The sequence below is a fragment of the Aegilops tauschii genome, chromosome 5 (assembly GCF_002575655.3).
Source record: "Aegilops tauschii subsp. strangulata cultivar AL8/78 chromosome 5, Aet v6.0, whole genome shotgun sequence".
NCBI lineage: Eukaryota > Viridiplantae > Streptophyta > Magnoliopsida > Poales > Poaceae > Aegilops > Aegilops tauschii.
This window is the reverse complement of record NC_053039.3, coordinates 367,747,067-367,819,155: the sequence shown is the minus strand read 5'-3', so window position 1 is coordinate 367,819,155 and position 72,089 is coordinate 367,747,067. Positions and strand designations below refer to the sequence as shown.

Sequence of the window (72,089 nt, the reverse complement as noted above, 5' to 3'; positions counted from 1 at the left end):
ATTTTTCATTCAGAGCCTCAGTCATGATATTAAGAGTGGTGCAAACCTAAGCCTTGATGTTTACATCCGTGCTAGGGCTGAAAAAAATACTAGATTTATCCACACTCACCAACTGGCCAGAAGCATCACAATAAGCATCCAGAACAGATTTCAAACATATCGCATTCGACACATTAGCTTTCATCAGAATTAAGGAGTCGTCAGCAAACAAGAGATTTGTAACAGAGGGTGCATCTCGACAAACCTTAAGTTCCACAATTTCACCTGATTGCTCTGCATGGTTCAGAAGTGCTATCAGTCCCTCAGTAACCAGCAAAAATAAGTAGGGTGATAAAGGATCACCCTGGCGAAGGCCTCGCGATGGTTTGATAGTATCCGTTTCAACCGAATTGTACCTCACTCTGTACTCCAAAGATGATACACAAACCATAATCATTTTGACCCAATCAGCCATGAACCCCAGTTTTAGTAACATTGCCTCCAAGAAGACCCACTCAACACGATCATAGGCTTTGTGCATATCCAACTTTACCGCATACCATCCCTCCTTGCCTTTTTTCTTCTGTTTAATTGCATGGAGACTCTCATAAGCTATAAAGACATTATCAGTGATGAGCCTCCTTGGAACAAAGGCACTCTGTGTTGGACTAATGATTTCTGGAAGCAAATTTTTCAGTCTTGCAGCAATCATCTTTGAGATAATTTTATAGACCACATTACACAAGCTAATGGGTTTGAACTGTGTAACTTTCTCAGGTGTGTTAATCTTGGGAATCATCACAATAGTTGTGTCGTTCCATCCTGGTGGTATCTCCTGTGAATTAACTGCACTAAGAACTTCCATCACAAGGTCTTCCCCTAGCATTGGCCAAAACCTCTTATAAAAAACTGCATGTAATCCATCCAGCCCGGGAGCTTTGAAGTCAGCAATCGAGAACAAAGCTTTCCTAACCTCTTCTGTCGTATAGGGAGCCATAAGAACATTCATGGCTTCAGTTACACGTCGTTGCACCCTGGACAACACATTTAGATCCGGCTGCTGAACCTGTGCTATGAACAGATCAGAAAAGTAATCTGAAATAATGGTATTAATGTCCTCCTCACTTTCCGTCCACACTCCGGTATCATCAAGTAGCTTCTTGATGCAATTCATTTTCTTACGTGTCGAAGCTGCTCTATGAAAATAAGCTGTGTTTCGGTCACCATGCAACAGCCAATTTGCTCTACCATGTTGGAGTCAGATAAGCTCTTCTTGATCCAGTAAGTTTTCAATCAAAACCTGAATATCTTCCATTTTCTGCTGGACCTCAATAGTGTTCGGCCCCCTCCTTATTTTCTCCAGGTCTTTCTTTAACTTATTTATTCTCTTCTTGGGGCTCTTGAGGGTCTCACGATCCCACTCATGCAAATCGTTCAACACTGCCTTGGTCCGGTCCGCTAGGGAGGGACCTAATCCAACTAACTTGGCACGCTCCCAAGCTGAATTGATGATCTCGTTCACTGTCCCTTCATCCAAACAGCGGGCTTCAAACATTCGTTTCCGGTTCTGCTGCTGCCTCATCAGCAGTTTGAAGTACTCAGTGTCAAGCAGAATAGGCCTGTGGTCTGAGTGGGTATGATGTTCGTGCACTAAGGCTGCATAAGGAATTTTTTCTGCCCACATCTCATTACATAGAGCCCTGTCAAGCCGCTCTCTGACGGCCCCTCGACTCCATGTGAAAGTATCACCTATCATCATCACTTCCTGTAGTCCACAATCATCGATGCAATCTCTGAACTCCCGCATGTAGTGATCAGGTCGGATATTGCCACCTTCCTTTTCACTCATATTAGTAATTTCATTGAAATCGCCAAGAACCATCCATGGCCCAGAATTATTTGCGTGAATATCACGAAGGTACGTCCATGAGAGATGCTTCCTCTCCCAACTTGGTTCTCCATAGAACCCTGCAATTCGCCAAGCTGGGTAATTCCCATCCATCACTATGCCATCAATACAGTTATCCGAAGAATAATTCAAAACCACTTCATTTGATAGATTATAGTAAAGTACAAGTCCACCAGCACGACCATCACTGGCCACTAAATGAAAAAGATCAAACCCTAACTTAACCCTTAATGCTTCTGCCTTGTCATTATTCAGATGCGATTCCGATAGAAAGACCACATCTGCTCTCAGCCGCCCTTGGAGGTCCAAAAGCTCTTGAATTGCCGTGGGCGAGAGCAACCCCCGGCAATTCCATGCTAGGGTTTTCATTGGCGATCACCCTTAGAGCGCCGCCAAGAAAATTAGCAATCTCGACGAAAACTATCCCTCGCTGCCGGCAAGCCGGGAAGGGAGAGGAAAAACTTGCCGTCGCCGAAGCCAGCGGAGGGAGAGAAAACCTGCCGCCGCCGAAGCCGACGGAGGGACAAGGAGTACGCCCACGATCACTTCGTCGAGGCGGAGAAAAAAACCCTAGCCGCCAGGCCGAGGGTGACAAAAACCTCACGTGTAGTCACACATCCTTCAACATGGAGTCGAGGGAGCGGAGACATGCACACGAATGGAAGGGATGGTTGACGCCGGCGTTGTGGTAGCGCCACAGCCGGTGGTGGCGTCCAGACCTAGATCTTTTCCGAGTCCAGGGTTTTATACGTGATGTGGTGCGATGTGATCTTGTGACCGGCGGTAGCCGCCGGTAGGGAGAACGTCCAGGTGGCGGATTGTTCTTTTTTCGAGGCAGTTAACAAGTGTAAGAGCATCTTCAACAGTTACCCAAAAATAGGGCATAACCGCTTTTTACATCACGAGGGGGCAAAAACGCTGCTCCAGTAGGTGCCCTATATGCAAAAGAAATTACTCCAAGAATAGTGCAGTTGCAAAATACTTGGGTGGCTGTAGCAAACTTTATAGGGCAGTTGGGACCATCCAAGACCACAAGAAAACATGTGTTTTACATTACTATGTTGCTCCACGAGGAGCCCTAATTTTAGGGCATCAATTTTAGGACAACTGTTGGTGATGAACATTTTGGTGTTCAAATTTTGCTCCAAGCCAACTTTGATGCCCTAAATCTATTAGAGATGCTCTAAGGAAGCGTTGGTTGCCGCTGGAGTGAAGAAGGGCTGAGCTGACGGTGCAGTCAAAGATAAACAAAACAAATTTAGAGCACGACTTCTTAAGGATTATAAGGCCTAGCTAGCATATCTCTCAAACCAATAATCCATAAAAAATATAGGGGCATCACTAGTTGGCGGGTGCCCTTGGAAGGGCCTTCCAGCGGGTGCGCGAGGGCCAGCCGTGTGGTGTGCCCAGCCGTTGCCATGATGTCACACGCTAGGCACATTCGCGGGAGCACTTTTTTTGTGGCTTCTCTATGGGTTTCGAATTTTGCTTGGTTTTCCTTTTTGTGTGTGTGTGTGGTGGGGGGGGGTTCTTTTTTTCGGTTTACATATGGCAGAAGTACCTGCTTGCTGATGAAGCAAAGTTACGCTTCCTCGTGAAAAACGCGGTTGTGCTTGACGGTGAAGCACAAACTATAATGTGCTTCTGTGATTTTTCTAAGGATTTCCAATTTTTTCAATTTTTTCTTTCCTTTTTTCTCTTCGGTTTTTTGCCGTTTGTTTTTGTTTTTTTACCGCGTGAAACACGGTTATGTTGTGTGATAAACTATGTTACCACAAAGTGAAGCACATATGTACTTCCGCGTGAAGCACAAGTTACCATTAGTTGGAAGCACATATTTGTTGGGGCACGCTGCATGGAAAATAAAAAAAATTCTATGCACACGCAAGATTTATCCATGGAGATGCATAGCAAAGAGAGGGGGGAGTATGTCTACGTACCCTCGTAGACCGTAAGCGGAAGCGTTTAGTAACACGGTTGATGTAGTCGAACTTCTTCGCGATCCAACCGCTCAAGTACCGAACGTACGGCACCTCCGCGTTCAGCACACGTTCAGCTCGGTGACGTCCTCGTCTTCTTGATCCAGCAAGACGGGCGAAGTAGTGGATGAGTTCCGGCAGCACGACGGCGTGGTGACGGTGGTGGTGATGCTATCTCCGCAGGGCTTCGCCTAAGCACTCCAAATAATATGACCGAGGGACGAAACTGTGGATAGGGGCGCCACACATGGCTAAGAGATTGTCGTGGTCTATGTGTGGTGCCCCTCCCACATATATATAGGTGGGGGAGAGGGGAGGCAGCCAGGAAGCGCCCCAAGGGTGGCCGAATTCCCCTTGGCCGCCACCCCTTTCCTTGTTTGTGCGCGGGAGGAAAGCAGGGGGAGGTGGCGCCCCCCTCCCCTTTCCTTTCTCTCATGAGGAGGGAAAGGAAGGAGGGGCCAACCCTCCCCCTTTTCTTGCCCTTGGACCGGCGGCCAGGGAGAGGGGCGCACTAGCCCCTTGTGGGCTGGTGTGTTCCCCCTTTGGCCCATTAAGCCCATATAGCCTCCTGGGGCTTCCCGGAACCCCTTCTGGTGATCCGATGAATACTCGGTACCTCCCGAAACTCTTCTGGTGTCCAAATATTATCGTCTTATATATCGATCTTTACCTTCGGACCATTTCGGAGCTCCTCGTTATGTCCGTGATCTCATCCGGGACTCCGAACAACATTCGGTCACCAAATCATATAACTCATATAACACTATATCGTCGACGAACGTTAAGCGTGCGGACCCTACGGGTTCGAGAACTATGTAGACATGACCGAGACACCTCTTCAGTCAATAACCAATAGCGGAACCTGGATGCCCATATTGGTTCCTACATATTCTACGAAGATCTTTATCGGTCGAACCATTATGACGACATACTTGATTCCCTTTGTCTGTCGGTATGTTACTCGCCCGAGATTTGATCGTCGATATCTTCATACCTAGTTCAATATCATTACCGGCAAGTCTCTTTACTCGTTCCGTAATACATCATCTTGTAATAACTCTTTAGTCATTTTGCTTGCAAGCTTCTTGTGATGTGTATTACCGAGAGGGCCCAGAGATACCTCTCCGATACACGGAGTGACAAATCCCAATCTCAATCCATGCCAACTCAACAAACACCTTCGGAAATATCTGTAGAGCATCTTTATGATCACTCAGTTACGTTGTCACATTTGATAGCACACAAGGTATTCCTCCGGTATTCGGGAGTTGCATGATCTCATAGTCAAAGGAATATGTATTTGACATTAATAAAGCAATAGCAATAAACTGAACGATCATATGTCAAGCTAACGGATGGGTCTTGTCCATCACATCATTCTCCTAATGATGTGATCCCGTTATCAAGTGACAACACATGTCTATGGTTAGGAAACCTTAACCATCTTTGATCAACGAGCTAGTCTTAGTAGAGGCTTACTAGGGACACAATATTTGTTTATGTATCCACACATGTATTTAAGTTTCCGATCAATACAATGCTAACATGAATAATAAACCTTTATCATGAATAAGGAAATATAATAATAACAACTTTATTATTGCCTCTAGGGCATATTTCCATCAATATTTGCCTCGCAAAAAAAGTTCATCGATACCTATCAACATGGGATCTAGTTTGAAAAATCTCAACGCGAGAAACCCAATGGTGAAAATGGTTCGTGATTTGGATGACGGTTCAAGAGATAAAACGTTTTGAAAAATGAAACTACGAAAAAAGACACATTGCAACTATCCTCCATTGGCCACATTTTCTAAGATAGTCCACTATTCTAAAGGCAACAAGAAATCTCACTTTGCAACTATGCAAGAATATGTTAGAAAGGATGTTTAGAGGGCCTTTGGTGTGCTTCAACGATGCATTGTGATTGTCCATGGACCTTCTGAGTATTGGAAGCCTGAGACCTTGTAGAACATCATGACAACATGTGTTACCTTGCACAACATGATCATCAAGGATGAGAGAAAGGACTGACATGGCTTTTGGTATCTCTTCAATAGACACCCAGTGGAGCCAGAACATAACCCAAACATGATGGAAGAGAACCCCGAAGGAGTGAGAACCGTCAAGCTCACAACTGACTTCGAAAATATCTTATCGAGCAGTGAACACCGTTGTTGCCTTCATACCGCTTGATTCTTGTGCTTTTTTATCATGTTTATTTGGATTTTTAGTTCAATTGGACCATCTGTTGTATTTGAATTTGCATGGTTATGTTTGAGAATATTAAAATTTGCTATCTAGTTGAATTGTGTGTTCTTCAACTCTTATGTATTGCACTAACGTGCTGTGATAAGTTTGGAAACGGTTGGATGAACGTGGAAGTGAATATTTTTAAGGGGTGAAGTTTTAGGTGATCTGCTAGCTGAGAAAAGGTTTAATCTTTTTCTTGACTTTTTAAGATAGGGAATGAGTTTTAGACTTCTAGAACAGGGCATTTCCTAGACATGCTCTTAGGCTTATGGCCAATTTTGTTACAGACTAAATCTACATGCTATCGGATGTGTCCTCTTCTCATTAATTTTTCACCTATTCTGAGCACGGTGAATTATAAATGCCGACGTACATGCACATACATCCAATCCTATGACCGCACGCACGCACACCCAATCTTATCCCTACGAGCACCCGGCAGAAATCACATATTTGACCTGAGGGCGAAATCAAATCACAAACTGACCTGCTTTCGAAAAAAATCACTCTGCTGACCCTTTCGTGTGGCGCCCAACAGCTAGGCGCCGCACACTACTATGCAGCGCCCTTCCCTTAGGCGTCGCACCTCCTGCCAGCGTGGCAGCCCTGGTCCAGTTGCGGCCCCACAGACAGCACCGCAGCGCCTAAGTCCTAGGCGCCACACTTATAATGTGCAGCGCCCGTCTCTTAGGCGCTGCACAGTCCGTGTTCCACTTAGGCTGGCCCCACCCTCTCTCCCTCCCACCCCCACCCCACACACCCCCACCCCACCCAAACCCTTAGACTTGCGCCCCTCCTCTCTTCCCCTCTCCCCCCTCTCAAATCTTGCAAATCCGGAGTATTTGACCGTGGATTTCGAAGCCAACCCCTCCCTTAAGGTAATCTCCTCCGATCCCCTCGTTTTCATCCATAGGAATTGTCACATTTGCTCAAATCTTGCTACTTTGGGGAAACCCTAGTGTTGGCTTGGATTTGCAAATTTGTGTTGAATCATGTTATGTTTCTTTGCTAATTTGGTATGGTTAGGCTTTCATAGTATGCTAGGGTTAGGGTTATGTGTGTTTGATGTTGGTGTTAGGGTTATGCTATGGTTAGGGTTGTGGTTATTGTTAAGTGGGGGTTATGGGAATTAATTCATTTATATGTTATGACATATGTATTTTGTGCAAATATTTTTGTTATGTACTTACTTGATATATGTGTGTTTTTGATTATTGTAGGGATGGGGAGAACATGTGTTTATGTTCATCATGTGGATAAAGAGGCCTTTTTGAAAGGCAATGTTGAGCCGGACCCGGATGAGCTTGACATGGTGTTTGAGAGTAGTCCTAGCTATGCGGAGCTCTTGGACCAAGTGAGGAAGGATTTGAATTGGATGGACCCAAGTGACGTTGTTGAGTTCGAGGGAAGGCATAATGTTGGTTTTGGAATGCACATCCGTTGGAAGACAATGTGTGTGAACTCCGAGCAACGTTGGGTTGCATACAAGGAGACGGTTGCCGAATCTCTAGACAAGGCTCTTGAGTTATTTGCCTCCAAGAAGGTTGAGTCTACTTTGAATTTGGACTTGAACCGGAACCCCTCCCCGTTGGTTGCTAGCACTCCCCCACCCATTAACCAAGATCAAATGAGTGAACCTCATTTCATGCAACAAGATTGGCCAACATTGAGCCCGACTCCAAACAACCAAAATGAAGCTTTTGAAGAGGAGAATGATGAGTACGAGGAGGATGACAACGAAGTTGATCTCCATGACAACAATGTGGGTGATCTCGACCAATATCATCTTCATCTTCATACCAAGGATTAAACCTGACGCTCTTCGGGCGTCCAACAGGCAGACGCTCCCAGCTCCATACAGAAAGTAGAAGCATATTACCACCAATGCCTGCCCTATCTGTGATCCTGCAACACGCATCGTCCAGTTGCATATGAAAGAAAAACAATGTTAAGTTGACAGCAAGGTTGCATTGGTAATGAACAAATGAGTTGATAACAAAACAAACCAACTACCTGTCGGTACAAGTACGCAAGAGTCGCTGAACCCCAGCTCCATTTGCTATCGAAGACGGTCAACGCCTTCAGCCACATCCATGGAGCGTTCTTGCCCGTGGAGTCAGGAAACAAAGTCCTCGAGACAACGTACCACATATAGACACGAGCATGTGTCTGTATCACATCATCAGTGGCATCCACAGGGCAATGCGCAAAGTTTGCTTGAATCCACGTGAAAGCAGCTCCAGCTACTTTCCTTTCCTTCTTCTTCGGCTCTTCTCCCTCCTCTACATCAGCCTCAGCCTCGATAGGAGCCATACCGATAAGAGCAATCATCTGCTCGCGCCACCCTCAGAATCGGTGCTCATACAGAGAGGCATCCCGTCGATAGCAAGACCGGTGATCAACGAGACATCCTCGAGCGTCACGGTCTTCTCCCCAGTCCGAAGATGGAAACTGTGCGTCTCCGGCCTCCACCGATCAGCAAGAGCGGACACCAGTGGAGCGTTCAGATTCGGCGTCGACCGGCTGACCAACTGAATCCACGGGAGTAGTCCTGCCTGCTTGATGTACGGTGTGTACCGCTCATCGTAAGGCATGGCAGGACCAGAGACCCCGTGATACCGAATCTTCAGAGGTTCAAGCTTCTGCAAAAAAACAAGTAATGACAAATCTTAGGGCATGTCAATTTCAACTAAAGGCAAATTTGCTAAATATTTAGATTACTCATTATTACCAGCCCCTTCTCGCGCATCATGTAGGCCCGGTGTTGTGTGTCAATGGCATTGTCGAGAAGCCAAACCATCCTTACAAAGTTCAAACAATAAACATATATGAGTTCATCTCAAATAAACATATATGAGTTCATCTCAAATGATTGTAAATTCTCATATATATCTAGTATGTCATATGTGTTCAAGTAAATCAACATCTCATATTTCAAATAAACTCAACATTTAATATATATCTAAAAAAATCAACATCTCACATATAGCTACAAAACTCAACATCTCATAATTATCTACAAAACTAGGCATCTCATATATATCTAAAAAATATATACAATCTATGTTTCACTAACAAGAATCATATAGTGTGAGGGGGGGGGATCGAAGGTTCAACCTAATCTTGGGCAAACAATGATCCAAACCAAGCAAATCAAAGGTTCCACCTAATCTTGGGCAAATCCATAAAAATGCAACGAATTAACGGAGGAAAAGAAAGGGAACGGAGGAGTTTACCTAGTAGGAGGGATTGGAGATCGAATCCGGGCCTCAAAACTTTAGATCTGAGAGGGGTGTGGGGGGGGGATCCGAAGGGGGCGCCGCCGCCGCTCTCTGTATAGAGAGCAACTTCCTCAAAGGGGGAAGAACTGCCTGGGAGGGGCTGCCCGATGCGGCTTAAGTCAATGTGCAGCGCCCAAGCCATAGGCGCTGCACTTTACACAGTGCGGCGCCCATGCCTTAGGCGCTGCACTGCTGTCTGTGGGGCTGCAACTGACCCAGGGCTGCCACGCTGGCTGGATGTGCGACGCCTAAGGGAAGGGCGCTGCATAGTAGTGTGCGGCGCCTCGCTGTCGGGCGCCACACGAAAGAGTCAGCAGAGTGAAATTTTTTCGAAAGCAGGTCAGTTTGTGATTTGATTTCGCCCTCAGGTCAAATATGTGATTTCTGCCCGAGCACCCTTCAGGTACTGAGGCTGGTATGCACTACCGGAACAGGGCTCGATGCCGACGGCCAAAAGTATGCCGACGGCCACCGTCGGCCTATTCTAGACTATGCCGACAGCTGGCCCCAGGCCGTCGGCGTACAACGGCGTCGGGCTATCCCAGTATAAGCCGACGGCCCCCGTCGGCAAAGAATGGCCGTCGGCATAGTCGAATCTACGCCTACAGCTGCCGTCGGCATATATCGGCTGTTGGCCCGGCGACCACGGCCGTGACAGGTGGCTAACGGCGTCAGATCTATGCCGACGGCGGGGGCGGGCGGCCGTCGGCATAGATACGAACGCCACGTCATCGATCCAAAGCGCACCGACCAAGGCCTATGCCGACAGCTGCCGTCGGCATAGATGACACGTCATCGATCCGCACCGCGCCATCCATCTGCCCTGGCCGCAACTATGCCGACGGCATATATATATATATATATTGCTTATATATATTGCTTTTTTTCATAGCTATATTTTATGTTTTCTTACATATTATTATTTGACTAACTTACATATAGCATGTGTTAATATAAGCATACATACATTATTTTCGGTTCTATACGGAGGGGTGTGACCCCCCTCACGGATGGCGCCGCCGCCGGCCGGCACCTGGAGTGGGGAACAGCCGCATCGGGTCTATAGGAAGGGGACTTTGCTCCGGGGTTAGGCGGGACGGGGGCCCTGGGGGGGGTAGCAATGCCACCGGAGCGTCCTGCCGGGCCCTCATACATGCCGAGTGGTGTTGTGGCATGTCTGAAGAGGCGGCACACGTCTCCGGTGCGTGGCCCCCCTCACGGACGACGACGCCGGCGGCACCTGGAGGGGGGGAACGGACGCGTCGGTTCTACACGGAGGGGATGTAGCTGTGGGTTTGGCCCGGATGTTGCTCCCAGGTGTCCCTCTGTGCTGACCTGACACAACCGGGTCGAGAGGTCCATTGTTCAAAGCCTGTCCGTGGGAAGTCAAAGGGCTAGATCTCGTGGTCAACCGCTCCAGGGTTAGGCGGGACGGGGGCCCTGGGGGGTAGCAATGCCACCGGAGCGTCGCACCGGCCCCTCATACATGCGGGGTGGTGTTGTGGCATGTCCGAAGAGGCGGCACCCATCTCCGGGGCGTGCCCCCCCTAACGGACGGCGCCGCCGCCGGCACCTGGACGTAGGCATAGCTCTGCCACCAGCCGTCGGCATACCTCTGCCACGTGGCACTCCGTGGATCGTTAGCTCTTTTGACGGCGTCGTCCGTTGCCGTCGGGCGAAAAACACTGCCGACGGCTAAACTATGCCGACGGCTGACGCCCGGCCGTCGGCATAGGCCCCTATGCCGACGGCTATACTACGCCGACAGTCTGACAAGACTACGCTGACGTGATCTACGCTGACGGGACTATGCCGACGGCAGCCGTAGGCATAGATCTATGCCGACGGCAAAGGACCTATGCCGACGGCCCTGGACTGTAGGCATAGGGCGCGAGTCCGGTAGTGATGGTTAGCATTGCTCAAGACAAGACGGTACGGGGCAACGAATCTCTGGGCAGATTGCGCACCCTTCCCAGACACTGTCACTTGGCAAGTCCATCTTTGTCTCCTCTGATTAGCAAATCAAGGTGCCAAAGCCCGGGAAAGCGAGTGACCAAGCACAAGGACCGGGCAACCGACTGCATGCTACAGCACCGCCAATACAACAGCTCACCTACTGGGATCTGCACGCGACACCCTCCTTAGTCCTTGAGCTTATGGACGCCTAATTGTACTACTACCACTAATAACAACAAATTAGACGGCGCCACTACTGGTCTGATGGAGCGCCGCCGGTACCACCCTGCACCCGTAGACCAGCTGGTTCGGTGCTCGGCTCGGCCCCGTTCAAACTGTGAAGGCGACGCCGGGAATCGTTGCCGAGTCATGTGAGGGTGGAGCCGTCCGGGTGTGCCGATGCCGAGCTGGTCCTCCTTGTCCCGCTCCGGCGAACGCACTGCCGCCGGCCACGTGTGGGTCGCTCCTCTGCTTGTTCGGATCGAAGCGTCGGAGAGCTTATTAGACGCGTAGATCTCACGGGAAATGATTGCCGATCGAGCAAGTACTACTCCAGTAGTGAAGTAAACATAATTAAGGAGGCGAAGCGCGTCACAGCTCTCTCTCCCTTGGATACGAACATCTGAAACGACGGCAGTACGGCGCACATCGCTTTACCGGCGACGTCTACGTGTGCCTGCCGTGCCACCTGTGACACCGAAGGCGTCGCGGTTGGAATCGCTCTCGCCCTCAGGGGAGCTGGTTGGGGGGCAGGGACAGGAGGAAGAGCCCAAAAGGGGAAGGGCCCGTTCGGTGGACGCCATCCTTGTCCCAATCATGCGCGCGGTGCAACGCGACGCGGCGCGGCCCAAAAACAAAAGCATCAATCTTCACCATGCACGCACTCATGCGTGCATGTGAGCTGCTGCTGGCTCCGTTTTATTTAACCCTGTTGATCGAGCAGTGACAGACATGTATCGTCCCTGGACCGGACTCCGATTGCAGGCGTGCTCTTGGCTGGCTCTGCATGGTGCATCATGCATGCTAGTTTGTGAAGGCGTTTGTCCTGCTGGTTTATTTTAGGCGGGAGAGACGGAACTGCGTGCACTGGCGGCCAGAAAGTTCTTGAGCTGGTGGGTTATAATCATGCATGCATGTACAGCTCGGATTGCTTGCTTCGGGCTGGGGGCACTGCATGCGTCGTGATGGTCCGTATGGAGCTACAGGTACGTGTACATATCAGCATACGGCGGAGCACATTGAACGCCCCACCGGTCGAGCTGTACGTACGTATCGGCCCGATTGGCGTGGGCCATGTCGAATTATCACCAAATGATACTACATAGCGTGCCATCCCGGATTGCGGCTCTCTACTGTTCATCTTAAAGGTTCGGACAACCAAAGAGTACTACTCCCTTTGTAAAGAAATATAAGGCTAGCCATAGTGGGGGTAACATAACCGGTAACATGCACTTGGGACTAGCAAACATGCTTATGTGGCACATAATTAAATAAGAGAGAGAGGGTTATAGTAACATAGGTAGATACCGTATCATGTTAAATGCTATGCTACTTTGTGTCATGCATGGCAATAAATATGGCAATCTATAATACTACTTTATGATACTATGCACTATGAAGGTAGTATCATATGCATGATACTAGTATATGTTACTCCTCACTATGAGTAGCCTAAGAGCGTTTAGATCATTAATTTCTTTGCAGAGGAAGTACATATGTATGACGTTTTAGCACACTACTTTACTTTAGCTGTGTCGGTTTAGTGGGCAAAATTTTAACTCGAAGGGAGCAATTGCATATATCAACTCAATCAAAATACTAGCAAAGTACCGAAGCAAATGAAAATAGTCACTTTTGAAGTTTACTATAAGCCATAAAGTCCCATGAAGTCAGGGTCCCAGTAATCTTAGCCAACTAGGCCTCGATCGTTAGGACTCAACTTGTTGAGCACGTTGGGATGAATCTATTAGTCTACCAATGGTGGGAGAATTAGGTATGAAAATAGAAAATTAGGTAGCCCACAACATAGGTAGATGATACCTTAATCTACTGTTACACTAAGGTTGGTCATAGTGGTGAGTATGTAACTGTTTTCATAGTGGGTAGTGTCATGGGCGTGATAATATAGATATATTTATTTATTATTACTTTATAGAGTCATCCTTTATTGGGAAGCGCTATATGATGGTAACATATTATGTTACTCCATATGTGTTTCCTCTTTAATTACTTGCTGTGTCATCTTTTTTTTGCCTATGTGGCATGCATGTTGCTAGTATCTATGTTACTTCCACTATGAGTAGTCTAACTCGGAGTGGGGTTAATTGCTAAACTATGAGGCTTTGTTATTTTACAATTTGGTGTATACAAAATTTGCAACAAAAATAGGGAGGAAAGGCCAATCAAACATTAAAACATGGGAAATCATATTGACAGATGATATTATTGTAATCCACTTCATTACAATCACAACCTAAGAATAGTCGACCTATGTCCCCATTTAAGATTTAGAGTTTTCGCTAATGCCTTGTGCCCATATTTGGAGTTTAGTAAATGGAGTAATGAACTGCTGCCAATATTAAGGTTATATATGAAAACCAATTATTAAAGGAGAAACAATATGCCAATAAATTCCTTTCATCAAATACACTCAAGTCTGAGGGTGGCAACAGGTCGTTTCAGACTGGTTAAGGCTCCATTGAGAGAGAAGAGAAGACGAAAAGACTGGTTAAGGCTCCATTGAGAGAGAAGAGAAGACAAAAAGACTGGTTAAGGCTCCATTGAGAGAGAAGAGAAGACGAAAAAGGAAAGAGGAGGAGGAATCAAGAGGGAGGAAATGCGGGATGGTGAGGGCTAATCTTAGTGCCAGAAAGGAGATGATGATAATGATGAAAATGAGTTCTACATATACCGACACTAGACGGGTAATAAACACCTTTCGAGTCTTAGAGATCGGATCTATCAAGGTAGCGCCCCGACTTGGTAGCAAAAGTGGTTGATAATGCAGTGGTTCTTGGTAGTGGTGATAGGTGCCAATGCAGCAATGGACAACCTTGATTGAAGAAGGAGGAGAAGAGTGTCGAAGGTTAAAAACAAAAAAAAGTAGGGCTAATCTCGAGGCCGACAAGGCAATGGAGATAATGACAGCAATGAGGTCTACGTGTATTGGCACTAAACATGCAATAAACACCTTTCCAGGCTTAGAGATCAGATCTACCGAGGTACATGGGCGGCCCGACTTGGTATCAGAAGTAGGTAGATGACGCGGTGGGTCTTGGTAGTGGTGACTGGTGACAATGCGGCGATCTCGTTGTTTTTGGTAGTGGTTACGGGGTGGATTTGCAATGATGAGAAAGGAGGAGAAGAAACGAGTAGGGTGATGGATGACATTGAGAGAGGAAGGAGGAGAGGAGGAACGAGGAAAAGGAAGAGGCTGCCTGGAGGAAGGAACAAGAAAACAAAGGCAGGCCGGCAGGGTCGTCGCATTTAAAAGCAAGCGACCGAACATCCCTTGATAGAAATATAAATATATTCCCTCCATCCAAAAATACTTGTCGGAGAAATACACACATCTAGATGTCTCAATTTCTGTAGCAAGTATTCCCGGAGGGAGTACTCAACAAGTCAAGCTGACCGTTTCTTGGATCATGGTGTCAAATATGTCCCTGTTAACGTTACTTTCCGACTTAAATACTAGTCCATATCTGCATTTCTCACTTCATCAGCTTGCTCCTAGCAGTACTACTTGTCTTCTTCACCTGTTGTTTGTCTGTGCTTACCTTCTCCACCTTACAGGTTCCTCGTTCAGCTCTTTTGTGCGTGCCATACTGCGTCCCCCACAATAGCTGCCGACGACCTAACCTGCCTGCCTACCACCACGCGCGCGCGCAAGCACAAACCCTACAGCTCAAAGCCATGGACGCGCCGCGGCCACGGTCGCCTCCTCCTCTGTTCATGCCAACCACGCCTCCCCCAGCCCCACCGCCACCGCCACCGCTATCCTCCTCGCCCTCCCCCGACTTCTCCTTCTCCTTCCCTCCTTTCCCTCCATCGCCTCCACCTTCTCACGTCCACCTCCGCGTCCTTCCGCTTCCGGCCGCCGCCGACATGTCCAGGACACCCCTCGGCCGCGTCGGCAGCGACATCAGCCACAACAACTACGCCAAAGCCAACCACCGTCAAGCCACGAGCCACAGCAGCTGCAGCAGCGATGACAGGGACCGGGCCAAGGCCAGGGCGTCGCCTTTCTTCCCCGGCCTCGGCGGCGCGTGGAGACCAGGCGAGGGCAGAGACGACACGGCCGGCAAGGCCGAGGAGGACAGGAAGAAGGTGAAGGGGAAGAGAGGGCCGCTGGAGGTGGGCCAGCGGGTGAAGAAGTACATGGCGTCCCTGGTGGAGCAGCTGCTCGCCTCCTTCTCCCGGCACGGCGAGCGGGACAGGCGGGGCCAGCGGCGGAGGCCGCACACGTTCTCGGTGAACGGGCCGGGCGCCGCCGCGACGATGGAGCGGGAGCGGTGGAGGCAGAGGCGCGGGCATCTGTCGTCGGCGCCGGCGTCGCTGCGCGCGTCTCCGGTGAACAGCGGCCACCTGTCGGTGGGCGGGTCGCTGGTGAAGGTGTCGACGTCGTCGGAGGAGAGCACGATGGAGGAGCTGCAGAGCGCCATCCAGGCCGCCATCGCGCACTGCAAGAACTCCATCGCCGTGGCCAAGCAGTAGTACGTAGACTAGACTGCCGGGGCCGGCCGGGGCACAGGCAGGCTAGTGTAAATGGTAGGGTAGTGGCGTGGCGTGGCGTGCGTCGCTGCACGCTCCCGACGAGATCGCCATGCGTGCGTATTGCTTCCGTATCACAACACAAGTCCTCGGTGGACAGGTCGCGGATGCGAACTTCACTCTGTTCCACTTCCATCTCAGATTTTCTTGCTTGCGACTGCAAAGATGTAAACAATATTACTATGGAAAATAGCCAAAATAGGTAGTGAGCATTTTTTTTTCGTGTGCGAGCAAAATAGGTAGTGAGCATGTACTATGTCTTTGCAAGATTTTTCTCGCTTATACTTCCGTGGGAAGCTTATTACTCCTACTTGTGTATGTGATCTAATTGACTGGAAAAAAATAATCTTCTTGTCATTTGGAGATTGGAGTGGCCGGTAAATCAACACCGGCTGAGGTTATCTTCCCGTCGGTTTCCATTGACCGGTTGAATAGTTGATGATGCTGACCGTTTCTAGATCCTGATAGTCATAGCCTGACAGTAACTCAACTCTTAATCTTTTTTCCTTCTGGGGGGTAAAATAACTCACATGTTAAACTTGAATACTTGATCCGCAACTCATTCGATCTAACCAGGCCACCAGCATGACGTGGCTTCTTGAGAGTGCCTGGAAAAAAATAGTTAATTGTTATTTGTGACAGTCTTCATGTGCATGAAGAGTTAGAGAGAGCATGCACATGAAGAGTTAGTGCAAAATTGTTTTTACATGGTGGACCTACTTGATGATGTGGACAGTGGCGGATCCAGGACCCAGGCCGCGGGGCCTGGGCCCGGGGCGTGAAGGTTAAGCAGTTCGTTCTCTGTAGCATATTGGACACTGTTTCAACACTGTAGCAAAACTGTAGCAGCTTGGGCCCGGGGCTTAGCCTAATCCTGACTCCGCCCCTGGATGTGGATATGTTACATATTAAGATAAATAAAATAGTGAAGATGAATCTCTTAGATATATACGATACGGTTCAATAGGGCCTAATATTGGTGTTATAGTCAACGATGAGTCCACCGAGCAGACTTCATTAGGGTGCGGCTATGTGCCGCGCGCAATGTCTTCTAGCACAGAGTCGCCTGCATGGAGAGTCGTTGCAGGCCGGCACAGTATCCACGTGGACGTGTCATGCTGATGTCACACGACGTCACCCATGTGGGCCTTTAGAGATACATTGTGTTGGATAAAGCCTAATGATGGTGTTATAGTCAACGAGTCTACTCGACAAACTTCAACATGCTGAAGCCAGTCCTCTTTTTGGACATGCACTAGCGTCAAATACTTGACCCAACACCTGAAGTGAGCCACAAATGGACCGGCCCAATCTGGCGATTTCACTTGAGCGATTTTTCTTGAGTTTTTCTCTTCGTTTTTCATGTTCAGTTTTCTCAAAAAGCAAACCATTGGATTTTATTTTACAAAGCTAGATAAATAAAAACCAATATTGAAAAATAGGAAAAATTGTCAGAAAAAATGTTCAGTATGTATTTAGAAAATTCAGTCTGTACTAAGAAATGTTTTCGTTTTCTATTGATTTTTTTACCATACATTAGAAAAGGTTCACTGCACATAGAAAACAGTTTAGCCTGTATAAATAAAATGATCGCCACATATTAAAATAAGTTCACTATACATTAGAAAAAAATACAGTGTATATTAAAAAGTTATCCGTATATTAATAAATGTTTTTTACGGGGAGTATATTAATAATGTTGTGTATTTGAAATCTTTTCAGCATATATTAGAGAAATGTTTATAGTGCAAAAACTACTATAAACAATTAAAAGTGAGCGAACCAACCTGTGGTTGGATGGTTATATGGACAGTGGTATCCCAACCCACCAGGGTTCAAGTCCTGGTGCTTGCATTTATCCTGAAATTGTTTCAGGATTTCCGGCACTACGCCCTCACTGGGAGGAGACGTTCCCGTCGACTACGAGGCGCCTACGGCGACTTCGTAAAATCTCAAGATGATATACCGGCTCAGTCTCTTGAAGGTGCTCATAGGGGTAGGTGTGCGTGTGTGCGTTCATAGATTAAGTGTATGCGTGTATATATGAGCGCTTGCGTCTGTACTGCGTTAAAAAAATTTACAAGTGAAATGCCCTAAGAAAAAAATCAACCCAGAAAGAAAAAAGAAAAAAGAAAAAGAAAAATACAAAGAAATAAATAATAGTCAGAAATAAAAGTAAAACCAAAATAGAAAATCAAAAGACCCGAAAATAGCCACGAACACCAAAACAAAAAAAACATCAGGCAAAAAGCAGGGACTATATCTCGCTTATTCGCAGATGTAGCCACACCTCGCCTCTGGCGCTCCACTAAACGGGCCGGTCAACAGTGTAGCACCATGGAATGGTCTCCATAAGATTTGCCTTGTGTGTGGTTTTATCTTCTTCTTTTGATATCTCTCAAAAAAACCTTCTTCTTTTGATTCTATGTGTGTTTTTATCGGTTTTCTTCTCTTCATTTTTTTGAATAAAATTTAATCATTTTGAAATTCATGTGGAGCATTTTATTGTAGGAAACATTTTTATTATATTACACAAATATTTTTTAGATTATACAAACATTTTAAAGAATGTCACGATAATCTTTTTTGAAATGTATGCATTTTGTTAACTGGCAGAAGATATTTTTTAATGGTAAGACACATTTTTCATAAATTATATGAACATTATTTTACACTGTATATTATTTTTTCGAATGTCCATAACATACTTGTGAAATACGTGAACATTTTTTGAAATATCACGAACATTTTTTGGATACACATTCAACATTTTATGAATACATGTTAAACATTTTTCGAATACACCTTGAACTTTTTTTGAAATATATGATGAACATTTGTTTTCCAAATACACATTGAACATTTTTTTGAATACACGTTTTATTTTTCAGAAACACGCTGAACAATTTTGGATACACATGGATTATTTTGCAATACATGATGAACGATGTTTTCAAATACTCGTTTGAAATATTTTTGTGTACATGTCAAATATTTTTCAAATTGGCACTGGTATTTTTTAATACATATGAAAACATTTTCTTGGTACAAACAACTTATAAAAATTATGCAAAGTAATGTTTTACACGAGAATTTTTTTAAATGAGCGATGAAAACTTTTAAAAATGTAAATAAATTAATTGTTGGAATATTTTTTTAAAGGAGGATCACCCCCGGCCTCTGCATCAAAATGTTGGGATATATGTATTTAATCAAAAATATATAAACAAATGAAAAAACATGGGATACGTTGTGATGTATGTTGTGCATGCGTTGTGCCAAACTTTCAAAAAAGTGTGGCCTACATTTCACGGCAGAGGCGTCCAGCGTTTGACGGAGTTTATGTATGATGTTGCTTTATTAACATCAGGAAACCTTCTGTTTGAAGAAGAGGCATTGCCTATTGTTGAGGATCTTGTTGTAATATACTGTGTGTTAATGGCTAATGCCCATGGATTCTGCTTGGGTATCGAGCACTTCCTAAGACTCTACGCCACCTCAGCAGCTAGGACTGGAATTGCTTACAATGCATCTGGCCACTGACTGAATTCAAAGTAGGGCCAGTGTATAAAGACCGGCTTATCTCTCTTAAGACTTAGTCCACTTTCTACTAGAATCAGATTTTCTAGTTTGCAAGCAGGTGTGCCAGCTGTAACAAAAACTTACGGCTTAGGTGGATTTCTTTAGTCGGTCTATAATTCAGGCTTTTCTTTATAGGACTCCCGCACAAGTAAGTAGCTAGCAAAACATGGACAAGCTCGTATGAAGCAGATACCCATCCTAACCATCTCAGAGTAGCTCCAATATAACATCACCCGCAAAAAAAACTCCAATACAACATGTCAATAGAGTGAATTATTGCTCCGAGGAATGTCCCACCAGAACCATAATAGATCAAGAACTAGTCGCTAGTACAACTAGGCAAAAAGGTATATATCATTTGTATTATTCCTTAGTGGCTCATGGTTCCAACAACCATTATATTGCTTTCTCTACTATGCATCTTATGGGAGAATTCCTTGTTTGCCCCTTTTTCTCAAAATGTGCTTCCCCATTTGGCCCAAAACAAAATTTTCTCCCCTACTCGACACTACTTGTAAATCTTGTTCACTTTTCTCGTGTACAATTTATTTTTACAGTTGCAACATTTGAAGTGTGTTCAAGCTTTTGAACTTTTAGGCACTTTTTATTTATTTCTTTTTTGTTCTGGACCAAATGGGGAATCACATTTTAAGAAAATTTACAACTTTTAGGCACCGATGAATATGTACAAATTGTTCAATCTCTGATTGTTTTTGTCACTGTAATGTTCAAGTCACGATGGAATGGATGTTCTCTATAGTCTCAAGGTCCACAAGCAACAATGTGTGCATTGTTTGGTTGGAATGGCTTGGCTTTATGCATTTGTATATTTATTGCCTACTTTTATGAAACTGAGAATTCAAGCAGATTTTAAATCACCAGCTGCAAAAATAAATAAATAAGAATGCTGTATTCGTGAATGTCGGTCGTCCTAGGAAAGCATGTAGCCAAACCTGTATAGCTTTGAACGGACACGTTTTTTTGGCTCTGAGGAGTATATGCTCCCTAATGAACAGTAAAATCAAAATAAATAGTAAATAAATTATAATTTTTTTTGCAGATGTTCATATTAGTGTAGGAAGTGTGCTTGAATTTTTTTTAAGTGTAACATTTGGAGGTAATATTTGGCGTTCGGCTTTTTTTTTGCACGGGTCAAAATACTTAAGTTTTCCCTCGGAATTTGCATGTACCATTTGGGTGTGACAATGAACACATCTATTTTTTATTATTTTTTAGATTTTTAAAATCCATTTTTGGCACGCGGGAGCATGTGCTCCCTAGAGCCAAAATGGATTTCCATGAACATATAGGATATATAAACTATTAACATGGGGATTATTGAGATAATTTTTAGATAATTTTGGGATATTTGATTCGTTAGGTACAAGGACAATGAGGCAATAATTAGAAGAAAATAGATGGAAAAATAGATTTGATAATTAGAAATCATGTAAATTTCTAGCTCTTATTTAAAAATACTGTATTAACCAAATTACGTGGTGCCTGGAGCGTTGTTGGGCCGGCCCAGCCGCCATACATGCCGGCGGGCGCGCGACCTGTGTGACTCCGGGACCCCCATTCGCCGCCGTTCTCCCCTCCTCCCGCTCCCAGATCACGCCGCCGCACACGTCGCCGCCGCCGGACGTGTCAGGCGTCCATCTCCGCTGCGGAGGTGAGCACCCCCCCTTATCCATTCCCTCCTCCCCATTTCCACCGTCATCCCCTCCTGCCCCCTCTTCCGTCCGCTGGCGCGCCACTCCCTGCACCCCGTCGCCGTCCATCTCCGTCTACCGGCGCGCCTCCTCGCCGCCGTAGAGGTACTGCTCCCTTCCCCCATTCCACTATCTCTAACCCTCTCTCCCTCTCACTCTGCGTGAATCGCCTGTACAGAAGGATGCACTGCTCTCCCGTCCCCTCCCCCTCATCCTTCTCCCGTCGCTCCTCCCCCTTCTTCTCCTCCTCCCCACGCTCCTCCTCCGTTGCCCGACATCGCCGCCCACTCTCCTCATCCCACGTTTCTCTGCCCTTGTACAACTGTGTTATTGTGGCTAGGATGCATTTTCTGGACCATGGTCTGTCTGTGCATTGCCGACCTGATTTGGGACTTATTTTGATCTAAGTTGCTGCTGCCGACTACCTTAGATGCAGTGCCAGTGTGATGCAACTGTTTGGCCTATGATTTCTTTGTAGAAATGTGCTTATATATGATTCCATGCTAAAACTGATCGCAGCTGATGTTTATGTATGATGATACCATGTCTTTGTTGCTTAGTTTGTCAGAGGTGCAAGTATGATTATCTTAAATGATGGCGTTTTTCTGTTGGGCTTGGATCATTTATGTGAATGTAATCATGTATAAACAGTGGAGGCAACAATCAATGTCTAGATTTTTTTAGATGGACGGCATCAGCAAGAAAACGGCAAATGCTAATACTGCGAGCTGTAGGCTTGGTTGCTGTTTCGTGTTCATACATGGCCATGATAGTTACAAGGGCTAGAATTAGGAACTATCGTGTTCTGATCACCTACGGACCTATGCATGAGAGCGACATGGCTAGGATGTCAAATTTACGTTTTATCTACTACTGCAATGGCACAAATTGCCGCAACCAGCTTAGGATGAGTAGGGCGCCATTTTTTAACTTGTGTACATTGTTCCGTGATAGGAAATTGTTGAAATACCCATTCCTATCCACGAGGTCAAATGGGACTTCTTATCACTTTCTTCCCCTCTTTGTTTGTGCAGGCCACTGCTGCCGCTGGGAAACCTTAATCGCCAGCAGCCATGTCCATCAGATCTCTCATCGTCGCATCCAGGTCCAGATATGCCCTTGCCGCTTCCACCATCTCTCAGGTTAGGTGCCCCTCCTCCGCGTTTCCTCGAGCTCTTTCTTTACAACAGAAGCAGAACACTGATTCACAATATCTTTGAACTGATCTGATGTGTTTTACTGCACGTTGTCTGATTGATCAGGCAACTTCCAGGGCGCACCAGCACGCCTGCGTGCCTCCTCTGCTCTCGGGGCTTGGACCACTCGTGCGCGCCTTTAGGTACAGTCTGTGATGCCAGCCTGCCTCTTGCTTGTGGAAAGAGCTGAATGAATTGTTCGTGCTATATGTGTGCAGCTCAAGCGCTGCAGTAGCAGATGTCAATTCAGGTGTCCGTGTCATGGAGGGGCAGGTGTGTTACTCCCCTCCCTAAATCTATCATGTTCTGCTAATTGTGTGTGAGTGTACGATCCATTTCTAAGTTTGTAGTAGCTAGAAGAATATGCGCACTTCGCCTTGCTGGCTAGTGTGGCCCTGGCTGATGTGCTGTTTAGAACCACTTCAAAATGTTGCTTTAATACTATATGTGTATAATGAGCTGATATCCATATATGTATAGTTTAGCAGACAGAAAAAATAGCACCTCTTTTTCTTGGTCCGAATAAATGCAAGTACATTAGATAATCAAACCAGAATGCTATTACCGAGGTGGGATGGGTCTATTCTATCTAGGCGATACATTGCATTAGTTAAATTGAACCACACACCATAATATATTGTACTTTGTGGACGTTATATGAGCCTTATAGGTTTACGGCGTTGCCCTACTTTCCCTGAATATATAATGAACAATCCACGAATACATGCATTATGATTTTGGTAGACATTATCCGCCTTGTGCTTCACCAAAAACACCATAGTTAAACCCTTGTAACGTAAACGCTGGGGAGGTTTGACACACACTTTATAAGCCACCCTCCTTCACTTAGGCAAGGGTTCGCACACACTGTAATCTGACATCCATACGCAGAGAAAAAGCTCCTGGAGCACAGGACGTAGGGTCTTTACCTCCGCCGCGAGGGGCCTGAACCTGCAAAAGCTTCTGTGTCACACTTGCACCTAGCGTGATCCAGCTACTACCCTGCCCCTCTCTCGTACTGTCAGGACTTCCCTCACGACACTCTCTGACTCCCCAGGTCGCCGCCACCGTTGCGTCCTCTCCACCTGGCGCCAGCCGATGCACGCCCTCGCATGTGCTGCATCCCTCCTGCGTCGAGCCATGGCCTGCCTGCCCCAGCTCGGCGCCATCGGCTGCGACACCCCGCTCCTCGCCAAGGTCTTGTTCTTGTACCCCATCCTCCCCATGTCTGTCACGTTGGTGCTCCGTGAGGCTAGTGCGACGTGCTCCACCAGTTCGAATACGTGAGAGTTAGACCGCATTTGGCTCATTGGATTGGTAGGGTTTTACAGGGGTTTTAGAAACTATGGATTTGGGCGTCTCTGTTGGGATGGTACCAAGATCCCATCGATCAGTCAGGATTTGTGGAGCAATTGACACTGATTTTTGGGCGGTTTGGGTCACATTCCTGATATATGGAAGAAGAAATCGGCTATGCTGCTATGTGCTATCTACCCTAAGAAATTAGTTTTGGGTAATTTTTCTTCTTACTTTTCACCACCCGAGGGGCATATATTACTGAACAGCTTCCACAAGTACAGTGGCAGAACAATAGAATTAAATCGCTAAACAGAGTGCTTGTTTTAACCGGATTACAATCAACAGTAATTAAGACAGGATGCTAAATAACTGAACTTGTACCTCACTTGTTTGGTGTCGATAGATGTATGTGCTAAAACTGCCCCTCCTTCTACGACCTGACAGATGACCAGATACCACTTTGTGAACAGATTTTGTAATGGGTTTTATTCCTGGTCGCTTCTAGTTTGGAAATGTAGCGTTTGATTGAGTGTGATTGGGGTTAGGTATCAACTTACTCGGGGGTACTTCTAGATCCAGATAGCAATGATTAACAAATATGGGCTTGCTTGAGTTCTATCTCAGTAATGATTAGCAAATAGCAACAATGTGTTATGTTCAAAAGTTGGTTTTCTGTATCTTGGCTATATTTCATGGCATGTGATTCTAGTTCTGCCTTCTCAGCTAGCTTTCTTCATTTGCAGATTTTGCCAAATGTCTACTCCAAAGGGTATTCTACTCTTTTGGCTCCAGCAAATGAAGCGCTGATTCCACCGGAACTTCTATCTAGCAAGACTGTCTGGACACCAGACCGAGAGCTTGGTGTGTTTCTAGTGTTCCTTATCCATCTGTTGCTATGACAATGCTGTTTCTCTTGAGTGCCCTATGGGCTATTTTTATCTAACTGACAGAGATTTCTTCGTTAACTCTGCGCTCTTTGATTGAAAATTTAGCTTCACTGAACAAGATTTTTCATAATGGGACTGAACTTGATGTCACTTTTTATGTAGTTCAATTGTATCATAATTGGCTAATGGAAAGCTATATATATATATTATTTTCACATTATGCTGAGTTGTAAGTAATATTAATATTTTATTACAGGGCAGTATGAGGACCTAGTAGCTAGAGTAACAAACTTCCATAATGAGGACAATGGATTCATGGTTTTGGATGGTGATGTTTTTGATGTTCCAATTAGGAAGGATATCGTTCACAGGGTAGTAAGGTGGCAGCTTGCTAAAAGGCAACAGGTGCACACTACGATCTCACTTGTTCTGTTGATTGACTTCAGCTCACAAGCTCCCAAATCATGTGATCTGTATGTTGGGTGTAATATTAGTTACATTCTTAAGTTCAGATATTTAAGTTCTATCTTTCTAATGCACGTTTCGATAATTGCATGCACCTGTCTTTAACAGGGGACACACTCAACTAAAACTATCAGTGAAGTGAGCGGCACAGGACGAAAGCCTTACAAGCAAAAAGGAACTGGAAGAGCACGTCATGGAACATTGCGTGGTTGTCAGGTTATACTACCCTATCTTGACATTCCTCCATTCATATAAATGGTATTGAATAGGCTCCGGAGATATCTCATCTTGTTTGAGCTCCAACTAATTTAAGATTCAAACTGAAACAGTTTCGAGGAGGTGCAACTATGCATGGCCCGAAACCACGAAGCCATGCATTCAAGTTGCAGAAGAAAGTACGACGTCTGGGACTTAAGATAGCCTTGTCTGCTAGAACAGCTGAGGGGAAGGTATCTGCTGCCTTACTGAATCATTGTGTATCTTCCTGGATGTTCTTGTGTAGAGTTAGCTCCTTCCTTGTTCCAAGATAACTATTTCTGTTACAAAATGAATTCTGCATTAAATCATGAACCCTTGTTTAGTACTAGAATGCTTCGGGCCACAGTAATGATCATGCTTATTACTACCTCTGTACCATAATATAAGACGTTTTTGCAGTTCTAATTGAATTGCAAAAACGTATTATATTATGGCACGGAGGGAGTATTTGCTAGAACTATGCGAGAATTAATGTGCTGTTTCAGAAGCTGTTGATCAGCATGTCACTATGAAACTGTTTTGCTATGTTTTATGCTTTCTAGATCCTTTCACGATATTTTGTACTTTATAGATCCTTCCTGAAATTCAGAGAACAGATCACTTACCCCTAGTTCTAATGGAGCATGAACTAGTTGTACTTTTTGATCAATATCATGTGTTTGTAGAATGGTTTCTCTGACTGCCTTGTCTTCTTAGACGGTTTACTTTTAGGTTGTCGCTTATGAGATGTAACATTGAGATGGTATTGTTTCCGCGGCTTCTTGAAAGAGTAAAAGCTATTGAAATCTATCGAGCAGTGTGTGACAATAAATTTGGTTTATGCAATGTTATTTTCTTCTGGTGCTGCTCCCAAAAATTCTCGAGCACACAAAGTGACAAAGGAAAAACTTGACCATCAGTTACCCTGAACGCAAATACGTATATATGAGTCGGTCTGGATCTCTCCATTCGAAACCATTCTTCGCAGTAAATACATATGCATGTATAGTTTACTTGACCATGTTTTATTGTAGCTCTGCATCTTTGAGGACCTAGAAGTCCCTAGCCACAAGACGAAAAACATCGTGCAGTACATCAAGCAGATGGATGACACGAAGAAGGTTTTGTTGGTGGATGGAGGCGACATTGATAAGAAGTTAAAGCTGGCCACTAAAAATCTTCACTACGTGAATGTCATTCCTTCGATTGTAAGTGTCTGGGTACCTCAGCGGCTTAACAATGATGAACAGTCCCATTGTGGTTTTCACAGCAGATATTTTGACCCGAGAAGATTGTGCTGATGTTTCGCATCTTCAAATGCAGGGCCTCAATGTCTACAGCATCCTGCAGCATGACACCCTCGTAATGACTCGGGAAGCCATCAACAGAATCGTTGAGCGGATGCACACCCCCATCAGCCGCTAGCAAAGCAGGGCTTCAAATAACCTTGCTATGCATACGACATCTTTTATCCAGTTTTGGTACAGCCGTTCATGTGTAGGCGAAAGTGCAGCCCAACCCTTTGATTATCTGTTGTAAGGAAAACGTAGCACTAGTGTTTTGTTGCAGACGCTTTAATGAGAAATGCTATGGAGAACCTGCGTCCATCAGCAGTCGTTCGCTTTTTCTACATCCCCTTCATAATACACTAGAGGACTGTGCTTGCTTTGCCGCGCCGTTCTTCACTCGTGGGGTTAACTTTTTTTTTTCTCTAGCAGGTTATTGTGGATGATTGTTTTGTTTTGATTTTCCATGGCTTGGATTTTAATTATGTTTGATGGTGTTTTTTTAATTCGTATATCGTGTTGTGTTGCCGTTAGATATGGTATTTATTCTAAGAGGAGTGTGGGGTTGTTCAGCTCGTGTTTGTGGTTTCTTTACATGTTTGGGCCTCGGTGTCAGTTGGTGGTGGTTGTGATGTCCTGGGGAGCTCTTATTTCGCGTGGGAACCATGTAACTGTTGACATACATTGGCTGACCTTTTTTTTTTTGAGACATACATTGGCTGACCTGTGCACCTCTTGCTCGCTGAGCTTGGCTTCCTTCTTCGCTGGCTAGCCTAAGTTTTTTTTTTTGCTTGCCCCACACTTTAAGCTAGAAGAAACAGCTATCATACTTTTTATTTGAAAAAGTCCATTTAATCAAAAGAAGTTAACGTTTAATAATATTTTTTTTCGAGAAAACGTTTAAAATATTGTGAATGAAAAAACATAAATTTTAAAGTATATTCACAAAATTTTAAAATATTCATGGATTTCAATATTTGTGAATTTGAAAAAGGTCCGCAGATTAAAAATTGATCCTTTGCAGGTTTAATCTTTTTTTTTTGCGGGGCTTTGCAGGTTTTATCTTGTTAGTATAGGTTAGCAGAGTGAGGGGTCAGGGGTGCGGGTTCTCCTATTCTCTGCTCATTGCGAAGATTAGTTCTGAAAATGCATGGTGGGCCGGCGGCCCATGTAGAGCTTGATACAAACAGAGACAATATTGTTTGTTCAGTCGGTTTTTAGTTATAGTTCATTTCGGCGTTCTCTTTTGCATTTTAAAGATTTTTCATGAATTTCAAAAGATATTCATGAATTTTAACATATTCGTGAGTTGAAAAACATTTGTAAATTTAAACAGTAAAATAAAATAAAAACAAGATGGAAGAACAAGAAAAAATAAAACCCAAGAAAAACACCGATAAATCATGTCTCGAGAAAATCATGAATGAGACGGATAAACACAAGAAAAACGCTCTTAGCGTGTACAGTGCGAGGCGAAGAAGCTAAATGGGTCAAGGCCCAAGCGCGGCAAGGGTGTAAAGAATGGAAAATAAGGACATGGAGTATCTGCTCATGAGCTCAAATGCACCTTGATGAACAATAAAATAAAAAAATAGTAAAAAAATTCAAACAATTCTGAATTTGTTTTGGTATACTTCGACAAATGTTTTGTGTGCTCGCAAAATTTCAGCATGAAATGACATTCGTGGAAGTCGTGGCAAAAAAAAAAACAAAATTGATACTCCAAAAATGCTAGTTTTGAAAATATTTTTGAGTACCGATTTATTTTTTTGCCACGACTTTCACGAATGTCATTTTGTGCTGAAATTTGTTGAGCATACAAAATAGTTTTCAAAGTTTACCAAAAAAATTTCTGATTTTTTTCAATTTCACTGTTCATCAGGGTACATTTGAGCTCGGGATGAGAATAGGACTTTCGGGAAAATGGTTACTATTGTACATTTGAGTTAGTAGGGGGGGGGGGGGGGGGGGGCGAGGTGATGTGTGAAGAGAGGACAAAATGAGCCGCAGGGTACTGTCCGGTCCATTTAGTATATACTCTCATATTTTGTATTTTAGATATAAAAACTTGTCCAAACACTCTAATTAGAATATCATTGTAGACGAAGACGTGCCTATATCAAGTAAAATGTTCCCAGATATCCATGTCGTGCGCCAATATTTTCTGATACCAATATAGTACAGTGCTGGGGGGAAATTGTGTGTTCTAGTTTCACCATGAGAAATGCTGGAGTACCGAAAAAGCTGGATATCTGAAAAGGAAATCTCGTCGTGAGAAAGACATGCATGCCACCTGCAGGCTATTCTGTCGTTTAAGCCATGCATATCCTTCCATGCATGCAAAACACAACACCCCAGCTTTTGGTTAGTAAATCAAGCCAGCCAGGGCCACATTTACTGAATTGACTATTAGCGCATTGACCGCCCCCGTCTGGCCGGCGGCCCGTACACGCGAGGCCCCACCGCACATTCTCTTCCCCTCTTCTTTTCTTTTGCGCAACAAGACAGCGGGCGCGATGCATCTATGAATGAATGCATGTGTGTGTGTGTGTGTGACCAGGAACACCGGCCCCCCTTCCCTTTCCCTTATCAGAACGGAATCAAACTAAAACTGGTCAGTGGTCACGCACAGGCGTCCCTAAGCTCCAAGGATTAAACTAAGCAGGTCGGCCTAATGGCCCTCGCTGCTTTGTGGAGGCGGGACGTGCGTTTGGCTCAACAGTTGCCACCTTGTCCCCGAGATCGGAGACCGGGCGAGCTCACCCTTATCAACAAAGGGAGGAGATGCTTTTGCCTGAGCCAGGGTGAGGCCTGCGTCTGCATGCGGCTAAATATGTTGAGCTGCTTAGTTTTATCATCGAGTCTCGTGCTAACTTTGACCGTTACTCGCAGCTTTTGGAGCCTACACTACACTACACTACACTTGGCATCACGCAGCTGCATGCCAGCCTACCCCATCATCCTTTGGCCGTAATTGTTGACTGTTTTTTCGTCCCGCTACTTCACTCCCGTGTTTATGTTTATCATTACGCCCGTAGGTGTACCCCGGTGGCGAATCTAGTGTGACATTGGAGGATAGGCTTAAACCATAAAGTTTCTAAGTCTAATTAGCAAATGCATTGCAATTATTGCATGTAAGACACCGAATATACTTGACAAGTGGTATGTTTAGCTCAAATAGGATTTTGGAGGGTAGGCTTAAGCCTATTGAAGCCTCACTAGTAGAATCGCCACAGCTGACGCTCTACTCCCATATTTCGGTACCCTCCCCAGTTTCTTAACAAGGATATACTTATAATCACTTGGATGCATATTAGTTGTCGCTCGAACGGATATACCTAGATGTAGTATATCAGTGCTAGATTTATCCATTTAAATGATAATTAATATGGATTGGGAAAAGTACGTACGTACGTGTTCTAGCACTCTTGTAGAGTACCTGTTCCTGTATTAATAAGCTGTAGTAAAGCCGATAATGCACCACGTACGTTTCCGTACGCAAAGTGGTGGCGAATTGTCAGGAGCATTAACACGTACTAGTACGCCTGATGTGGATATGGACAAACTAGTTTAAAGACGACTGCGCCGCATCCAGGTCCCTGTCTCTCGCAAACCCGGTGCCATGCATGGGCTGGCCGGTTGCCACTGGACCTATCGACATCTCCTGTGCCCTCTCGCTCGTCTCGGCCAGCCTCGATCACCGCCGGGCGCGCATTCGCACCCATTGGACGGTCAAACTGGACACGCCCGGCCGGCCGACAGGCCGGTGCAGCGGCAGCGGCAGCGCCAACGCGCGAGCTCGGGGCCGGAGGGGGGCCTTGCGCCTGCGTGCGCGCCTACGCAGCATCCGTCTGCGCCGGGCCAGCGCCTTTGGCGCCTGGAGACTGGAGCAATAAAGGGCGGTCCGGTCCGGTCCAAGTGCTACCTTTCAAACATAGTCAAATCACGCTTCTCCATCTCACCTCACCTCACGCTCTCCGCTCCGGCCTAGCTTAGCACTGTCGCCCATGCAGGCATGCATGCACGCACGCACGCACACGGATCTCTCTCTCTATCTCTTCCCCGTGTGGAGTGGAGTACGTTCTCCAGTTGAGGTAGAACGAGCCAGGCATGCGGCAGTGCCTGAAAAAACCAACCAGGCATGCACCAGTGGCTGCAGCTCCATTGGGTGCTGCTCATCGATGAGAGGCAGGCCATGCATGCATGCATGCACGCATAGGCACACATCGATCAGTGGATTCAATTCGATTCAACGCAACGCGATCATCGTCGCTTGTTTATTGTGCGAGCGAGACCCGCGGGCGTTCTGGAAAGTGTGCCGTTTCCTATGCTCCGAGCGGCCCATGCATAAATGCAGGTGCAGCGCAGGCCAAGAACGACGAACACGGGAACCCAAACAAACAAACAAACATACAACTCCCGAGCTTTTGATTTGAACACCATATTTTTTGATGGATTTACCGTTATTTACGCGGAAAGCCGCGCCGAATCTCCTTGCGCCGCGGCAGGCGATGCTCGACGTACTGTAAGCGTGGGGATGGTGGTTTCTATACCTATACGTACGGTGTGAATTTCTCCACGAAGGGGCTAGCAAACCCTTTGGCCGGCACTCCAGTTTACTACCCATACCCAGGACAGGAGACCATTTGTCTGAGGCTTCACATGGTGAAATAGTTGCTACCCAATGCTCTGCCTGCAGCTCAGGCGAGACCGCGGGAGAGAGAGAGAGAGAGTGCAGATCGATCGATGGTGGCTGGGCCAGCCCAATGAGGCTCCGACACCTCTTTTCAGTGAGGCATGCACTGGCTGTTTAGTGCTTAGCTTAGTTACTCCAGCTTTTTCTCAAAAAAAAAAAAGAAGTTACTCCAGCTAGATGCTACTCTACTACTCTAGATCGTATAGGCCGGACCTGGCAGCTAGGACAGACATACGGTGGCCGGCCGGGATCATATGGTCATCATAACATGCGTACTATAGGCCATATCATGGCTACATGCCTACGTACATCCACCATGCATTCTCCAAAGATCCACGTACAGTACGTACACCTACTTGGTGGAACTCGAGAGAGAGATCAAGCCGATATATACGCTCCAGGTTTCCTATACCTGTTTCCTACACCCTGCACATGACTGGCGCTCGGTAGATTTCCAGCATGATAAGAAGCCCAGCAGGGACGCCAGGCCAGCCAATCTCTCCATCAATCAATCGTGGGTCGGCGTTCGTGCATGTTTACGCGCCCGGGCCTACGTTTCGTCGCCATCCATCCGTCCGTCCCGATCCCTCCAACTCGCCCCGCTGCCGGTCGCACGCGAGACCGGCCTTAGATATATATGGCCGGGCAGGCGCGCTGCTGGCTGCTGGCGGGAGTACAGCGACAGCAGCCGCGGCCGGCACGCGCGCACAGTGCGTGCGTGCGTCCGTCGCGCTCCCGCCGGCGCCGGGCCGCGCGCATGCAGCCTCTTGGGCGGATCGGCGACGGAAAGAAGGGGGCGGGGCGGACGGGAGCCAGACGATGCGCTCCGGCCGTGCTTGCATGCGCAGCACAGTGACGCCGTCCTCGCCTTGTACCCCTAGCCAGCACAGCGGCTGTTCACCCCGCCCGTTTTGACCAGGGACCGAGAATTGAAAGCACGGCGCGTCGTCCTGGTCGGGCGCGCCAGCAGGAGGAGTCATGGCCTGCCCACGTACTGTACCCATTCCCGGCCAGTCCATGCGCCGATCGGTCTGCGCGCGGTATCACCACTACTCCAGTTTGAATATCATCGTCGATCCGATCCGATCCCATCCGATCAAGCCGACCGCGCTCGCTTGTACTGCAATCGTACTCCACTCCACTCCCCCACTAGAATCTACACAGGAGTGGATTTACGCTTCACGGCACCTGATCGAGCAAAATCAGAGAGAGTTTCACGGCCTAATTATATCCACCAACAGATAAGACGACAAACGAGCCGGACGGCAGGCCTACTACTGTTGTTGGTCTCTCATTTTTCTTTTTACCGCTTCATGGTTAAACACGTAAACCATGCATTTCGAGAAAAAAGAACAACGTAAACCATGCATTTGGTATATAGTCGACTTCTCGAACGCTCAACCACACGCGGACACCGTATGACTGACCAGTCTGCGGACAGTGATGCGGGAGCCGGCCTTTCAACCGTGTTCACTAAATGTCCTCCTTTCTGGTTTTTTTCTTCTAAAACCGCAACATTTAAAATAATGATAAAAAATAGAATATTTTATATATAAATAACATGCAGATATCTCTATTACAACAATAGTTCAAATGTAATATGTCGAGATAACCGGATGTTTAACAAGTATTTTGAATTCATTGTTTATAAATTCAACGATACTAGTCAGAACCGGCACAAGTCTTCCCACACATACTGCCCCTTGAGCTTCATCCAACAATGTGTGTGAATAGCCTGCCTTCCGTCCTATAGTACATCTCGGCAGCGCATGCAGTCTATACAACGTGTAGAGCAATATTAAGTGAATGAATGTATTAACCAACATATAGAGCAGTAAAACTTATGATCTTCATGGTTGACGATGGCCACAGGGTCTCCACTCATGCAACCACACCGCAAAACATCATGACAGAGTTGCAGATGGTGTACCATCGATGTGGTATCGACTTCACATTGCGTTCATGTGATGTGCATGTCGTAGGGTAAGAAGTTCTTTCGCGAATGAAACAAACCATGCACGCGCTGCCAAAAAGATCGAGCTCATTGAGTTCCTGCCTACAAAGTCCGCAGATACGGCCAACCACCCATTGCACAACAACTCATCCTACTTCACCAAGTACCCTGCCATCCTGCTTACTGTAGAAAACAACAAGAAGTTCAACAAAAAATCTCAATGAAATTTGATCGAACACTTGCCGGGCATATGATGTCCGCCATTGAGGTTATCAGCAGGGGGCAGAGGGGTCCTGGGGTGACGGCGGCGTAGTCAAAGGAGGGTAGACGGGTTGGTGGGGGCTGCGGACGTCCTACGATGCATGGGCAGCGGCTGGAGAGGTACAACGGCGACAAACGAGAAGGAGGGTGCGGATGCAAAGTAGGGGGGGGGGGGCAGGGGCGAAGTGGAAGAAAGTGGACCGGCGGGATTTGAGGTGGGTCGGGGGTGTCGGAGTCCTACGTGGCAGCGATCTGGACTCCCACAAAGCCCACCCCCGCTTGCCTCTGTTGTGCGGGAAAACGGGTGTCTGGACCACTTCGCGGATCGGTGGGGTACCGCGTTGGACGGCAAAAGACGTTCAGTTAGCATTGTCTGGACGGATGCAGACGGTTTGTGGGTCAGCGTTGGAGATGCCCTTAGAAGTAGTAGTACCTCCGAATAACACGTAAAAAAAATCCAAGTCTTAAATGAAAGGATCTGGTTGGAATCTTAAAGTGTGTAAAAGTTTTTTTTATTGTTAAGGAGCATGGCTCCCAATTTTCATTCATCATGAAAGCTAATAACACAATTAATTTTCAGCAAGTTACATTAGGACACCATCAGCCGTAGGACAAAAAAAATGAAAAAAAAACTCTGCATAATACGAAACCGTGCCCAAAACAAGCAAGACAACTATTAAGACACCATTAAACTAAAACGTGACCCCAAAAGGACTAAAACAGGTCATGCAGGCAGCAAGGATCCTTTAAATGGAAAATTGGCGGGCTCCGTTTCGGAGCACCATTAGACATAATGAATCTCCTAGTGCAACTGTGCGTGGGAAGGGGGAGGGCTCCCTGTAAGTGCACCAAGTGCCCCCTTAATTAATGGTTTTGGAGTATTGAAAACAAATCGGTTGAGGGACTAATGTGTTTGTGAGTGTACACAGGAGTTATAGTCCCCGAAGATTTGGTTTAATCGATGAAAGACAACCCCTAAAAATGCATTTCTTCAAATGAAGAAATTGGTACGTGTTGGGGAACGTTGCATGAAAAACAAAAAAATTCTACGCACACGCAAGATCTATCCATGGAGATGCATAGCTGCGAGAGGGGAGAGTATGTCTACATAGCCTCGTAGACCGTTAAGCGGAAGCGTTTATTAACGCGGTCGATGTAGTCGTACACCTTCACGATCCGCCCGATCAAGTACCGAACGCACGACACCTCCGCATTCAGCACATGTTCAGCTCGATGACGTCCTGGCCTTTTTGATCCAGCAAGTTGGGCGAAGTAGTAGATGAGTTCCGACAGCACGACGACATGGTGACGGTGGTGGTGCAACTATCTCCGCAGGGCTTCACCGAGCACTACGGAAATTATGATTGAGGACGAACTAGGGGGAGAGGGGCGCCGCACACGGCTTGGGGATTATGGTGTGTGTTGCCACTCTCCCTCCTCACATATATATAGGTGCAGGGGGAAAGAGGAGGCAACCTAGGGCGCCCCCAAAGGGCCGGCGGCCGGCCCTAGGGCCTGCCTAGCCGCCCCCCTTCCATATATGGACATGGGGGGAAGGAAAGGGGGGCTGCCTGCCTTAGGGCGCCTCCCCCTTCCTTCCCTCCCTTCCTTGGCGCGTGGGCATGGGTGGAGGGGCGTGCCAGCCCCCTTGTGGGCTGCTGTGATTCCCCCCTTTGGCCCATAAGGCCCACCACTTACCGGTAGCCTCCTGGAACCCCTTCCGGCACTCCGATAAATACAGGTACTTTCCGAAACCTTTTTGGTGACCAAATAGCATCGTTCTATATATTAATCTTTACCTCCGGACCATTCCGGATCTCCTCGTCATGTCCGTGATCTCATCCGGGACTCTGAACAACATTCGGGCACCAACTCACATAACTCATATAGTACTATATCGTCAACGAACGTTAAGCGTGCGGACCCTACAGGTTCGAGAATGATGTAGACATGACCGAGACGCTTCTCCGGTCAATAACCAATAGCGGGACCTGGATGCCCATATTGGTTCCTACATATTCTACGAAGATCTTTATCGGTCGAACCTTTATGACAACATACGTATTTCCCTTTGTCTGTTGGTATGTTACTTGCCCGAGATTCGATCGTCGGTATCTCCATACCTAGTTCAATGTCGTTACCGGCAAGTCTCTTTACTCTTTCCATAATACATCATCTCATAACTAACTCCTTAGTCACTTCGCTTGCAAGCTTCTTGTAATGTGTATTACCGAGAGGGCCTAGAGATACCTCTCCATTATACGGAGTGACAAATCCCAATCTCGATTCACGCCAACTCAACAAACACTTCCGGAGATACTTGTAGAGCATCTTTATGATCACCCAGTTACGTTGTGAGGTTGGATAGCACACAAAGTATTCCTCTGGTATCCGGGAGTTGCATGATCTCATGGTCGAAGAAATACGTATTTGACATTAAGAAAGCTTAACCATCTTTGATCAACGAGCTAGTCTAGTAGAGGCTCACTAGGGACACGGTATTTGTTTATGTATCCACACATGTATTTAAGTTTTCAATCAATACAATTATAGTATGAATAATAAACCTTTATCATGAATAAGGAAATATAATAATAACAACTTTATTATTACCTCTAGGGCATATTTCCAGTGTTGTCACAAAAGATTGTCATTGGACCCGATGCACTGGGTATTACGCCCAGATCTGATATGAACTCCTTCATCCAGACTCATTCATGCACTGCCTCCGAAGCAGCTATGTACTCCGCTTCACACGTAGATCCCGCCACGACGCTCTGCTTGGAACTGTACCAACTCACAGCTCCACCATTCAATATAAATACGTATCCAGTTTGAGACTTAGAGTCATCCGGATCTATGTCGAAGCTAGCATCGATGTAACCTTTTACGACGAGCTCTTCGTCACCTCCATAAACGAGAAACACATCCTTGGTCCTGTTCAGGTACTTTAGGATGTTCTTGACCGCTGTCCAGTGATCCATTCCTGGATTACTTTGGTACCTCCCTGCCAAACTTATGGCAAGGCACACATCAGGTCTGGTACACAACATGGCATACATAATAGAACTATGGCTGAGGCATAGGGAATTACTTTTATTTTCTCTCTATCTTCTGCCGTGGTCAGACTTTGAGTCTGACTCAATTTCACACCTTGCAACACAAGCAAGAACCCTTTCTTTGACTGGTCCATTTTGAACTTCTTCAGAACTTTGTCAAGGTATGTGCTTTGTGAAAGTCCTATTAAGCGTCTTGATCTATCCCTATACATCTTGATGCCCAATATATAAGCAGCTTCACCGAGGTCTTTCATTGTAAAATTCTTATTCAAGTATCCTTTTATGCTATCCATAAATTCTATATCATTTCCAATCAGCAATATGTCATCCACATATAGTATCGGAAATGCTACAGAGCTCCCACTCACTTTCTTGTAAATACAGGCTTCACCATAAGTTTGTATAAAACCATATGCTTCGATCACATCATCAAAGCATATACTCCAACTCTGAGATGCTTGCACCAGTCCATAGATGGATCGTTGGAGCTTGCACACTTTGTTAGCACCTTAAGGATCGACAAAACCTTCTGGTTGCATCATATACAACTCTTCTTTAAGAAGGAATGCAGTTTTGACATCCATTTGCCAGATTTCATAATCATAAAATGCAGAAATTACTAACATGATTCAGACAGACTTAAGCGTCGCTACGGGTGAGAAAGTCTCCGTAGTCAACTCCTTGAACTTGTCAAAAACCTTTCGCGACAAGTCAAGCTTTATAGACAGTGATATTACCATCAACGTCCGTCTTCCTCTTGAAGATCCATTTATTCTCAATGGCTTGCCGATCATCGGGCAAGTCCACCAAAGTCCATACTTTGTTCTCATACATGGATCCTTTCTTAGATTTCATGGCCTCAAGCCATCCATCAGAATCTGGGTTCATCATAGCTTCTTCATAGTTTGTAGGTTCGCCGTTGTCTAACAACATGACTTCCAGGACAGGATTACCGTGCCACTCTGGTGCGGAACGTGTTCTGGTCGACCTACGAAGTTCAGTAGTAACTTGATCCGAAGTTTCGTGATCATCATCATCAGCTTCCTCTCTAGTTGGTGTAGGCATCACGGGAACTGTTTTCTCTGATGTGCTACTTTCCAATTAGAGAGAAGGTACAATTACCTCATCAAGTTCTACTTTCCTCCCACTCACTTCTTTCGAGAGAAACTCCTTCTCTAGAAATGACCCATTCTTGGCAACAAAGATCTTGCCTTCGGATCTGTGGTATAAGGTGTACCCAATAGTTTCCTTAGGGTATCCTATGAAGACGCACTTCTCCGATTTGGATTAGAGCTTATCAAGCTGAAGCCTTTTGACATAAGTGTCGCATCCCCAAACTTTAAGAAACGACAGCTTAGGTTTCTTGCCAAACCATAGTTCATACGGTGTCGTCTCAATGGATTTAGACGGTGCCCTATTTAACGTGAATGCGGTTGTCTCTAATTGAAAGAACATCCGGTGCCCCCATGTGAGGTTTTGGTAATTGATGACATTCTCTATGGACTAATGGTTGCCTTGAGTTATATTTGAAGGATTTGTCCATAGGCATTTCTTGAAGTCCATGTATTGGTTTCAAGGAGTTTATGAGTTGACCAAGGTGCTATTCAAGGAATTATCCAAAGTTTGGTCAGAGAGAAGACATAGAACAAGGTTGAGCAAGACTAAGTAAAATATTGAATCAAGTTGATCAACACACAAAACGTACAAGATGTACCGAGAGGGATCAAGTGAAACCATGGTAAGGTAAGCATTGTCCATTACGCTTTGTGTACTAACCCATGGTCTACGTGAGAGTTATATGTGGGGTTAGGTATGTTTCCATGGGCTTGCGTCAAGAGGAAGATATCATACAACCCATGGAGATGATGACATCAAGTGGTGATCGTCATCAAGATTGCGATGTGCAGGTTCAAGTGGAGCATCACGAAGAGATCAAGTGCTTGAAGCTTGCTGTCCATTGTGGTGACAATGGACTTGTGAAGATGTGCCGAAGAGTGGCTCACCCATAGTGGAGTTTGGGGGAGCAATCAACTAGTCTTCATAGACCCAAGGCAATCAAGAAAGGTGGTCCATCTTGAGGAGGACAAGATCATCATCATCTAGCTCAAGTAGATTATGCGCAAGGCAAAGGTTTGCCCTTGATAGGTTTTATATTTTACCGGTCTCATGGTGGTAGTTGGGAGACCGGGTTATAGGATCGATTGCCGTACTATCAAGGGGGGCTCTCAAGTTGGTAGCTTGATCGTATCGTTCGTAGAGAGCTCAAACCATTTCATCCTTGCATCATCTTTCTTGGTTCTTATTTGGTTCTTCTCCTTGTGAGATTTGGAGCTTATGGTCATCTTCATGACAAGCTCGAGTTCATCGAAAACGGAGTTCACATGCATCTTCTATGATGTTTTTGTTAGGGAACGTAGCATGCAATTTCAAAAATTTCCTACGATCATGCAAGATCTATCTAGGAGATGCATAACAACGAGAGGGGGAGAGTGTGTCCATGTACCCTGGTAGACCGAAAGCGGAAGCGTTAGTTTAACACGATTGATGTAGTCGAATGTCTTCGCGATCCAACCGATCAAGTACCGAACGTACGGCAACTCCGAGTTCAGCACACGATCAGCTCGAGACGTCCCTCAAACTCTTGATCCAGCAAAGTGTCGAGGGAGAGTTTCGTTAGCACGACGGCGTGGTGACGGTGATGGTGATGTGATCCGCGCACGGGTTCGCCTAAGCACTACGACGCTATGACCGGAGGAGTAAACTGTGGAGGGGGGCACCACACACGGCTAAGAAACAACTGTTGTGCTTTGATGGGGAGGAGGCCGGCCACAAGGGGCGCGCCATGATGGGGAAACCGACTAGGACTCCTAGTCCTAGTCGGCCCCCTTTTTTCCTTTCTTTCAGAGGGGGAAAAGGGAAGGAGAGGGAGAGGGAGAAGGAAAGGGGGGCCGCGCCCCCTTCCCCTTGTCCAATTCGGACATCCCATGGGGGGGGGGCACCCCTTGCGGGCTCCCCTCTCTCTCCCCTATGGCCCAGGTAGGCCCATTACTTCCCCGGGGGGTTCCGGTAACCCCTCGGTGCTCCGAAAAATACCCGAACCACTCCGAAACCATTCTGGTGTCCGAAAACCATCGTCCAATATATCAATATTTACCTCTCGACCATTTCGAGACTCCTCGTCATGTCTATGATCTCATCCGGGACTCCGAACAATCTTCGGTCACCAAAACACATAACTCATAATACAAATCGTCATCGAACGTTAAGCGTGCGGACCCTACGGGTTCGATAACTACGTAGACATGACCGAGACACATCTCCGATCAATAACCAACAGCGGAACCTGGATGCTCATATTGGTTCCTACATATTCTACTAAGATCTTTATCGGTCAAACCGCAATGACATCATACGTCATTCCCTTTGTCGTCGGTATGTTACTTGCCCGAGATTCGATCGTCGGTATCCTCATACCTAGTTCAATCTCATTACCGGCAAGTCTCTTTACTCATTCTATAATACATCATCCCGCAACTAACTCATTAGTCACATTGCTTGCAAGGCTTATCACGATGTGTATTACCGAGAGTGCCGAGAGATACCTCTCCGATACTCGGATTGACAAATCCTAATATCGATCTATGCCAACCCAACAAACATCTACGGAGATACCTGTAGAGCATATTTATGATCACCCAGTTACGTTGTGATGTTTGATAGCACACAAGGCATTCCTCCGGTATCCGGGAGTTGCATAATCTCATAGTCAAAGGAATATGTATATGACATAAAGAAAGTTATAGCAATAAAACTGAATGATCATTATGCTAAGCTAACGGATGGGTCTTGTCCATCACATCATTCTCCTAATGATGTGATCCCGTCATCAAATGACAACACATGTCTATGGTTAGGAAACTTAACCATCTTTGATTAATGAGCTAATCTAGTAGAGGCTTACTAGGGACACGGTGTTTTGTCTATGTATCCACACATGTATCAAGTTTCCGGTTAATACAATTCTAGCATGAATAATAAACATTTATCATGATATAAGGAAATATAAAATAACAACTTTATTATTGCCTCTAGGGCATATTTCCTTCAGTCTCCCACTTGCACTAGAGTCAATAATCTAGTTCACATCGCCATGTGATTTAACACCAATAGTTCACATCATCATGTGATTAACACCCATAGTTCACATCGCCATGTGACCAACCGCCAAAGGGTTTACTAGAGTCAATAATCTAGTTCACACCGCCATGTGATTAACACCCAAAGAGTACTAAGGTATGATCATGTTTTGCTTGTGAGAGAAGTTTAGTCAACGGGTCTGCCACATTCAGATCCGTATGTACTTTGCAAATTTCTATGTCTACAATGCTCTGCATGGAGCTACTCTAGCTAATTGCTCCCACTTTCAATATGTATCCAGATTGAGACTCAGAGTCATCCAGATCGGTGTTAAAGCTTGCATCAACGTAACTCTTTACGATGAACTCTTTATCACCTCCATAACCGAGAAATATTTCCTTAGTCCTCTAAGGATAATTTTGACCACTGTCCAGTGATCTACTCCTGGATCACTATTGTACCCCTTTGTCAAACTCATGGCAAGGTACACAATAGGTCTGGTATAAAACATGGCATACTTTATAAAAACTATGGCTGAGGCATAGGGAATGACTTTCATTCTCTCTCTATCTTCTGCCGTGGTCGGGTTTTGAGTCTTACTCAACTTCATACCTTACAACTAAGGCAAGAACTCATTCTTTGACTGATCCATTTTGAACTCATTCAAAATCTTATCGAGGTATGTACTCATTGAAAGTCTTATCAAGCGTCTTGATCTATCTTTATAGATCTTGATGCCCAATATGTAAGTAGCTTCACCGAGGTCTTTCTTTGAAAAACTCCTTTCAAACACTCCTTTATGCTTTCTAGAAAATTCTACACCATTTCCGATCAATAATATGTCATTCACATATACTTATCAGAAAGCCTGTAGTGCTCCCACTCACTTTCTTGTAAATACAGGCTTCACCGCAAGTCTATATAAAACTATATGCTTTGATTAACTCATCAAAGCGTATATTCCAACCCCGAGATGCTTGCACCAGTCCATAGATGGATCGCTGGAGCTTGCACACTTTGTTAGCACCTTTAGGATTGAGAAAACCTTCTGGTTGCATCATATACAACTCTTCTTTAATAAATCCATTAGGGAATGCAGTTTCGACATCCATTTGCCAGATTTCATAAAATGCGACAATTGCTAACATGATTCGGATAGACTTTAAGTATCAATACGAGTGAGAAACTCTCATCGTAGTCAACACCTTGAACTTGTCGAAAACCTTTTGCGACAATTCGAGCTTTGTAGATAGTAACACTACTATCAGCGTCCGTCTTCCTCTTGAAGATCCATTATTCTCAATGGCTCGCCGGTCATCGGGCAAGTCAATCAAAGTCCATACTTTGTTCTCATACATGGATCCTATCTCAGATTTCATGGCCTCAAGCAATTTCTCGGAATCTGGGCTCATCATCGCTTCCTCATAGTTCGTAGGTTTGTCATGGTCTAGTAACATGACTTCCAAAACAGGATTACCGTACCACTCCGGTGTGGAACATGCTCTGGTTGACCTACGAGGTTCGGTAGTAACTTGATCCGAAGTTTCATGATCATTATCATTAGCCTACTCACTAGTTGGTGCAAGCATCACGGGAACGGTTTTCTGTGATGAGCTACTTTCCAATTCGAGAGAAGGTACAACTACCTCATCAAGTTCTACTTTCCTCCCACTCACTTCTTTCGAGAGAAACACCTTCTCTAGAAAGGATCCATTCTTGGCAACAAATATCTTGCCTTCGGATCTGTGATAGAAGGTGTACCCAACAGTTTTTTTGGGTATCCTATGAAGTCGCACTTCTTCGATTTGGGTTTGAGCTTATCAGGCTGAAGCTTTTTCACATAAGCATCGCAACCCCAAACTTTAAGAAACGACAGGTTAGGTTTGTTGCCAAACCACAGTTCATATGGTGTCGTCTCAACGGATTTAGATGGTGCCTTATTTAACGTGAATGCAGCCATCTCTAAAGCATAACCCCAAAACGATAGTGGTAAATCGGTAAGAGACATCATAGATTGCACCATATCTAATAAAGTACGGTTACAGTGTTCGGACACCCCATTACGCTGTGGTGTTCGAGGTGGCGTGAGTTGCGATACTATTCCACATTGTTTCAAATGAAGACCAAACTCGTAACTCAAATATTCGCCTCCGTGATCAGATCGTAGAAACTTTATTTTCTTGTTACGATGATTTTCCACTTCACTATGAAATTCTTTAAACTTTTCAAATGTTTCAGACTTGTGTTTCATCAAGTAGATATACCCATATCTGCTCAAATCATCCATGAAGGTCCGATAATAACGATACCCGCCGCGAGCCTCAACACTCATCGGACCGCATACATCGGTATGCATTATTTCCAATAAGTCAGTGGCTCGCTCCATTGTTTCGGAGAACGGAGTTTTAGTCATCTTGCCCATGAGGCATGTATCGCAAGTATCAAATGATTCATAATCAAGTGATTCCAAAAATCCATCCGTATGAAGTTTCTTCATGCGCTTTACACCAATATGACCTAAACAGCAGTGCCACAAATATGTTGCACTATCATTATCAACTTTGCATCTTTTGGTATCAATATTATGAATATGTGTATCACTACGATCGAGATTCAATAAACCATTTACATTGGGTGTATGACCATAGAAGGTTTTATTCATGTAATTAAAATAACATTTATTCTCTGACTTAAATGAATAACCGTATCCTAATAAACATGATCCAATCATATTCATGCTCAACGCAAACACCAAATAACATTTATTTTGGTTCAACACTAATCTCGAAGGTAGAGGGAGTGTGCGATGGTGATCTTATCAACCTTGGAATTACTTCCAACACACATTGTCACCTCGCCCTTAACTACTCTCTGTTCATTTTGCAATTCCTGTTTTGAGTTACTAATCTTAGCAACTGAACCAGTATCAAATACCCTGGGGTTACTCTGAACACTAGTAAAGTACACATCAATAACATGTATATCAAATATACCTTTGTTCACTTTGCCATCCTTCTTATCCGCCAAGTATTTGGGGTAGTTCCGCTTCCAGTGACCATTCCCTTTGCAGTAGAAGCACTCAATTTCAGGCTCAGGTCTAGTTTTGGGTTTCTCCACGAGAGTGGCAACTTGCTTGCCATTCTTTCTTGAAGTTCCCTTTCTTTTCCTTTGCCCCTTTCCTTGAAACTAGTGGTCTTGTTAAGCATCAACACTTGATGCTCTTTCTTGATTTCTACCTTCACCGATTTTAGCATCGCGAAGAGCTCGGGAATCGTTTTCGTCATCCCTTGCATATTATAGTTCATCACGAAGTTCCAGTAACTTGGTGATAGTGACTAGAGAACTCTATCAATCACCAGGGGTGGAGCCAGAAATTTTCGCCAATGGGTTCATTCGCTAACTAGTTGTGATTTTCTTAATGAACTTAGTCCTTCTTTGTGACAAATTGCAACAAGATTACATCAGTCAAAGAAAGCACAATGAATATGATATCATTTATCACACATATTTGTGACTTAAAAAAATAGGAGTGCATAACATACCGATCGGATGAAATTATAAAATCACTTGTTTACATATTATAGATAAAAGTGGTACCAAAATAAACTTCATATTTCAGATCCAACTTCTCATCTTTCTGAAAACAATGAAGAAAATATCTAGTTAGTTTGGCAAGTTTAAAATAAAAGTGACATCATGTGAAAGAATCATGTAAAGTCACTCACATTTTAGAGCTTCCCTTTTCGATCTTTTATCGCCTTAAAAAGATCAAACACATCATCATTACTAATGGGAGAAAACATCTCTTTCTCCACATAGCAAATTAGACAATCACTCATGAATTGATCACCAATTTTGTTGTGCAACTTTTTCTTGACAACATTCATAGCTGAAAAGCATCTCTCCACGGATGCTATTGCAACTGGTAATATCAATACTAACTTTAGAAGATGATAGACCAAGGGAAAAGTAACATGTTTATTTGTCTGCACCATTAACTTCGCAAGATCAGCAATCCGGCCAAATTAGCATACCTTTCATCCGCTCGCACATTATCAATGTAAGTGCGCAGTTCAGGACCAAGATCATCCATTTTTTTGAATCTAAATCATCTGGATAAAACTCAGCTAGCTTCACTAAGCTATCCAAGTTAAAAGCAACAAATCCATCGTTTGGGTTGAAAGAAGCCATGTGACCAAGTAATGCAGAATTTACCTCATTGAAACGGTCACCAAACTCTTGAAGTTGCCAGTCAATAACAGAATTAAGACACTCTACTCGGTAATGCTGGAGGTTTATCTTATTAGTTTTTTGTCTTGGTTTGTGTCGATTGATATATTGCTCCAGCATGTCCGCCTTCTCAATGTGATGTTCTTCACAAAATGAATATGCCTTCTGTATCAGTGAGTCCCATCCATTCTCCCTTAGTTCTTGTAGCTCATTCCTTGTGGACTTGACACATGACATGGCATTTAGGATGTCTTGATCCTTCTTTTGTAAAGAATGTGACAAAGTATTTGCATTTCCTAATATATGCAGCATCATGTGCAAATAAAACACAAAATCAAAGGTCTCAAAATATGCTACAAGACCATGCGCCTGACTTTTCTTTTCATTTTTACCTTCTTTCTCCACATATTTCAGAACAGACATGACTGCAGGGAACAACTTCACTAGACTTGAGAGAGTTCTGTAGTGTGAGCCCCAACGAGTGTCACCAGCTCTCTGAAGAGTTTGATCTTGATTTAACCCTCTGCCAGTGCTAATCTGCCCACTACCTATGGCTTTTATTACATCCTCTCGATGTTTCTCTCTAATCATGTCGTTTCTTTTGCAAGAAGCTCCAACCACATTAAATAAAATGGAGATCATGTAGAAAAAATCTGAAATATCTTCATGCTTCTTTGCTACTGCTACAATAACCAACTGGAGTTGGTGAGCAAAACAATGCACATAATAGGCTGACTTATTCTCTTGCAAAATCTTTGCTTTCAAGCCATTGAACTCGCCGCGCATATTGCTAGCCCCGTCATAACATTGTCCTCTGACTTGTTTTATGCTTAAACCAAGATCGGTGAATAATTTTTGAAGTGCGGCGTGAAGACATATTGCCGATGTTTCTTGCACATGTACTACTCCAACTAACCGTTCAATGATAAATCCACGCTTGCTAAGATATCTCAAAACAACTGCCATTTGCTCTTTGTCGAACACATCAGCAGCTTCATCAATCAACAAACTAAACACATCACCTCCAATTTCTTCAATAATAGAATTCAAAGTTATATGTGCAATACAATAAGGGGATCATTAGAGATTAGTGTAAATTGTAAGACAACAAAAATAGTAGGAAATATAATTTAACGATGATGTTACCTTGGCAAAATAGTTGGCAATTTCCTTCTGAATATCTCCACATACCCACTTGCAATTTTGTGGAGCATTCTCAAGAACTACCTTCTGTATGTCATCATTTTGATTTGCCAAAGTTTTTACCAACTCTCGAAAGTTTCCCTTATTTTTTGACTCTTCTGTTTCGCCATGGCCTCGGAAAGCTAAGCCTTGATGCAACAAGTATCTAACAGAATCAATTGAAGCATTAAGCCGAATTCGATTTTGCTTTTTTGTAAGATCAGTTTGCTTATCGAGAGCTACTAGAATTGATTGATCTTGATTCATCAAAGCATCACACCGTTTTACTGCTACATTATGAAAGCTATTAACATTACCTTTACCCTCATGGGTATCCAGCCTACTTTTCTTGTTCCAACTGTTCCAACCATTAATTCCAAATGCATCACTCCCAGCTTGTCCCTCATTATTATCTCTGAAAAGATAGCAACACAAACAAAATGCCTTATGCACCTTGTCACTATACTCAAGCCAACGACCATAATCTTTAAAACAGTCTGGATTAAATCTTCGCTGAGTATCTCCAATGTCCCTGTGTGGATAAACAAAAGTAGACGGAGGCCTGTAAGGTCCCCTTGTTAAATATCGTCGCCTAATCTCATCTTGCTTCTTAGGATTTCTTGTGTACTCCGAAATTCTCTTCCGATCAGTCGGATCGTAGGGCAATTCATCTAAATTAATCTCTTTGTGGATAGAAGGCTTTGGGAGACTACTGGCAGCGACATTTGATGCAGTTTGCTTACATCTGACAGGTGACCTCGATGTCCCCGCATCATTATCTGGATCAGATGATCGACTTCTCTTCTTTGAAAAATATCTTTCCATAGCCTGCATCAATGAAAGTCCATGAAAATAAGAATTAGAAAATTAGGGCAAAAAGCTATTAGATTTAGATTGGGTAGCAGAGGGAAGAGATGTGGAGGTGATATTACTGTCTCGAATTAGACTGCAGTTGATCGCTTCTACGCTATTTTCCGTCGGGCGTCGGCGTCGAGATGAGGTCTGAAGCGACGGGCCTAACAAAAATGGGGCGAGACGGCGGAGAGATAGGCGAGATGGCGGAGGGAGAGGCGAGGCGAGTTGGAAAGCGACGAGGCGTGCGGCTGCCGTCCGTGTATTCCTCGTACAGGTATTGATTGATCTTCTTTTTCTAGATGTCGTACATGTATTGATCTTGTACTAGTAACGAAGATGCCTGGGCTTTTGGGCCTTTTTATTTGTCTAATCATGAGGCGTTAGCAGCTTGATGGGGTCAGGCTTAATTTTTTATTGGGGCCAGGCCTTATATGTCGTACATGACATGCACGTAGGTAGCGAATTTCATTGGGTTCATGTGAACCCAATGGTTCAATGCTGGCTCCGCCACTGTCAATCACTATCTTATCTGGAAGATTAACTCCCACTTGATTCAAGCGATTGTAGTACTCAGACATTCTGAGCACATGCTCACTGGTTGAGCTATTCTCCTCCATCTTGTAGGCAAAGTACTTGTCAGAGGTCTCATACCTCTCGACTTGGGCATGAGTCTGGAATACCAATTTTAGCTCTTGGAACATCTTATATGCTCCGTGGCGTTCAAAACGTTTTTGAAGTCCCGGTTCTAGGCCGTAAAGCATGGCGCACTAAACTATCAAGTAGTCATCATACCGAGCTTGCCAAACGTTCATAACGTCTGCATCTGCTCCTGCAATAGGTCCGTCACCTAGCGGTGCATCAAGGACATAATTATTCTGTGCAGCAGTGAGGATAATCCTCAGATCACAGACCCAATCCGCATCATTGCTACTATCATCTTTCAACTTATTTTTCCCTAGGAACATATCAAAATAAACGGGGAGCTACATCGCAAGCTATTGATCTATAACATAGATATGCAAATACTATCAGGACTAAGTTCATGATAAATTAAGTTAAATTAATCATATTACTAAAGTACTCCCACTTATATAGACATCCCTCTAGTTATCTAAATGATCACGCGATCCATATCAGCTAAACCATGTCCGATCATCACGTGAGATGGAGTAGTTTTCAATGGTGAACATCTCTATGTTGATCATATCTACTATATGATTCATGTTTGACCTTCAGTCTCAGTGTTTCGAGGCCATGTCTGTACATGCTAGGCTCGTCCATTTTAACCTGAGTATTCTGCACGTGCAAAACTGTCTTACACACGTTGTATGTGAACGTAGAGCTTATCACACCCGATCATCACGTGGTGTCTCGGCACGACTAACTGTAGCAACAGTGCATACTCAGGGAGAACACTTATACCTTGAAATTTGGTGAGGGATCATCTTATAATGCTACCGCCATACTAAGCAAAATAAGATGCATAAAATATAAACATCACATGCAATCAAAATATGTGACATGATATGGCCATCATCTTGTGCCTTTGATCTCTATCTCCAAAGCACCGTCATGATCTCCATCGTCACTGGCTTGACACCTTGATCTCCATCGTAGCGTCGTTGTCGTCTCACCAACTATTGCTTCTACAACTATCGCTAACGCATAGTGATAAAGTAAAGCAATCACATGGCGATTGCATTTCATACAATAAAGCGACAACCATAAGGCTCCTACTAGTTGCCGATAACTTTTTACAAAACATGATCATCTCATACAATAACGTATATCACATCATGCCTTGACCATAGCACATCACAACATACCCTGCAAAAACAAGTTAGATGTCCTCTACTTTGTTGTTGCAAGTTTTACGTGGCTGCTACGGGCTTCTAGCAAGAACCGTTCTTACCTACTCATCAAAACCACATCCACCGAATACCTGCATAGACAAACACCAACTTGCACCCAACGCGATAAAGGGGTTGTCAATCCCTTCATGGTTATTTGCAACGTGAGATCTGATATAGATGGATAAACGGTAAAGTAATATTTTTGGTATTTTTGGTTTATGGAACGGAAAGTAAAAGATTGCAAAGAAAAGTAAATAGGAAACTAAAATTGTAGATCGGAAACTTATATGATGGAAAATAGACCCGGGGGCCATAGGTTTCACTAGAGGCTTCTCTCAAGATAGAAATTATTACGGTGGGTGAACAAATTACTGCCGAGCAATTGATAGAAAAGCGCAAAGTCATGACGATATCTAAGGCAATTATCGTGAATATAGGCATCACGTCCGTGTCAAGTAGACCAAAACGATTCTGCATCTACTACTATTACTCCAAACATCGACCGCTATCCAACATGCATCTAGAGTATTAAGTTCATAAAGAACGGAGTAACGCCTTAAGCAAGATGACATGATGTAGAGGAATTAACTCAAGCATTATGATGAAAACCCCATCTTTTTATCCTCGATGGCAACAATACAATATGTGTCGGTTCCCCTTCCGTTACTGGGATCGAGCACCACAAGACTGAACCCAAAGCTAAGCACTTCTCCCATTGCAAGAAAAACCAATCTAGTTGGCCCAACCAAATCGATAGTTCGAAGAGACTTGCAAAGATATCAAATCATGCATATAAGAATTCAGAGAAGATTCAAATAATATTCATAGATAAGCTGATCATAAATCCACAATTCATTCGATCTCGGCAAGCACACCGCAAAAGAGTATTACATCGAATAGATCTCCAAGAACATCGAGGAGAACATGGTATTGAGAATCAAAGAGAGAGAAGAAACCATCTAGCTACTAGCTATGGAACCGTAGGCCTGCGGTAAACTACTCACGCTTCATCGGAGAGGCAATGGTGTTGATGTAGAAGCGCTCCGTGATCGAATCCCCCTCCAGCAGGATGCCGGAAAACGCCCCTAGATGGGATCTCACGGGTACAGAAGGTTGCGGTGGTGGAAAAGTGGTTTCGTGGCTCCCCTGGAAGTTTTTGGGATATTTGAGAATATATAGGAGGAAGATCTAGGTCAGGGGGTCACCGAGGGGCCCATAAGGTCGGGGGGCGCGCCCTACCCCCTGGGCGCGCCCTCCACCCTTGTGGCCGCCTCATGGCTCTTCTGATTTGCATTTGAAGTTTCCTGGTTAATGCAAACTACGAGCTGGAACAATTATGAGAGACACTGATTAGAGTGGGAGCACATTTATATATTAATTAAGTTTAATCACTAGTGCAAATTTATTATGACGCGTAGGCCACTTAACATTACAACATATAACCATCTCATACATAAACTCATTATCATGACAAAGGCTATACCACATAATATGCATACCCAGGAAAACCAAGTTAGACGCCTTCTAATCGGTTTTGGCAAAATTTTAGTTACGTGGTTAACCAGTTTTAACAAGTAATACTAGCTACATACGTCCACAATTTAGGCGATGATTCTTGATGCTATAAGTTTCGGGGTGTGTGAAACAAGAGACTTAATTAAAAATCTCTGGCCCCACACTAAACTTCATCAATACGTGTGACCTCCTAGAAGATTGTCCATCGTTGGTACCCTCTTGTGTACGCGACGATTCACTATTCTCAACTATGGTGAAGCCCAAGGAACTGTTAGCAGATCATCGCTAGCCAGAGCCGATTGATTGTCAAAACCTTGTAACAAAAGCGACACCATGTTGTTAATGAATTGAGCCAAAGCAACACTCGAGGGAAGCATGGCAAGAACATTAACACTCTCAATCACATGTGATCCAGATTGCAACCTACATCTACTCATAAAACCACTCATGATGCCACTGATGTCGCTTGAACTACGTCGGTATTTCCCCAAAGAGGAAGGGATGATGCAGCACAGCTACGGTAGGTATTTCCCCCAGTTATGAAACCAAGGTATCAATCCAGTAGGAGAACCAAGCAACACTATGTAAATGGTACCTGCACACAAAGAAAAAATACTTGCAACCCGATGCTTATGAGGGGTTGTCAATCCCTCTACGGGTAACGGCGCCAGAAATTGTCAAGTTGACGGGATAAAATTTGTGTAGATTGGATAAATAGATCCCGATAAAACGTGAAATAAAATAAATAGCAAAAAAGTGCAGCAAGGTATTTTCGGGTTTTTGGAATAATAAATATGAAAATAAAAGCAAATAAAAATAGATCTCAAAGCAAATATGATAAAGAATAGACCTGGGGGCCATAGATTTCGCTAGTGCCTTCTCTCGAGAAAATAGCATACAATGGTTAAACAAATTACTGTTTGGCAATTGATAGAAGATCAAATAATTATGAAGATATCCAAGGCAATGATCATTAAACAGGCATCACGTCCAAGATTAGTAGACCGACTCCTGCCTGCATCTACTACTATTACTCCACACATCAACCGCTATCCAGCATTCATCTAGTGTATTAATTTCATGGAGAAATGTAGTAATGCAATAAGAACGATGACATGATGTAGACGAGATCTATTCATGTAGGAATAGCCCCCATCTTGTTATCCTTAATAGCAACGATACATGCATGTCTTGCTGCCCCTTCTATCATTGGGAAAGAACACCGCACGATCGAACCCATCACAAAGCACCTCTTCCCATGGCAAGAAAAATCGATCTAGTTGGCCTAACTAAACCAAAAATTCAAAGAAGAAATACAAGGCTATAAGTAATCATGCATATAAGAGACCAAAGAAGACTCAAATAATATTCATGGATATAGATCTGATCATAAACTCAAAGTTCACCAGACCCCAAAAACCACACCGCAAAAAAGAGTTACATCAAATAGATCTCCAAGAGACCATTGTATTGAGAATCAAAAAGAGAGAAGAAGCCATCTAGCTACTGCCTACGAACTCGTAGGTCTATGATGAACTACTCACGCATCATCGGAGAGGCACCAATGAGGATGATGGACCCCTCCGTTATGGTGTCTAGATTGCATCTCGTGGTTCTGGAACTTGCGGCGTCTGGAATTGTGTTTCGTCGACTCCCTAGGGTTTTTGGAATATTTGGGTATTTATAGGGTGAAGAGGCGGTGCGGGAGGCCACCGAGGTGGGCACAACCCACCTGGGCGCGTCTGGGCCCCCAGGCGCGCCCTGGGGGTTGTGCCTCCCACGGGGCTCCCTTCTGGTACTTCTTTGGCCCAAGTTGTGTCTTCTGGTGCATACAAATTCTCCAAAAGTTTCACTGCGTTTGGACTCCGTTTGGTACTGATATTCTGCGAAGTAAAAAACAAGGGAAAAAACATCAACTGGCACTGGGCACTATGTCGATAGGTTAGTCCCAAAAAATGATATAAAGTTGCTATAAAATGATTGTAAAACATCCAAGAATGATAATATAACAGCATGGAACAAGCAAAAATTACAGATACGCTGGAGACGTATCAGCATCCCCAAGCTTAGTTCTTACTTGTCATTGAGTAGGTCAATGATAAAAACAGAATTTTTGATGCGAAATCCTGCCTAACATGTTCATCACATATTCTTTTCTTTTGTAGCATGGACATTTGGACTTTTATTTGTTTCAAAGCAATAGCCTAGTTTTGACATGAAGATTTCAATACTCAAGCATATCAACAAGCAACCATGTCTTTCAAAATATGAACACTAAAGAAAGTTATCCTTAGCCCATCATGCTCAATCATTGATCCATTCATGAAACACACTCGCATATTAGCTACATCCAATGCTCAAGTATGATCATAGTGCCCCTTACTTGGTGCTTTATAAGAGAAGATGGAGATTCAAATAAAAATAAAAATTGTATAAAGTAAATAGATAGGCCCTTCGCAGAGGGAAGTAGGGATTTGTACAGGTGCCAGAGCTCAAAGCTTAAATTGAGAGATAAAAGATTTTGAGAGGCATACTTTTCCCGTCAACAAAAACGATCAAGTAATTCCCAACACATTCCATGCTAGATATATCATAGGTGGTTCCCAAACAGAAAATAAATTTTATTTCTTTTTCCACCATTCTTCTGCAATCCATGGCTAGCCGTATCCACATGTGCCTTCTATACCAACACTTTCTAAGGAATTTATTATTTGACAACATAAAGTAAATTTCTTTTACATTTCGGGACTGGGCATCCCTATTACCGCTGCATTCTCGTGCAATGAAAAGTGAATAAACACTCATCATGAGAATAACACATCTAGCATGGAAAATATTGGCCACCCCCTGCCACTTCATGAGCGGTAGGGCACACAAAAAGAACATTTATTTTGAAAAATTAGAGATGGCACATACAAAATTGATTATAATGGCACGGAAATACCGCATATAGGTAGGTATGGTCGATTGCTACCTCTTGAACACTGCGTTTGTTTTCCCTTGAAGAGGAAAGGGTGATGCAGTAAAGCAGCGTAAGTATTTCCCTCAGTTTTTGAGAACCAAGGTATCAATCCAGTAGGAGGCCACGCACGAGTCCCTCGCACCTACACAAACAAATAAAATCCTCGCAACCAACGCAATAAAGGGGTTGTCAATCCCTTCACGGTCACTTACGAAAGTGAGATCTGATAGATATGATAAGTTAATATTTTTTGTATTTTTATGATAAAGATGCAAAGTAAAGAAAGCAAAATAAAAACAGCGCCAGAAATAGCTTGTTGACGGGAGATTAAATATGATGGAAAATAGACCTGGGGGCCTTAGGTTTCACTAGTGGCTTCTCTCGAGAGCATAAGTATTACGGTGGGTAAACAAATTACTGTTGAGCAATTGACAGAATTGAGCATAGTTATGAGAATATCTAGGTATGATAATGTATATAGGCATCGTCCGCGACAAGTAGACCGACTCCTGCCTGCATCTACTACTATTACTCCACACATCGACCGCTATCCAGCATGCATCTAGAGTATTAATTGCAAAAGAACAAAGTAACGCTTTAAGTAAGATGACATGATGTAGAGGGATAAACTCATGCAATATGATATAAACCCCATCTTGTTATCCTCGATGGCAACAATACAATACGTGCCTTGCTGCCCCTATTGTCGCTGGGAAAGGACACCACAAGATTAAACCCAAAAGCTAAGCACTTCTCCCATTGCAAGAAAGATCAATCTAGTAGGCCAAACCAAACTGATAATTCGAAGAGACTTGCAAAGATAACCAATCATACATAAAAGAATTCAGAGAAGATTCCAATATTGTTCATAGATAAACTTGATCATAAACCCACAATTCATCGGTCTCAACAAACACACCGCAAAACAAGATTACATCGAATAGATCTCCACGAGAATTGTGGAGAACTTCGTATTGAGATCCAAAGAGAGAGAAGAAGCCATCTAGCTAATAACTATGGACCCGAAGGTCTGAGGTAAACTACTCACACATCATCGGAGAGGCTATGGTGTTGATGTAGAAGCCCTCCATGATCAATGCCCCCTCCGACGGAGCGCCAGAAAAGGCCCCAAGATGGGATCTCATGGGTACAGAAGGTTGCTGTAACACCCCGAATGTAACTTTCCATATTTGTAACTCCAACTCTTGCCATTTTCGGCTATGTGTTATGATATTCCCTCCGTGGTCGGGTTTTTGTCTTTCGTTTTGCATTTTGTTCATGTCATGCATCTCATATCATGTCATCATGTGCATTGCATTTGCATACGTGTTCGTCTCATGCATCCGAGCATTTTCCCCGTTGTCCATTTTGCAATCCGACACTCCCACCTCCTCCGGCGCACTCCTCTTGTTTCTTTTCGTGAGCGGGTGTTGAACGTTCTCGGAATGGACCGAGGCTTGTCAAGTGGCCTTGGTATACCACCGGTAGACCACCGGTCAAGTTTCGTTCCATTTGGAGGTCGTTTGGTGCTCCAACGGTTAACCGGGTAACCGCAAAGTCATTTTGTGTGTTGCAGCAAAACCCCCCTCCAAACAGCCCAAAACACATCTAAGTCACTTCCATGCTCTAGGTCGTTCGATCATGATCGTGTGGGCGAAAACCGCACTCCATTTGGAGTCTCCTAGCTCCCTCTACCAATAAAACACCCCCCTCCGAAAATCTTCGCAGACCAAAACCTAGATCAAATCGCCTCCGCGCGCCGGACGTGTCCACCGCCGCCGCCCTCGCCCACTCGCAGAGTGCCACGTGGCACCCCGGAGAGCCCGCAGCGGGCCCTCCCGGCCCGTCTTCCCCGCGCCGCCGCCCGGGCGCCAGCCCCGCCGCTCCGCCGCCATGTCGCCTCGCCGCGCCGGCGTCCGCTCGCCGGCGAGCTCGCCCGCCGCCGCCGCATTGACCCGCCTCCCGCCGCGGTCGCCGCCCCCGCGCGCCGGCGCCTCTCTCCCCGTCCGGCGCCTCCTCCCTGACCCCGACGCCCTCTCCCTCCGGCCGGCCGCCCTCTCCCTCCTCCCCGTCCGGTAGGAACTCCGGCAGCCTCGTCCCCGAGCTCGGCCAGATCTCGATCCAAACTCGGGTTGACTTTTTCTCCCCTCTCCCGAATTTCTCCAAGTCTGGAGATATTTGCAGTACATGCTCATGTTCATCGCATCATAACTCTCTGCATATAGCTCCGTTTCGTGCGTGTAATATATCGAAATGTTAGTCTCTAGATGCTCTTCATTTTGTTCCATTGCACCATGTTCATTTGAGTCCATCTTGATGCCCAAATCTCTGGTGCAAGAGTGCTAGTTGTTGTTAACTGCTGTTACTTATCAGAACTTGAGGATTTGTTATTTTTGTTTCATTTAATATGTGCATCTTATGGGCATGAGCTCTACATGTGTTTTGATGTATGCCATTCCATATTTACATAGGTGTATGCCATGTATTTTTGTGATATTTGTGGTGACTAGCACAAGCATGCAAACTAGGCTCCGTAATGTTTCTGATTTCAGGGACAGTAAATTTACCAAGTCTGTGACTGCTGTTATTTTGTTGCTATGTATCCATGTGGCTACATAGAGATCCATGCTCATTTTGGAGATGTTTAGTAAGGATGTTTTGTAGATATAGTTGTGCTCTATCCATTAATTCCCTTGTTTGAAATTATGGAGTGCCATAGCATGACTCAATCTTGCTCTACTTTTGCTATAAAATATGCCTGGCAGATTGTTAACATGATATTCAATTTTGTCAAGCTTGTTGTAGTTGTTTCATACATGCTATGTATTTGCTCTCGCCATGGATAGCTTCAAAAACATGACATCTTGCTGTAGGTATGCCTGTTTTGTCATGCATTGCTTTGTGGTGAGTGCATCAAGCTCACCAAGATGCCCTCTTAATGTCTGTTTCTGCCATGCTCTGTTTTCTGCCAAGTCTGAAACCTGTTAACGAAACTTGCTATGTTTACATGGTTGCCATCATATCTTCTGTTCCTTTTTGGCTTATGGTCAGTAAGGGACTTTTGTCATATGCATTTAGTATAATAGTTCCATACCTTGTTTTGCAATGTTAAGTTCCTGTAGAATATTGTTTTCTTGCTCTGAACATTGCTACCTGATGCTGTTTCAGGCTTGTCCAGTAATTTCACTAAGTCTGTGAACCTGTTATCTTTTGCACTATTGCCATGCTTGTTTGAACCTGTTATGTTGTGATCTAGCCGTAGCTCACTGTTCATCTTTTGTCAAGCATCTCCTTTAGATTACTGTCATATGCTTTGTTGCTATGTTGGAGTGCTGTAGCATTGTTACTTGTTGCATTCTAAGTGCTATCATGCTGTTAATCACAGATTCGTGTCATTCTTGTTTTGCTTGCCATTTGCAAACCGTGCATCCGTTTCCGGTGATCTTTATATCGATTTCGACCAAAATCATCTCATAGTTCCAGTGGCATACTTGGTTTGCCAAGTTACTGCCTTGTTCATCATTTTCCTTCCGGAGCACGCATATGCATCACATATCATATCTTGCATATCATTCTTGTATTGCATCATGTTGCTTGTGCATTTCCCGTGATTGATTGTGGTTCCGTTGCTTGTGTTCTTGTTTTGGGTAGAGCCGGGAGACGAGTTCGTGAACGAGGAACCTGTTGAGTACGCTTACGAGGATCAAGCTTTCGACAACTCTGAGAACCTTGCAGGCAAGATGACCATACCCTCGAAATCACTTCTATCTTTGCTTTGCTAGTTGTTCGTTCTATTGCCATGCTGCGCTACCTACCACTTGCTATATCATGCCTCCTATATTGCCATGTCAAGCCTCTAACCATCCTTTCCTAGCAAATCGTTGTTTGGCTAAGTTACCGCTTTTGCTCAGCCCTTCTTATAGCGTTGCTAGTTGCAGGTGAAGTTGAAGTTGGTTCCATGTTGGAACATGGATATGTTGGGATATCACAATATCTCTTATTTAATTAATGCATCTATATATTTGGTAAAGGGTGGAAGGCTCGGCCTTATGCCTGGTGTTTTGTTCCACTCTTGCCGCCCTAGTTTCCGTCATACCGGTATTATGTTCCTTGAGTTTGCGTTCCTTACGCGGTTGGGTGATTTATGGGACCCCCTTGACAGTTCGCCTTGAATAAAACTCCTCCAGCAAAGGCCCAACTTTGGTTTTACCATTTTCCACCTGAGCCTTTTTCCCCGGGTTTTCGCGAGCCCGAGGGTCATCTTTATTTTAACCCCCCGGGCCAGTGCTCCTTCGAGTGTTGGTCCGAACTGAGTAGACTGCGGGGCCCCCTCGTGGAAACTCGAGGTCTGGTTTTACTCGTAGGATGTCTCATCCGGTGTTGCCCTGAGAACGAGATGTGTGCAGCTCCTATCGGGATTTTTCGGCACATCGGGCGGCTTTGCTGGTCTTGTTTTACCATTGTCGAAATGTCTTGTAAACCGGGATTCCGAGACTGATCGGGTCTTTCCGGGAGAAGGTTTATCCTTCGTTGACCGTGAGAGCTTATAATGGGCTAAGTTGGGACACCCCTGCAGGATAATATCTTTCGAAAGCCGTGCCCGCGGTTATGAGGCAGATGGGAATTTGTTAATGTCCGGTTGTAGAGAACTTGTCACTTGACCCAATTAAAATACATCAACTGTGTGTGTAGCCGTGTTGGTCTCTTCTCGGCGGAGTCCGGGAAGTGAACACGGTTTGAGTTATTCATGAACGTAAGTAGTTTCAGGATCACTTCTTGATCATTGCTAGTTGACGACCGTTCCGTTGCTTCTCTTCTCGCTCTCATTTGCGTATGTTAGCCACCATATATGCTTAGTGCCTGCTGCAGCTCCACCTCATTGCACCATCCTTTCCTATAAGCTTAAATAGTCTTGATCTCGCGGGTGTGAGATTGCTGAGTCCTCGTGACTCACAGATTCTACCAAAACAGTTGCAGGTGCCGACGATGCCAGTGCAGGTGACGCAACCGAGCTCAAGTGGGAGTTCGATGAGGAACGTGGTTGTTACTATGTGTCTTTTCCTGATGATCAGTAGTGGAGCCCAGTTGGGACGATCGGGGATCTAGCATTTGGGGTTATCTTATTTTTCATTTGGATTTTTACCGTAGACGGTCTATGTGTGGATTTTTGGATGATGTATGAATTATATTTATGTATTGTGTGAAGTGGCGATTGTAAGCCAACTCTCGTTATCCCATTCTTGTTCATTACATGGGATTGTGTGAATATGACCCTTCTTGCGACAAAACCACAATGCGGTTATGCCTCTAAGTCGTGCCTCGACACGTGGGAGATATAGCCGCATCGTGGGCGTTACAAGTTGGTAATCAGAGCCATCCCCGACTTAGGAGCCCCCTGCTTGATCGAATCGCTGGCGTTGTTGAGTCTAGAACAAAAATGTTTTGAGTCTTAGGATTATATATATCGGAGAGTAGGATTCTTTTTACTCCTCAGTCCCTTCGTCGCTCTGGTGAGGTCTCCTGACGTAGAAGTTTTGACTCTTCTCTCCTCAAATTTCACTAAAAAAAATTTAGGATCACGCGGGTATCTTAGAATCGTTCCGATGGTTTTGTGACGAGAACATTGTTCTTGGTGCCTCCTGACATTTAGGGGTTGTGGCAGTGTCCCGGGGAGTTGAGCTCCGAGGTGTTGTCATCACAATTTTATCGTTGCAGTTCTGGAATACCTGAGTTTCGCCGACATCAAAATCTCTTTTATGCAGTTGTTGGTGAGATCACCTCGACGCCACCCAGTACTGGGGCGGGAGTTCGGGAGTATTTCCATAACTCGTATAACAGATGCTTTTCAAAGGTTGAGGTACACGATTTCCGAAGGTTTCTTGGTTATGTGTTGACGGATGGATATAGCTGGATCTAGGGATTGCTAGTTTGGGTGATATATTTTGTGTCCCCTGTATCCAACACCAGATTGCATAACCAGAAAGTTTCGGGAGTTTATAGGTGGGATTCATGTAGCTCTTAGCATTTCTTCTCGCAGATATTTGGTTTGTGATTGGGTAATCCTTACCACTTATTTGTTCCACTCGTACCTTTTTATTTTATTCATCAATCTCTTATCAAGTGGCTTCTCACCTTAATGGAAGTGCGATGATTTACTACGGAATTCATTCGTTCATCCTCGTTTGAATGTTTATTGTGAAGACTATATGTTGCAATTTCTATTCGTTGATTCTACTTGACTATTTGTCTATCAAGATGCTAACGGATGCCACCCTCTTTAGGATGGCTCCGCCTACGCGTCAGAATCCGGATCGCAATGAAGGGAGTTAGGCGAACCTCCGCCACCACCTCCTCTTCCGGAGGCATGGCAAGCTATCATGGCAGCCACCAACGCCAATGCTCAGATGATTCTGCAACTCTTGCAAGAACGCACCCAAGGGCAAGGCAATCAAGGCCAAGGCAACAATCAGCCTCACTTCGCTACCCTCAACCAGTTTCTCGCAAATCAGCCCAAGTCTTTCAGCTACTGTGCCGAGGCCACAGATGCCGATGATTGGCTCGTGGACATCAACAAGAATTTTGAATGTAGCAATGTCAGGCCTGAGGACTTTGTCAAGTTCGCTTCTTTTCAACTCAAGGATCAAGCTGCCGAGTGGTATCAACAATACAAAGATTCCAGAGGAGGTCATGTGATTACCTGGGATGATTTCCGCAGAGACTTCAAAGCTCACCACATTCCACAAAGTGTTGTTGAGAGTAAGCGTGAGGAGTTCCGCAATCTCAAGCAAGGCAGCATGTCCGTGTATCAATACAATACTCAGTTTCAGAAACTCGCTCGCTTCGCTAAGCAAGACGTTCCTGATGAAAAGAGCATGATCTATCAATTCAGAGGTGGCCTCAGAGAAGATCTGCAATTACCTCTCGTGCTTTTTGAGCCGACCAAGTATGATGATTTCTACAATATGGCTTTGAAACAAGAGGCTGCTCAGCTCAAGTGTGAGGCTTCTAAGAAGAGAATCAGGGACGCAGTTCAGTCTTCTTCTTCCTCACTAGTGGCTGCTAAGCAACAGAAGTTCTGGTTGCCTCCTCCTCCTCCGTTTCGCCAGCCTTACCAGCAGAAGAACAAAGGTGGCCATGGATCTTCCCACTCTTCCAACTCTGGCTATCAGAACAAGTCTCAGAATCAAGCTCCAAAGTCGAATGCTCCTTATCATCGTCCACTCTGAGAGGTGACTTGCAACAAGTGTCAGCAGAAAGGTCACTATGCTAACAAGTGCTTCAACCAAAGGCGTCTTCTGCCTCCTCCTCCTGTGAGATCTTCCAGCAATGCAGTGGTCAAGCATAATCCCAAGTCTGCAAAGGTGAACATGATGAATGCAGCTCAAGCGGAGGAATCTACTGATGTGATAATGGGTAATCTCTCAGTTAATGATATTCCTGCAAAAGTCTTATTTGATACTGGTGCATCGCATTCTTTCATGTCATACCCATTTGCATCGAAGCACAATGTTGACACAGAGATTTTATCCAAAGTTATGCAAGTTGTTTCTCCGAGAAAGCTTATGACTTCTAGTTTGGTTGCTCCCGATGTTTCCATCAAGGTTGGCAACTATAAATTCCTGTCTAAACCAATGGTTCTTGGTGACTCGGATATTGATCTTATTCTCGGGATGGACTGGCTTTCTAAGCACAAGGCTCAACTCGATTGTGCTGCTAGGGAAATTCAATTGACACACTCTTCTGAGGATGTGATTATCTATGCCGCTCGTGATGAGACCATTCGGTTATTTTCTCTCAATGAGAAGGGCGAATTGAATGCCATCTCTCAGATTCCAGTAGTTTGTGAGTATCGAGATGTCTTTCCAGAAGAGCTTCCGGGTATGCCTCCTCACCGGACAGTTGAGTTCGTTATCGATCTTGAGCCGGGCACTGAACCCGTTTGCAAGCGTCCTTACAAGCTTGGACCCAAGGAGCTGAAGGAATTGAAGAAACAGCTCGATGAACAAGAGCGTCTGGGTTTGATCAGACCGAGTTCTTCTCCATGGGGTTGTGGTGTTCTTTTTGTCCAGAAGAAGGATGGCATGGAACGACCTTGTGTCGACTACCGTCCATTGAACAAGAAGACAATCAAGAACAAGTATCCACTTCCCAACATCAATGAGCTATTCGAGCAACTCAAAGGTGCTAAAGTATTCTCCAAGCTTGACCTTCGTATGGGTTATCATCAGATTCGCATTCGTGAAGAAGATATTCCCAAGACAGCATTCAGAACAAGCTTTGGTTCTTATGAATATACTGTCATGTCTTTCGGCCTTGTCAATGTTCCTCCAACATTCTCTCGGATGATGAATTTCATCTTCAACCCCTATACCAACGATTTCGTCCTGGTGTATCTCGATGATATCTTGGTATTCTCCAAGAATAAGAAGGACCATGCCAAACATTTGCGATTGGTGCTCGACAAGCTCAGAGAGTATCAATTCTATGCGAAGTTCTCAAAATGTGAGTTTTGGCTTGATGAAGTTCTTTACCTTGGTCACATCATCTCTGCCAAGGGCATCGCTGTTAATCCCGAGAAGGTGTCCGCAATTGTGAATTGGGAACCTGCTCAGAATGTCAAGCAGCTTCGCAGTTTTCTTGGTCTTGCAAGCTATTGCCGAAGATTCGTTGAGAATTTCTCTAAGATTGCAAAGCCTCTTTCCAAGCTCCTCCAGAAGCATGTGAAGTATGTCTGGTCTCCTGAGTGTGATGTTGCTTTCAACACTCTCAAAGAGAAACTCGTCACAGCTCCTGTCTTAACTCCTCCTGACGAATCCAAGTCATTCGAAGTTTTCTGTGATGCTTCTCTTCAAGGTCTCAGTGCTGTGTTAATGCAAGAGAAGAAAGTTGTGGCCTATACCTCTCGTCAGTTGAAGCTCAACGAAAAGAACTACCCCACTCACGATCTTGAGTTGGCGGCAGTTGTCCATGCATTAATAACGTGGAGACATCTCTTGTTGGGAAGAAAAGTGGACATTTTCACCGATCACAAGAGTCTCAAGTACATCTTCACTCAGCCCAACCTCAACCTCAGGCAGACTCGATGGGTCGAAATGATTCAAGAGTACAATCCGAGTATTGAATATACTCCAGGCAAAGCCAATGTCATTGCAGATGCTTTGAGCAGGAAGGCTTATTACAACAGCTTAATCCTCAAGCCATTCCAACCGGATCTTTGTGAAGCTTTCCGCAAGCTGAATCTCCAAGTTGTTCCTCAAGGCTTTCTTGCCAACCTCATAGTCTCTCCGACTTTGGAAGATCAAATTCGTGAGGCACAACTCCTGGATACCATGGTGAAGAAGGTGAAACGTGGCATCGACAAGGGTCTTTCCAAATACAAGTGCTATCGCATTGATGACAGAGACACTTTAATCTTCGAGGACCGGATTGTGGTTCCTAAAGGTGATCTAAGGAAAGTCATTATGAACGAGGCGCATTATTCTCTTCTTTCCATTCATCCTGGAAGTACGAAGATGTACCATGACCTCAAGCAGTCGTATTGGTGGACTCGAATGAAGCGAGAAATCGCCCAATTCGTGAATGAATGTGATGTCTGTCGAAGGGTGAAAGCAGAACACCAACGACCAGCTGGTCTCCTCCAACCTCTTGCTGTCCCAGAGTGGAAGTTTGATCATATCGAAATGTCGAAGGGTGAATGCTTCTCTTCTCGCTCTCATTTGCGTATGTTAGCCACCATATATGCTTAGTGCCTGCTGCAGCTCCACCTCATTGCACCATCCTTTCCTATAAGCTTAAATAGTCTTGATCTCGTGGGTGTGAGATTGCTGAGTCCTCGTGACTCACAGATTCTACCAAAACAGTTGCAGGTGCCGACGATGCCAGTGCAGGTGACGCAACCGAGCTCAAGTGGGAGTTCGATGAGGAACGTGGTCGTTACTATGTGTCTTTTCCTGATGATCAGTAGTGGAGCCCAGTTGGGACGATCGGGGATCTAGCATTTGGGGTTATCTTATTTTTCATTTGGATTTTTACCGTAGACGGTCTATGTGTGGATTTTGGATGATGTATGAATTATATTTATGTATTGTGTGAAGTGGCGATTGTAAGCCAACTCTCGTTATCCCATTCTTGTTCATTACATGGGATTGTGTGAAGATGACCCTTCTTGCAACAAAACCACAATGCGGTTATGCCTCTAAGTCGTGCCTCGACACGTGGGAGATATAGCCGCATCATGGGCGTTACAGTTGCGGCGGTGGAATTAGGTTTTTGGCTCCGTATCTGGTAGTTTCGGGGTACGTAGGTATATATAGGAGGAAGAAGTACGTTGGTGGAGCAACATGGGCCCCACGAGGGTGGAGGGCGCGCCCAGGGGGGTAGGCGCGCCCCCTACCTCGTGCCCTCCTGGTTGCTTTCTTGACATAGGGTCCAAGTCCTCTGGATCACGTTCGTTCCAAAAATCATGTTCCCGAAGGTTTCATTCCATTTGGACTCCGTTTGATATTCTTTTTCTGCGAAGCTCTGAAATAGGCAAAAAAACAACAATTCTGGGCTGGGCCTCCGGTTAATAGGTTACAGTACAAAAAAAATACACTTCCGTGATGATACGTATTTGTCATAGTAGGTCGCATTTTTTGTCATGCATGTAAAATAACTGCAGCATCGTGAATAAGAAAAAACCTAGACTATAAAATAAAGAAACTACGGCATATTACATCCACTTGGCATCAAAGTTCGCCACTATGATAATAAAGCGCAAGCAGACATTAGATTACATACACTGGGCATCAAAGATCGCCACCAGTGCAAATAAACACGCCGACAAAATAATATACAAAACCGACAGCACTTCAATAGAGTTCAAGAAAGGTTAGCCCTGCTGGCGAGCTGCAGCGCAACCACCTGAGCAAGATGATGAGACTGCGCTTGTTCAACACTTATATCTTCCTCACTCTGAAAGATAAACAAGCAGACAGATGACAGGTTTTGCACATAAAAGTATCAGTGTTGACAATTCATCACATTTCTTACTGACGAATAAAGTGACACAGTTTAAAATTGCATTAACACAATATGGTATTGTTCAGGTCAAGACATGGCAGGAAATGGCATTGTGAAGGAGTTGGCAGCTTCACGACACCACTGGATTACAGATCAAGAACTCATAAGTATCAATGGTTAGTGTGCTGTCAATTTATCCCATTTCGATTGGTTAATAAAGAGACGGTTTAAATAATAGTAGAATGATATGACATTGTTCATAGTTAAGACATTGCAGAATATAACATTGTGTTGTAGTGGGTAGGTTCACCACACCACTAGATTACAGATGAAGAACAGAAGCATACATGCAGTGCAAAAGAAGATCACTTGCTCTGTATAGTTTAATTTACATGGTATGAAGAAGGAACTTGGTTGTACAACTGAAAACTTAAATTGAGGACAAATTTTTGTTTATGAACTACATAATAAACTTTAAACATGCAATTTGATGCAAACACAAAAAATAAACAGCAGTTGCAGTCATGCCTAACCAAATATACACAACAATGTTTGAAGGCTTGAGAAGGACAAACTTGCATTACTGGTGAAGACAAGCTCTATAAAGCCCTTGTCCATGCTGATGGGGGGGGGGGGGAATTCAAGAAGTTTACCACAAAATCTTCTTCATAAGCATTGCCTTTATTCTACATTTTGTTAAGTGTAAATATAGATGTGATAATATATGAAAAAATGGAGAATATTTAAGATAAGATGAAGAGTGATGCTACATAACCAAGTAGCTATAAATGTATGTGCAGCGATACAGGCAAAAGGCACAGCCAAGAGCAATGCACAGCTAAACTTCTTCAGTACCAACCTTATGGTAAGAGTAAATATAGATCTGATGTGTAGAAAATGGAGGGCAAAGGAAAATAAGCTGCAGAGTGATGGTACATGAACAACTACCTGTCAGTATAAGTACACTGATAAAGGACAGCATGTACTTACAAGAACAATGCAGAGCTAAAAAATCATTGGCATTGGATATATTCTACACTAATGTAACCATTCATACAGATCAGATAATTTGGAGCGAACAATTGATAAGCAAGCTATCATGCATACTGCTGTCACATAATGAACAAGGTATGTATGCAAGTACAGTGATACAGGACAACAGGTACTAACAAGAGCAAAGCAACGGGCAGCATATTTGCGATATCCTGTCGTTCTTTTCAAACCGGAATTCTTCTTCTAGCAGATTTCCTGCAAAAAAGATCCGTAAGGCACATGCGGAAAAGTAGAAGTTCAAATTGTCATTTGATTTCATAGACAGTACCTCATCCTGGGAACGAGACCGGTGCATAACAAGGTTTTTCCATTCAATGTCTTCTAAATTTAGCACAGGAGACTTCACCGGAAATTCGTTTATAGACTTGCCATCAAAGTGTGATTTCCTCAGGTAACACCTATACTGCTGCAATGCTTCCTTGAAAAGCACAAGCAAGCTTTGCTCGTCATGACTATCCAGATTGACCCTCACCTAGTTACAACAATGTAATGTAAATCATTGATGTGTTCGATCAGCATAAAACAGGAAAATAATAACCATGAATAATAGCACTTACACGTAAGTTGGACAGGAAGATGTGAAAATGGTGTTTGTCTTCACTATAATCTTCCCACGATGGGAATATATGCACGTAGTCCCTAACAACATTGAAAGCATTGTCTTTTAAACTGGGAATAAATGGAATGGGGTTCCAATCTGTAGGAATTGGCCATCTCTGCAGTTGGGATAGGTCTTCGGCCGGTGGACTTGCTGTACTTTTTGCTGGAGTGGGATTTTTCTGTGGTACAGCTAGTGCTATGGCAAATGAAATCGGTATACCTTTTGCTGGAGTGCAGGTCCTGTGTGGTGGGGCTAGTGGTGTGGCCAGTGAAGTATGGGTACAGTCTGCTGGAGTCGGTCCTACGTTTAGTGTCATTGGTTGTACAGCCAATATAAGTGGGGCGCTGTCTGATTTCTCCGGCACCACCACGTTTTTCAAGGACTTTGCTGGTGCTCCTTCAGGTTCGGCAATCACCCTCTTCCTTTTTGATGTCTCATGCACAAGAACATCATTTGAGTGGAAAAACATGGTATGATGACAGATGGAATATGTGTTGATAATGGATGGGCATGGCATCTCGAGTTATATGATGAGTAAACTAAGCAGATGGCGGTGCAACAAAGTAGAAGAAATGCAAGACAACATATGCAAGATACGCGCAATCAATAAAACCTTGCCAAATTAGAACAGGCACCTTGATGGGTGAACAGGACATGCCATCTGCCTTTGACTCCTCGAGGTTAGAATAGTCATTAGGATGATATTCTGAACAAGAATCAACAGGTGGGGAGCGTATGAGTTTCATTGCTTCCAGAATGGCACTCAATGCCTTTGTGCTAATTTTGTAAGTCATTGCAGTGTTCCACAATATTCTTCTGATGCGCGGATTCTGATATTCACTGTAATTGCGTATAATATCTGAGAACCGTGAAAACGTAAATAGTTGTGAGATTATCTTTGTAATGCAGATGATATTCTAATATAGGGGCGCCCCTGTAAACACTTGTGTGCTATCACTGGATTCTGATGAGAGAGCTCATGTGTGCTGTAATATGGTGCGTGCATTTATATAATCTGGCACAAGTACACAAAAAATAGGCTCCACAAGTAAGGATAGCTGGCAGATGATAGGTTCATAATATACTATATAGAGAGTTTATTGCCAAACCATGATAACAAGAGGACACAACAACTAGGTAGATCATAGTGTACATAACAGGGGTACACCATAACCACGATATATAAATCGGGAAAGTGGAACTGGCTTGAAAATATGGTGTTGTATTGCCGCTAGTAATTGAAAGCCTATCGATCACGTACAGGCCAGCTCTATCAGTTGTTGACTGCAGATGTCCCTGCGCCCCTTCCTGACAAGGAACATACTGTACGTACTAAATACAGAATAAACAGAGAGGAACATGTTAAAGAACAGAAGAGGAAGCATATTCTTGAGGTTCCGCTTCATTGCATACAATGTTGGTTGCCCACTCATGATGAATCACAGCGCCCAAAGAAATGCAATTCCATGCTGTCTCTCTATATGTGGCAATTTTGAACAAGAGTCATTAGGATCATATTCTGAACAAGAATCAACAGGTGGGGAGCGTATGAGTTTCATTGCATCCAGAATGGCACTCAATGCCTTGGTGCCAATTTTGTAAGTCATTGCAGTGTTTAGCTTCAAGAGTGGAATGCTGCTAGTGCGACACAAAGTAGCTACACAGATCATAGTGTAGATATAACGGGGAAAACTGTAAGCATCAAAGTAAAATCAGCAAAGTGGAACTTGCTGGAATATATGTGCTAGTATTGCCGGTACGGCTAGAAAGGCTTCGGATACCAGCTCTCTTCAAGTGAAGGTGCGGTACTGTTAATATCAGTGTTACTCTCAAAGGCGACACAGCTCCCCGCATTTCCTTGCTATTCTTATAGGATTCAAGTGGGCATGTGACTACAAATCCTATTCCTATGTTTACAAGATCCTACGAATCAAAGAGGCTCAAAGTGTCCATCACAACCGACCGTATAGACCTCTACACTGCAAAAGTCCCTGCTCATCTTCAGTACAAGGAACATACTGTACCACTATCATACTCCCTCCATTCCAAAATATAAGTCTTGGTAGAGATTTCCACTATGGATCACATACAGATGTATCCAGATACATTTTAGAGTGTAGATTCACTCATTTTGCTCCATATGTAGTCCATGGTGGAATCTATACAAAGACTTGTATTTAGGAACGAAGAGAGTACATATTAAAGAAGAACGGAAGAGGAACATGGTAAAGAAGAGCAAGCAGATTTTGGATAATAAAATGTTGGTTGCGCAGTGCCCACACATGATGAACCAGAGCGCATTAAGAATGCAACTCCCAGCTGTCTCTCGACCATTTCAGGCGGTTGGATGAAGATCCTACGTCTCCTAACCCATCTTCTTCCTCATCTCTGATTCTTCCCATACAGAACACCTCACGGGCTGCCGGCCGAACCACCGGCCCCCGCCGCCTATGTTCCTCCGCCACCCCCACCCTCACCCCCGCCCCAACCCCCACCCGCGTCGAGTTTTCTTCGTTCGGCGAGGCCCCACAACCACCCGAGCCCCTTCGTTCGCACCGGCGAACTCCGGCGAGCTCTGAAAAATCGACTGACCCAATTTTGAAATTTAGTCTACTGTGATTTAACTAGTGTGGAATATAAAAGGGGAAAACCATAAGCATTGGGAGTATAGTGTTGAGCGTGCCATGGCGGATCTGAAGGTGCAAACCGGACAAAGGCAACTTCGCAACCAAGACAAAAAATCAGAGTAAAGCAGTGGCGATCTATTTTCTTGCTGCGATAAATAAGTTGAGCAGATATGAAAGAGTACCCCCTCTGGTGCGGCGCCGTGTACGCATCTGCTGAGAATTTGACGGTGCTGCGGTAGCGATGGCTGTCGGCGGCGTGGAAGCAGATCTAGAAGGGTAGACGGTGGCGGCGGGGCGCGGTGGACGAGACGGACGTAGGAGCGGCGCCGGTAAGGTGGACGACGGCGGGGATGAAGCGAGAGGACGGGATGCAAGGATCCCGGTCCGAAGCCGTGGATGAGAGAGGTCGATCTCTTGTAATGGACGGCGGCGTCGGGGTATTAGCTCTGGCATGGTGGAGGAGGACGGCAGTGGATGGGGTGGCGGACGGCGGCGGATGGAGGAGGGTGGGGTGGAGAGGGTGTTTTGGCGCCCACGGAGTATGAATGGGGAAAAGTGAGGTAGAGAGGAAGGGGGGAACCATGTATTCAGGGCACGCTTGTCTCAAATGCGAGGAAATTTACAAACTTAGCCCCCGTTTCAAATTTCTACTACATCACAACAACATTAGTCGGTTGGGGATAGGACGGTAATCTCGCATTCACCGAATATTTGCCGACGAGAGTTTGTTTTTGGCGCCCACCGTGTATGAATATGAATCCGGGAGGGAGTCGATTTCGGCTGAGGACACACTATGTGTTGGCGCCCACCGTGTATGAATCCGGGTGAGAGGCGGTTACGTCACGTTTGGGTGTAATTACAAACCTACCCCTATCGAAACCTATAGAAATCCAGCAGATAGGCTTTGCGTGGCAGGGATAGGCAGTAGTGATTTCCATCTCGCAGATTTTGGTTTCGGGCGGTTACTGCGACTTTCCCCGCTTTGTTCAAATTTTGCAGAGTGCACGTTTACCGTGCCAACTCAATTCGAATCCCGTTTGTATTCTATTTTTTTTCGGGCGGGATCCATTTTCAATTGGAATTACATTCTATATACATCATTTTTTATATATACTTTCAAAAGCACAACACCATTTATACATAAATATGGTTTACAAATGGCATGATCTCAGATTCATAAGGTTGTATCCATCAATTTGGATTTTCAAATATTTGAAACCACTTTATGTTGAAATCCAATGTATGCATTCCACGCTAACTGTCTCCAATTAATGTGTGTTTCATGCGGGTTTTTTTTACTTCTCAAACATGTATAATGTGTTTCACACACGCAACATATAGTGTAATCCCGTTTAGACATTAATTGCATATAAACCATGCATTGTTTGTAATTGAAGAATCTATGGATCACCAATATTGATAAACTATATAACATTACACGTGTGCCCAAATTCAAATGAATATGCATGTTTGATACACCAATTTGCGTTATGATATTATCGATGTCGTGATCTCTAGTTTAAATATTTGAATCCCCTTTAATCCAGATATTCGTCTCATATAGCTATCACTCATGCTTATATAGGATTATCTCTTTGGACCTATACGCGTTCATCGTCTCTCAGGTATCTCTCATGCTACCTGTATGCCGACAATGATCTTTTATCTTCGTAACACACTGACGGTACTCTCTCCCTCGACCTTCATCAGTCTATCTCTCTCTAAGTATATCTCGCTCCCTCCTATGTGTCTCTAACTATGATTCTCCATGTGGAATCTCTTTCTCTCACACAAACACAAAACTTTGTCTCCCGGGGTCTCATTTCTCTCTACTATTCCCATGTGTGCCACTCGCACACCCCTCATACAGAGATGTCTTCGCTCCTTAGATATGAGAACCTACGACTCTTCCTCTTCAATGTCTCTTTCTCACACACAAACACAAACTCTGTCTCCCAGGGTCTCATATTTCTCCATTGTTCTCTTGTATGTCGCTCATACACACCCTCTCTCCCTAGAGATATCTTGCGTTCCCTCGTATGTCTCTCTAGCTATCACTCTCGTTGTGAAATATCTTTCTCTCTCGCAGACACAAAACTCCGTCTCTCTGGATCTCATTTCTCTCTGATATCTGTTTGTATGTGACTCACATGCACCCTCTCTCTATCTCTCTCACACCCACACACATAACCCAGCCTTCTGATCCACTCGACTCCTATCTCTAACGCACACTAGCTAGCATCTTTATCTTTCTATTTATCTGTTTCTCCATCAACCTTGTTTCTCACCCTCACTCTTGATTCCTATCACGCACACTACATATGTTTCTCTCTACATGCAGTCAAGTGCCCTCTCACACACATATATAACTTCACCCTTTGAACCACCCGACGGTCATCTCCAACACCCAAACTAGCGGATGTCCCTCTAGCTAGCATCTCCATCTCTGTATCTATCTGTAGTTTCTCCATCAACATTTCTTTCTCGCACGGAGTCTTGCTTCCTATCACCCACACTATATATGTCTCTCCATACATATGCATTTATAGGTTGGTCTCTTTTGCACAATCGTTGCGCCTCACTCCCTCTGCTCGCCATAGATGCATGCTCCAGCCCACGCCACTATCTCTTAAAGACAAAAACACATGCTCAATTGTCGGGCCTTCTTCCCTGCATTCTCACATGCATGCATATTGTCATACCGATCCGTCTCTCCCATGTCGTTGATCTTATGACTTATGTCTTCTTTCTTTTATCTCGATCATGCGCGCGCACACACACACACATCCCATGTATACATGTATACCTCTCACACATGCACGTTCAAGGTCTCTATGTCTCCATACGTAGTTAATTACCCTCAATCCTAACGCCACATCGAATCGTTCTCCTCTTTTGTGCACATAACTTCCTCCTGGATGGGTAAAACACACACTCACACTTAACAATCTCCTTCTACCTACCCCCCCCCCCCCGCCTCTCACTCTTCCCCTATATCCCCGAAACCAATAAGACCATCCCTTTGTTTAATTCCCGCCTACATGCACCATCGATATATAGTAGTCTTCCTCGGTGTCTCTCGAACAAACACGTTCTCTCGATGTCGACTCCTCTCACGCGCACACACCTTCTCTTCCCTCTCTACGGGCATTTTCTCTCTCGCACCCCATCGTTGGTGGCCTCTGCCATACACATCACCTCTCTATGATGAAGCCATGCACACTTAAATTACATCCGCCACAGAGGACCCCGCGACACACACACACACACACACACACACACACACGCACGCACGCACGCTCCCCCCCA

The 72,089-nt window shown here is 44.6% G+C and overlaps 4 protein-coding genes across 5 annotated transcripts; 2 read left to right on the top strand and 2 right to left on the bottom strand.

The window, feature by feature from the left end:
* Nucleotides 1–1,237: 1,237 nt before the first annotated feature.
* LOC141022875 (uncharacterized) lies at nucleotides 1,238–2,257 on the bottom strand. Its single transcript, XM_073499152.1, has one exon. The coding sequence runs from the start codon at nucleotides 2,255–2,257 to the stop codon at nucleotides 1,238–1,240; it is 1,020 nt and encodes a 339-aa protein (XP_073355253.1).
* A 12,622-nt stretch (nucleotides 2,258–14,879) lies between these two features.
* Nucleotides 14,880–16,412, top strand: LOC109763233 (probable BRI1 kinase inhibitor 1). Its single transcript, XM_020322083.4, has one exon. The coding sequence runs from the start codon at nucleotides 15,273–15,275 to the stop codon at nucleotides 16,071–16,073; it is 801 nt and encodes a 266-aa protein (XP_020177672.1). The 5' UTR covers nucleotides 14,880–15,272; the 3' UTR covers nucleotides 16,074–16,412.
* Nucleotides 16,413–21,210: 4,798 nt separating this feature from the next.
* LOC109763226 (uncharacterized) lies at nucleotides 21,211–27,138 on the top strand. 2 transcript variants are annotated; one of them, XM_020322075.4, is made up of 10 exons: nucleotides 21,211–21,384; nucleotides 22,459–22,566; nucleotides 22,687–22,763; nucleotides 22,839–22,893; nucleotides 24,663–24,780; nucleotides 25,063–25,211; nucleotides 25,380–25,487; nucleotides 25,601–25,720; nucleotides 26,543–26,716; nucleotides 26,832–27,138. In XM_020322075.4, the coding sequence occupies exons 2-10, from the start codon at nucleotides 22,498–22,500 to the stop codon at nucleotides 26,931–26,933; spliced, it is 972 nt and encodes a 323-aa protein (XP_020177664.1). In that variant the 5' UTR covers nucleotides 21,211–21,384; nucleotides 22,459–22,497; the 3' UTR covers nucleotides 26,934–27,138. The 2 variants fall into 2 exon arrangements, with proteins under 2 accessions (XP_020177664.1, XP_020177665.1); XM_020322076.4 differs by having other exon boundaries at nucleotides 21,275–21,529.
* A 17,491-nt stretch (nucleotides 27,139–44,629) lies between these two features.
* On the bottom strand, nucleotides 44,630–47,138 carry LOC141022874 (uncharacterized). The gene is made up of 5 exons (XM_073499151.1): nucleotides 46,571–47,138; nucleotides 46,273–46,471; nucleotides 46,073–46,182; nucleotides 44,936–46,021; nucleotides 44,630–44,823 (listed from the first exon to the last, which is right to left on the bottom strand). The coding sequence occupies exons 1-5, from the start codon at nucleotides 47,136–47,138 to the stop codon at nucleotides 44,630–44,632; spliced, it is 2,157 nt and encodes a 718-aa protein (XP_073355252.1).
* Between the last annotated feature and the right edge of the window lie 24,951 nt (nucleotides 47,139–72,089).

Coding starts and splice junctions, on each gene's coding strand:
- LOC141022875 (XM_073499152.1), bottom strand. CDS start 2,257: ATGAAAACCCTAGCATGGAATTGCCGGGGGTTGCTCTCGCCCACGGCA.
- LOC109763233 (XM_020322083.4), top strand. CDS start 15,273: ATGGACGCGCCGCGGCCACGGTCGCCTCCTCCTCTGTTCATGCCAACC.
- LOC109763226 (XM_020322075.4), top strand. CDS start 22,498: ATGTCCATCAGATCTCTCATCGTCGCATCCAGGTCCAGATATGCCCTT. Junction 24,781..25,062: donor GACACCAGACCGAGAGCTTG/GTGTGTTTCTAG, acceptor ATTTTATTACAG/GGCAGTATGAGGACCTAGTA. Junction 26,717..26,831: donor TGAATGTCATTCCTTCGATT/GTAAGTGTCTGG, acceptor CTTCAAATGCAG/GGCCTCAATGTCTACAGCAT.
- LOC141022874 (XM_073499151.1), bottom strand. CDS start 47,138: ATGGAAAGATATTTTTCAAAGAAGAGAAGTCGATCATCTGATCCAGAT. Junction 46,472..46,570: donor TGATGCTTTGATGAATCAAG/ATCAATCAATTC, acceptor TTAGATACTTGT/TGCATCAAGGCTTAGCTTTC. Junction 46,183..46,272: donor AACTATTTTGCCAAGGTAAC/ATCATCGTTAAA, acceptor TGCACATATAAC/TTTGAATTCTATTATTGAAG.